At 46.4% G+C, this 72,089-nt stretch overlaps 1 long non-coding RNA gene across 1 annotated transcript; it reads right to left on the reverse strand.

Annotated features, from left to right (window-relative positions):
• Positions 1-8,823: 8,823 nt before the first annotated feature.
• LOC142290477 (uncharacterized) lies at positions 8,824-58,314 on the reverse strand. The gene is made up of 3 exons (XR_012750320.1): positions 58,279-58,314; positions 9,410-9,482; positions 8,824-9,302 (listed from the first exon to the last, which is right to left on the reverse strand). It is a non-coding gene; the product is annotated as an uncharacterized LOC142290477 (long non-coding RNA).
• Between the last annotated feature and the right edge of the window lie 13,775 nt (positions 58,315-72,089).

A 72,089-nucleotide genomic window follows, 5' to 3' on the forward strand; every position in this document is an offset into this window, starting at 1 on the left:
GCCACTAGGTACACTGAGTGTGTGCTAGTATAATGGCTTAGTTATAATTAGTTGGAGTGTGCAACGCAGGCAGACGTGCTGCAAATGTCTTGGCACTAGTGGGACTATAGCAAAGTCCAATAGCCACGTATAGGATGCCACTAGGTACACTGAGTGTGTGCTAGTATAATGGCTTAGTTATAATTAGTTGGAGTGTGCAACGCAGGCAGACGTGCTGCAAATGTCTTGGCACTAGTGGGACTATAGCAAAGTCCAATAGCCACGTATAGGATGCCACTAGGTACACTGAGTGTGTGCTAGTATAATGGCTTAGTTATAATTAGTTGGAGTGTGCAACGCAGGCAGACGTGCTGCAAATGTCTTGGCACTAGTGGGACTATAGCAAAGTCCAATAGCCACGTATAGGATGCCACTAGGTACACTGAGTGTGTGCTAGTATAATGGCTTAGTTATAATTAGTTGGAGTGTGCAACGCAGGCAGACGTGCTGCAAATGTCTTGGCACTAGTGGGACTATAGCAAAGTCCAATAGCCACGTATAGGATGCCACTAGGTACACTGAGTGTGTGCTAGTATAATGGCTTAGTTATAATTAGTTGGAGTGTGCAACGCAGGCAGACGTGCTGCAAATGTCTTGGCACTAGTGGGACTATAGCAAAGTCCAATAGCCACGTATAGGATGCCACTAGGTACACTGAGTGTGTGCTAGTATAATGGCTTAGTTATAATTAGTTGGAGTGTGCAATGCAGGCAGACGTGCTGCAAATGTCTTGGCACTAGTGGGACTATAGCAAAGTCCAATAGCCACGTATAGGATGCCACTAGGTACACTGAGTGTGTGCTAGTATAATGGCTTAGTTATAATTAGTTGGAGTGTGCAACGCAGGCAGACGTGCTGCAAATGTCTTGGCACTAGTGGGACTATAGCAAAGTCCAATAGCCACGTATAGGATGCCACTAGGTACACTGAGTGTGTGCTAGTATAATGGCTTAGTTATAATTAGTTGGAGTGTGCAACGCAGGCAGATGCGCTCTGCAAATGTCTTGGCACTAGTAGGACTATAGCAAAGTCCAATAGCCACGTATAGGATGCCACTAAAAAACACTTAGTGTGTGCAAGTATAATGGCTTAGTTATAATTAGTTGGAGTGTGCAACGCAGGCAGATGCGCTCTGCAAATGTCTTGGCACTAGTGGGACTATAGCAAAGTCCAATAGCCACGTATAGGATGCCACTAGGTACACTGAGTGTTTGCTAGTAAAATTGCTTAGTTTAAAAAAGTTGTAGTGTGCAATGCAGGCAGACGTGCTCTGCAAATGTCTTTGCACTAGTGGGACTATAGCAAAGTCCAATAGCCACGTATAGGATGCCACTAGGTACACTGAATGTTTGCTAGTAAAATTGCTTAGTTTAAAAAACTTGGAGTGTGCAATGCAGGCAGATGTGCTCTGCTAATGTCTTTGCACTAGTGGGACTATAGCAAAGTCCAATAGCCACGTATAGGATGCCACTAGGTACACTGAGTGTGTGCTAGTATAATGGCTTAGTTATAATTCGTTGGAGTGTGCAACGCAGGCAGATGCGCTCTGCAAATGTCTTGGCACTAGTGGGACTATAGCAAAGTCCAATAGCCACGTATAGGATGCCACTAGGTACACTGAGTGTTTGCTAGTAAAATTGCTTAGTTTAAAAAAGTTGTAGTGTGCAATGCAGGCAGACGTGCTCTGCAAATGTCTTTGCACTAGTGGGACTATAGCAAAGTCCAATAGCCACGTATAGGATGCCACTAGGTACACTGAATGTTTGCTAGTATAATGGCTTACTTAGAATGAGTTGGAGTGTGCAGAGGACAAGAGGGTACAGTGGCAGGATTGTGGTGCTCTGGGTAGAGGAATGGAAGCCTGCCTTTCTATTCCCTCCTAATGGTGAAATGCAGGGAGGAAATCCCTGACCTGGGCTACACAGACGCTGTTGCTGTTTGCAGGACCTGTCACCTATGGCTCTCTGACCCTGCCGCTTTGAGCCCTTAAAAGGACTGCTAGAATGTGCTCTCCCTAAGCTGTCTAACGCTGTGTATGCAGCGCATACAGCTGTATCGGCTATAGGACTCAGGAGGACGGAGCTGCGACACTGATGTCTGACACCAAAGACGCAGAAGGCAGATAATGGCGTCCGTGAAGAAAATGTCCGGTTTTATAATGCAGGGACATGTGACATGCAGATCCTATCACACATGCCGTTGCTTCTCTGGCTCAAAGTCCACTTAGGTGTGTGTGTGTCTGTGATTGGCTGACATGCTGGCCCGCCCCACAAGACGCGCGCGCTTAGGGAAGGAAGACAAGAAAAAAAAAAAAAAAAATGGCGATCGCCATTATAGAAACAGCAGTGATCTGAAGGCGCTGTTCACGCACACTATACACTGAAATGTGATAATAGTTTGATTCACAGAGTGACTTACACTATTACAGCAGAAACCAAGCTAGGATTTAGCTGTTTTTTGGCTGCTAGAACCGTTCTCGAACGTTTCTAGAACTATCGAGCTTTTGCAAAAAGCTCGAGTTCTAGTTCGATCTAGAACATGCCCCAAAATCACTCGAGCCGCGAACTGGAGAACCACGAACCGCGCTCAACTCTAGTAGGGAGGCCGGGAGCTTCAAAGACGGTCACGCCCACTACCCAGGCAGCTTCTAGCCACTGGGATGTAACCGCAACCCTTGTGTGATGGTCCTTGGCTGGATGGAGGTAGCGCGCGCTGCATGGCGTCATTATAACACACATGGCCGCGCACTGTGAACTGCTCGTGGCCTTGTCTCCTGTACTATGCGGCCGGTCAGTGCTGTCTGCCCCTAATGTCTCAGTGTGCCCGGCCACATCACAGTACAAGAGACACGGCCTCGCGCAATTCACTGTGCACGGCCATGTGTGTTATAATGACATTATGCAGCAGGCGGCCGGCCCTCTACAATAGCTGGGAGAGCAGCCTGGGGGGCAATTGCCAGCCCGCCCGCCCCTGCTCTGGATGCAGCCTCTCCCATAGACAGAGCAGGACCTGCATCCAAAGTGCACGGAATAATTGACATGTTGGTTTTTAGAACGCAGCGATTTGGAACAAAATTTTGGCATCCAAATCGCTGCGCTCTCAAACGCAACATGCACATGGAGTATGCACAATCTTCATAAATTGTGCAGGGGACGCAGGTCGCATGCATTTACACTGCGGTGCAGTACGCAGTGTAAATGCATGAAATTCAGCAATGTGCGCACACAGCCTAAAGGTAAAAAAGGGCACAAACTGTTGTGCAAACATGGTGGGCACCATAATTTTTGACCTTTTTCCTTTCTGGTGTAGACGAGATAATAAAACTTCCAACCTTCATTGTTTGTTAATTAAACCATTGAATCCTCACATTTTTGCGAGATATAAACATATTTACCGATTTTCCGCCGCTCTCACCATTCTGGCCCGGTTAGCCATGCAAATAAGTTTTAACCCCTTCACTACCTGGCGATTTTCTGCTTTTCATTTTTTTTTTTCCTCCCCTTCTTCCAAGAGCCAAAACGTTTATTTTTTCCATCAACATAGCTGTATTTAAAGTTTTTTGTTTTTTCTTCACATTTTTTAAAAACTTTTTTTCCACCGTTTACTGTTTTTACTAATCTCCTTAGGGAACTTGAAGCTGCGATATTCTGATAACTTTTTTCGTACAGAACAATGTATCAGCACTGCTCTGGACTGCTGAAATGATCATCTCCTATGAACGCCGGCTTCAGACATGCTCCACACCGATATGTGTTTACAGTCAGATCTCTGATTTACCTGCTGTTAGAGGCGAGCACTACCATGCTTGGGTGCTTGGTACTCATAACTAGTAATGAGTGAGCACTACCATGCTCGGGTGCTCGGTACTCGTAACTAGTGATGAGTAAGCACTATCATGCTCGGGTGCTCAGTACTCGTAACTAGTGATGATCGAGCACTACCATGCTCGTGTGCTCAGTACTCATAACTAGTGATGATCGAGCACTACCATGCTCACGTGCTCGGTACTCGTAACTAGTGATGAGTGAGCACTACCATGCTCGGGTGCTCAGTACTCATAACTAGTGATGATCGAGCACTACCATGCTCACATGCTCGGTACTCTTAACTAGTGATGAGTGAGCACTAAAATGCTCAGGTGCGCAGTACTCATAACTAGTGATGAGCGAGCACTACCATGCTCGGATGCTCCGTTCTCGTTAAGAGCAGTTGGAAGCTTGGATGGGCGAGACTCGAGCACCCTTGTATTATGAAAATTAATGCGGAACTCAAGCATTTTTCTGGGAAATATTCCGGAAAAATGCTTGAGTTCCCCATTCACTTCCGTTATATTTCAGCTCTTGAATCGCGCCCATCCGAACATTCAACTGCTCTTAACGAGTTCCAAGCATTGTAGTGCCCGCTCATCAATAGTTACCAGCAAATCCTCTATGTCCTGTTGGCTTTCCCCATCACATTTTCAGACATTTTGAGCCCACATTGGTCACTGAAAATGTTAGCCAAAGTGCCCATTATCCTGATAATCTCCAATACCCTTAGGCGGGCTTTGCACGTTGCGACATCGCAAGCCGATGCTGTGATGTCGCACGCGATAGTCCCCGCCCCCGTCGCAGGTACGATATCTTGTGATAGCTGGCGTAGCGAAAATTATCGCTACGCCAGCTTCACATGCACTCACCTGCCCTGCGATCGTCGCTCTGGCCGGCGACCCGCCTCCTTCCTAAGGGGGCGGGTCGTGCGGCGTCATAACAACGTCACACGGCAGGCGGCCAATAGCGGCAGAGGAGCGGAGATGAGCAGGATGTAAACATCCCGCCCACCTCCTTCCTTCCGTAGAGCCGCCGGCGGCAGGTAAGTTGAAGTTCCTCGCTCCTGCAGCTTCATAGACAGCGATGTGTGCTGCCGCAGGAACGAGGAACAGCAGCGTACCTGTCGCGGCAGCATAATTATGGAAAAGTCGGAGCCTGCAGCGATGATACGAAAACGACTCTTTTGCGCTCGTTCATCGTATCATCTAGAATTTACACACAACGATGTCAAAAGTGACGCCGTATGTGCGTCACTTTCGATTTGACCCCACCGACATCGCACGTGCGATGTTGCAACGTGCAAATCCGCCCTTAGACTATGTCAGCCACGATGCCCCAGACCATGCTAGCCACAGAGAATCATGGCATTACTAGTCACAGTGTGACGTCCACACACTGCCCTGCCGGGACCTTATTCTCAGAGGTCTCCTGCTTCTCCTGCATCAGAACATTGCAGCCTGGTCTACAGAAAAAAAGCACATCCAATAGTGCAATAGAGTTGCTAATTAGCTTGTCTTGAGGGTCCCAAACCAGTGGCCTGTGGATGACTGCTCAGGTGAGTTCCACTCTCGCTGTTATTGGTATCTATAGGGGCTTTTTACTTGTTGAGGAGGGCACTCATGGCCATTATTAATTTATTGAGGCACCATATTAAAACAGAATAACTGCACAAAAAATGAAAAGACCCCAATAATGAGAATGCGACCCCAACCACCTTCCACAAGATGGGAAGAAAACCTGTTTGTTTTATTTAATAAATGATGACGGACAGGGGATTGGATCTGGAACGTGGATGATGGACAAGGGCCTGGATCTGGAAAGTGGATGATGGACAGGAGACTGGATCTGAAAAGTGGATGATGGACAGGGGACTGCATCTGAAAGTGTATGATGGACAGGGGACTGCATCTGAAAAGTGGATGATGGACAGGAGACTGGATCTGGAAAGTGGATGATGAACAGGGGACTGAATCTGAAAAGTGGATGATGGACAGAGGGACTGGATCTGGAACGTAGATGGTGGACAGGGGGACTGGATCTGGAAAGTGGATGATGGACAGGGGGACTGGATCTGGAACATGGACGATGGACAGGGGACTGGATCTGAAAAATGAAGTATCATCGATGTGTCCTGGTAAATGTGTGATATAATAATTGCAGAGAAGAAAAACACTGAGACCGATTCTTGTTTTAAGTTTATTTATTAGCAATAGGCAGTGAACCAAAAATTATAATAAGTAATCAATAATAATAATAATTTAATTGTACTAAAATTGATCAAAAAGAGTTGTTCAGTATTAGAAAAGTATGGTTGACTTCTTCCCTTGTCTATAGCTTATATCAGAAATGGCAGAGCTGTACCATTCTCTTTTAGGCTGAGTTCACACTTTGCGTATTTAGTACGGATTTTACAACTGGATTAATAAAATTAAATTTGCAGTGTTGATGCATGGGGAAAAAAAGTGCATCTATATTTTTTGCCAGACCGGCAATTTAACATGCAAATTTAAAGATCCACACTGAAATGAATATGTAACATCAGCTTAAGAAATTGACATGCTGCAAATAAAAAATAAAAAAAAGCATAAAAAAAGCCAATTTCCATATGGATTCTGCCCTACCCAGACTGGAATGGGGATGAGATTAAGATAAACTCACCCACTTTCCTGGGGCTGAAAAATAAATTGTGTATAAAATCCACATCAAACATGCAAGGTATGAACTCAGAGACAAGGAAAGAGACAGAGACGGGGAGCGAGACAGAGACGGGGAGCGAGACAGAGACGGGGAGCGAGACAGAGACGGGGAGCGAGACAGAGACGGGGAGCGAGACAGAGACGGGGAGCGAGACAGAGACGGGGAGCGAGACAGAGACGGGGAGCGAGACAGAGACGGGGAGCGAGACAGAGACGGGGAGCGAGACAGAGACGGGGAGCGAGACAGAGACGGGGAGCGAGACAGAGACGGGGAGCGAGACAGAGACGGGGAGCGAGACAGAGACTGGGAACGAAACAGAGACAGATGGGGAACGAGACAGAGACAGATGGGGAACGAGACAGACCTGGAACGATACAGACCTGGAACGAGAAACGAGGAGAGACTGACAGACAGACAGAGAGAGACAGACAGACACAGAGAGAGAGACATACAGAGAGACTGATACAGAGACAGACAGAAGGGTGCTTTACACGCTGCGACATCGCTAGCGATGTCGAGTGCGATAGCACCCGCCCACGTCGTATGTGCGATATGTGGTGATCGCTGCCGTAGCGAACATTATCACTACAGCAGCGTCACACACACATACCTGTTCAGCGACGTCGCTGGAGACACCGAACAATCCCTCCTTCAAGGGGGAGGTGCGTTCGGCATCACAGCGACGTCTCCACGACGTCACTAAGCGGCCGTCCAATAGAAGCAGAGGGGCGGAGATGAGTGGGACGTAACATCCCGTCCACCTCCTTCCTTCCGCATTGCCGGGGGACGCAGGTAAGGAGATGTTTGTCATTCCTGCGGTGTCACACATAGCGATACGTGCTGCCGCAGGAACAACAACCAACATCATACCTGCAGCAGCAACGATATTAAATAGTGACGTGTCAACGATCACCGTTTTTGTACGATTTTGCGATCGTTGATCGTCGCTCCTTGGTATCACACGCTGCGATGTCGCTACCGGCGCCGGATGTGCGTCACTAACGACGTGACCCCGACGATATATCGGTAGCGATGTCGCAGTGTGTAAAGCACCCTAAAGACTGATACAAAGACAGACAAAGAAACTGATACAGACAGAGAAACAGAGACAGACATCAGAGACAGACAGACAGAGACTGGGAGAGAGACAGAGAGACAGTTACTATCCGGGGCAACGCCAGGGTACTACAGCTAGTAAAATAAATAAATAAACGACAACAATCTTTTTCCAATACTGATCGCCCCCTTTTACTGTATGCCTTTGGAGTGTGGGAGGAAACCGGAGACCCCGGAGGAAACCCACGCAAACACGGGGAGAACATACAAACTCCTTGCAGATGTTGTCCAAGGACCCCAGCGCTGCAAAGCACCAGTGCTGATCACTGAGCCACCGTGCCGCCCATACTGCCTGCCTGATGCTGCTGCACATGCAATACAATTTACAATCCAGGAATATTGTCCTTACCTCTTAATGACTTTATGACAAAAACAGAACAAATAAATATGAAAATAAAAAAATCTATCTGTGGAGAAGCATCTCTACGAGAAAAAGGGCAAAAATATCGCAAATGGATGGTAAACGGAAAAACTGTTTCTGGTCATTAAGAGGTTAAGACTCACAATCGACATAATATACAAATATACACTTAACTACTAATTGTTTGTAGTGAACCAGCTCTGTCCGTGTATGAGCGTCCATGTAGTGTGTCGTCAGTCTGTGAGCGTCCATGTCGTGTGACGTCAGTCTGTGAGTGTCCATGTAGTGTGACATCAGTCTGTGAGCGTCCATGTCTTGTGACGTCCGTCTGTGAGCGTCCATGTCGTGTGACGTCCATCTGTGTCTGTTCTGCAATGTTTCAGGAATGTTCACACTGTCTTTTTTTTTCCCGCCCTTAAAACCGTCGGGGATAAAGCACTCGGGAATATTTTATTTTTGCTTTTTATTAGCGCTTTCCAGTTTTATCCATTGAATTAAAAAGAAGTCAGAAAAATGCTAATAAAAAGCAAAATAAATCCAGATAAAAAGGGATAAAATTTATACTGAAAGATTCTCGTGAACAAGCGAGCATTCGCTCACGACATCTTTGCATGCACACTGGCGATCATTCGATGATCAACCAAGACGCTCGTTTGTAGGGTGAAACGATTTTGTGCAGTAAAAAAGCTCTTCATTGTTCACGGTGGTGCATCGTCCTGTGTAAACAGGAGTCACACTGCCGAGAACAATGGCGGCTTGTGCGCCCTAAGCAATCTATTACCAATCTTTCAGGGTGCATTGTCTTAATCTTGAAATATGGTAAGGTTTGTTACACTGCGCCTCGTAATGAAACTGGTGTAACTCCATCATGCCCCTCATCAGAACAGGCATAAACAACGCTTGTATTGATGAATCTGGGCCCCGCTACAAAAACTCTATATACTGTATACACAATAGGATAAAAACATACTCCCCGATGATGCCTTTTTCGCTCGTTTTGTGTTTTCGGATGAAAAATGCCCGTAAAAAGTTGTCAAAAAAATTATTTAAAAAATATTACTCAAAAACAGAAAAAGCGCCGTCAAAGCGCTTCAGGAAACGAACAAAAAAATGTTCAGACACCGAGAAAACACTAGAAATAAGTGATCGTCCATTTGAAAAACGGATGATCACATAAGGGAAAAGACACAATGTGATCACCCATGTAGTGCTGTGCTACGTCTTGTGATGGTCTTGAGGCTTCAGATGGAGACTCTTCATGGCCCACTCACTAACGGGAACTGAAAACAGAGAATTTTTATTAGGAGAAATGAAAAAAGAGTTTTATTAGCACAAAAAGTCCCTGAACATGCCCTAAGAATAGTAATTGAGACCCCTCCATACATACCTGCTGGTGTCATCCTCATTGCTTTGTGAGTTTTATACGAGAATGGAAAGGTCCAGAAACCAAATCGACGTGTCTATAAGAAAAGATTACTTATATCAAAACAAGATCACAGATACAGTGAAGAAGTGATTGGAGGAGAGAGATGGAGGAGGAATGATGGTACAACCGGGAGAGATGGAGGAGGAACGATGGTACAACCGGGAGAGATAAACACTAAAGACATTGTACTGCCCCTCACATGTAATATACAGGACACACGTATATACGGATACACACTACAAAGACATTGTACTGCCCCTCACATATAACGTAATCCTAGCCTTGCTGAAACATCCCCAGATCATCACTGATCCTCCACCAAATTTCACAGTGGGTGCAAGACACTGTGGCTTGTACGCCTTTTCAGGTCTCCGTCTAACCATTAGACGACCAGGTGTTGGGCAAAGCTGAAAATTAGACTCATCAGAGAAGATTACCTTACTCTAGAAATTGGGCAGGAATTGGGCAGATTAAATTTTGCGAAGGACGTATGAATCAAGCCGCATACAAGGTTATCCTGGAAAAACAGTTGCTTCCTTCTGCTCAGGCAATGTTCCCCAACTCTGAGGATTGTTTTTTCCAGCAGGACAATGTGCCATGCCACACAGCTAGGTCAATCAATGTGTGGATGAAGGGCAACCACATCAAAACCCAGTCATGGCCAGCCCAATCTCCAGACCTGAACCCCATTGAAAACCTCTGGAATGTAATCAAGAGGAAGATGGATAGTTACAAGCCATTAAACAAAGAAGAACTGATTACATTTTTGCACCAGGCGTGGCATAAGGTCACCCAAAATCATTGTGTAAGACTGGTGGAAAGCATGCCAAGACGCACGAAAGCTGTGATTAAAAATCATGCTTATTCCACAAAATATTGATTTCTGAACTCTTCCTGAGTTAAAACATTATTAGTATTGTTGTTTCTAAATGATTATGAACTTGCTTTTTTGCATTATCTGAGGTCTGAAAGCAATGCATTTTTTTGTTATTCTGACCATTTCTCATTTTCAGAAAATAAGTACAACATTTTTTCCTTGGAAATTCGGAGACATGTTGTCAGTAGTTTATAGAATAAAATAATAATTTACATTTTACTCAAAAATATACCTATATAGAGAAAAATCAGAAAAACTGACAATTTTGCAGTGATCTCTCTTAATTTTTGCCAGAGCTGTACAGTATGTGAGGATGGTGGGGGTGTCGCTGTCGTACATACCTTTTAGGAGCCTTTTAAGCTAAAGTCACACTAGCATATGGCATCCAATGCAATACCATCCGATACGATATGCCAATGACCGAGTGTCATGTAAGTGTGTTCTGATCTTGTGAGCAGATCACAGCTGCGGAGGAGCTTCTCCATAGGCAGCCTGTACGTAAATTGCACTGCACCAGACATAATCCATGTGCAGTCCGATGTTTCTTACGCACTCACATTGTGACTCTAACCTTACCACGAATCGTGTCCATCTTCAGCTTCTGTGTCAGTGTGAATGTGCAGATCTGACTGCGTGTGACGTTCTTATGGAACTATGTCATTGTGATGTCGTAGCATAGAACGTTTGGATCCTCGTTATGTCATAGAAGGCAGTGATGTCATCTGACTTTTTGATGCCACAGGGTCTTTTAATTTGATAGCAGCAAATAGGAAATAAAAGACAAGTAAAGAAATCTAGTTATATATCTTGAAAATAAAGAAATATACCCCCCTATAAAGAAACCATGAGATATCAAGTCATATAAAAGAAAAAAAGTGCACAAAGAAGCAAAAACAGATGACTCTGATGGCCTCCCCCACGATGAATCCTCAGCCCCCAAGTGTAAAGGAAACGGTCAGAGACTAAGGTAACAGGACCCCTAATGACCCCCCCCCTTTCCAATGGCCTCCAATGGGTCAGATACAAGCTCTGACAATTACTTCCACTAGTATTGTGACCTTTTCAATAAAAATACCAGCAACAATAATAAAAGTGGTGTACTTTAGATGTGAGGTGCAATAGGGAGTGGTTTTTCAAAGTTAGATACTGTATATAATCATTCATTCTTTGTGGGACATTTACACAATACCAGGGACCATCAGCAGTATCCATCCCTGCCATCCTGTATTTTATATGTCAAACCCAAGGACAGTTATGGAAACTAATATAACCTAACTATATATAAAAATATATTGCAGAAAATAATATAATAACTGGCAAACAGCATGGATTCATGAAAGATAAGTCATGTCTAACCAACCTGTTGGGGTCCTATGAGGGAGTAAGTGCAAACCTGGATATTGGTAATGCAGCTGTGAATTATTTGGACTTTGCAAAGGCATTTGATACTGTAGCACATAATAGCCTTATAATGAAGCTCCAGAAGCAAGGACTAGGGGAAACTATATGCAACTGGGTAAGGAATTGGCTAAAAGATATGAAAAAAAGAGTAGTCATAAATGGTACATTCTCTAAATGGGCTATAGTCAGCAGTGGGGTGCCGCAGGGATCTGTGCTAGGACCGATTCTTTTTAATCTCTTTATTAATGACCTTGTGGATGGGATTGATAGTAAAGTGTCAGTCTTTGCTGATGACACCAAACTATGTAGGATATTAAAAACTGACCTTGATAGTACAATAATACAAAAAGGACTGTCAGATAGAGGTAGAAGAGACGCAGTGATAAAATATATGCTAGACCAGAGACCATCAATAATGTGTTTATTGGAGACGCATTTGACGAGCAAAACGACAAATGTACTGAACAAGCGATGGGTGCAAAAGGCGTATCACTCTACTTTTTCTACTTATGCTAGAGGGGTCTCTGTGTTGGTCCATAGATCTGCCCTATATGAAGAAGTGGAGACATGGATAGACACAGAGGGACAATATGTAATGGTGATCTGTATGTTGTATGGATAATTATTATGCTTTACTGCTATATATGTTCCACCACCTTACACTAGTGTCAAAATTAGAGAGGTGAGAGAGCGTTCGGCTAAATGGGGAAATTTGACATTCTTGTTGGTCGGTGACTTTAATAATGTCATAAATGCATATTTTGACAGGAGCAGAAACTCACGGGAGGCGAGGAGGGATGAAGCGACAGCATTTGGTATCTTTATTCAAGAATTGGGGTTGGTAGATGTTTGGAGGATAAGGAATTTAGGGGTGACCTGTTTTTCCTGTCACTCAGCAACCCATGGTACCCTTTCCCGTATAGATCTGGCCTTGGGAAATGAAATGATGGATTCTGGAATTTCAAATGTTGAATATTTGGCTAGAGTAATATCGGATCATAGTCCAATACTGGTATCCAGTGGCGTACCGTCAATAGAGGCAGGCTACGCGACTGTTATGAAGTCCGTGAGCTAGACGGGCCCGTGGACGGTTGCCCGCGGTATCAGCTCAAGCACCGCCCCTCCTCCCCGATTGCACTTTCAAATGTATCGGCATCTGAAAGCGACGGTGACAGAGTGCAATGCGCCCTCTCATCATTGTCCCGCTGTGCTTTGACAGTTCTTCAACACAGCGGTGACGTCACTAGTAAGCGCCAGCCACCACTGTGTTAAAGTACTAATCAGAACACAGACATCTGGTGAACTAGGAGCAGCGGCGGGGGACCGAGGTGAGGCGAGTATGCAGGAACAGCGGGGTATCCACCGGAGGCCCCTGGGTCCTCAGTGAGGCCTCCCCCGTGCTTCATACTGTATGGGGCTGGTTATCTGCCCTCTGCTATTAGCTGGCTGGGCTAGGGCAGGGGGCTTCATGCGGCTTCACATGTCGGCTAGATCTGCACTGCACCTTCAAATGTTCTTCTGGAGCCCCGGGAGTGTCACAGTTAACAGACGCTGCCGTGTCTGCTAACTGTGATGTCACGCTGTGCGCCCTGGACTCCTGTTTCCTGCCGAAGAGAATCAATGGAGCCTGCAGACCAGAGACAAGCCAGGGGAAGGTAAGAACTCCTCTAGAGTGAGTGTGTGTGTGTGTGTGTGTGTATTAGAAGGTGGCCCGATTCTAACGCATCGGGTATTCTAGAATTTATTGTGTAGTTAATGAATGTTTATTGTTATATTATATATATATATATATATATATATATATATATATATATATATATATATATATATATATATATATATATATATATATATATATATATATATATATATATATATATATATATATATATTGGGTGTAGTTGCCAGTGTTTGTGTAGGGCGCTGTAAATGTTCTGGGTGTGAGGGTGTGAGAGCGGTGTTGTTTGTGTGCTGCGTTGTGTGTGTTGCGTTGTTTGTGGAGCGCTGTGTGTCTGCAGCATTGTGTGTGTGGTGCTGTGTGTGTTGCATGGTTTGTGTGGGTGTGGAGTGCGTGTGTGTGTTTTGGGGGAGGTATGTTTTGTGCAGTGTGTGTGTTGCGCGGTATGTGCGCATATTTGTGTATGCCGTGGTGTTTGTGTGTTGGGTGTTGTGTGTGTGTGGCGTTGTCTGTGTAGGGTGGTGTTTGTGGTTCCCAGTGTGTGTGTGCGGTGCGCGTGTGGCGGTGTGTGTGTTTTGGGGGGGAGGTGTGCACCCCCATCGTGCTTCATCCCCCATCGTGCTCCATCCCCGATGCTGCGCACCCCCCATCGTGCTCCATCCCCCATGTTGCGCACCCCCTATCGTGCTCCATCCCCCATGCTGCACACCCCCCATCGTGCTCCATCCCCCATGCTGCGCACCCCCCATCGTGCTCCATCCCCCATGCTGCGCACCCCCCCCATCTTGCTCCATCCCCCATGCTGCGCACCCCCCATCGTGCTCCATCCCCCATGCTGCGCACCCCCCATCGTGCTCCATCCCCCATGCTGCGCACCCCCCATCGTGCTCCATCCCCCATGCTGCGCACCCCCATCGTGCTCCATCCCCCATGCTGCGCACTCCCCATCGTGCTTCATCCCCCATGCTGTGCACTCCCCATCGTGCTCCATCCCCCATGCTGCGCACCCCCCATCGTGCTCCATCCCCCATGCTGCGCACTCCCCATCGTGCTCCACAGTCACACATCAGACAGTATACATGCACACATCTGATCGCATACACTCACACCCCACTTCTCCCTGTGCCCTCCGGTGGGCGGTCCCAGCAGCTGTGCTGCACGCCGTGCTCCTCTGCCTTCTGCCGACACTCACAGATCCGATCACATACACTCACACATCAGAACACTCGCACACACACGATCGCATACACGCGCACACACACTCGCATACACACGATCGCACACACGATCGCATACATGCACACACACACGATCGCACACACACACACACGATCGCATACACACACGATCGCATACACACACGATCGCGTACACACACGATCGCATACACACACGATCGCATACACACAAGATCGCATACACACACACACACACGCGATCGGATACACGCACACACACGATCGCATACACACACACACACACTGACGATATCGCACATACGCGCTCACAACATCCGGATGCGATCTGATGTGTGTGTGAGGTGTGTGTGAGAGTGAGTAAGTGTGATCTGATGTGTGTGTGTCTGTTCTTATGTGTGTGTCTGTTCTTATGTGTGTGCGCGCGTGTGTGTGTGTTCCGCCGCTGCAGGACCTTGATGCGCTCACCTGCTCCCGGTCGGAGTCTGGTGAGTATGACTGTGGGGTCTTTCTTCTGCCTTCTCTCTTCTGGGGGTGCCCGCTGCCTATAATGAAGTGTTTTGCAGTGTCTTTAACTCTTTCACCGTTGCATGACACTTCATTATTGACCGCCGCGTATGCCGGCTCCCTGCACATGTGTACCGGGAGCCGGTGTTCGCTGGTAACCATGATACACATCGGGTAACTAAGGGAAGCGCTTCCTATACTTACCCGATGTTTATCATGGTTACCAGCGTACACCGGCTCCGTCACGATCCCAGCATCGCAAGGTTATGTCTGGGCTGGGGGAGTCGGGGCTTCGTTTGAATTCGGGGGAAGGGGCGTGGCCGAGCGGTCGATGCGTGTGGAGGGTCGGGGCGAGCGGCCAAGTGGCCAATCCATGCGGGGGGCGGGGCCAGGCCGAGGCGATCGGCCAATCCGTGGGGGGGGGGCCAGGCCAATCCGACAGTTGTCATGCTAACGACACTGTCACGGTGACACAATTTTGGAGCAAGACAGACAGAATAAGGCAAATTATATATATATATATAATATATATATATATAAATAAATGTGTGTGTGTGTAATGTATATACACACAGCTTATATATATTGTGTGTGTGGAATATATGTAGAGTATGTGTGTAATATATATATATAGGTTGTGTGTGTAATATATAGTGTGTGTAATATACAGTCATGGCCAAAAGTTTTGAGAATGCTACAAATATTAATTTTTACAAAGTCTACTGCTTAGGTTTTTCTAATGGCAATTTGGATATACTCCAGAATGTCATAAAGAGTGATCAGCTTAACAACAATTATTTGCAAAGTCAATATTGGCTAAGAAAATGAACTTTAACCCCCAAAACACATTTCAACATCATTGCATTCTTGCCTTAAAAGGAGCAGCTAACATTGTTTTAGTGATTGTTCCATTAACACAGGTGTGGGTGTTGATGAGGACAGGGCTGGCGATCAATCAGTCATGATTAAGTAAGAATGACACCACTGGACACTTTAAAAGGAGGCTGGTGCTTGGTTTCATTGTTTCTCTTCAGTTAACCATGGTTATCTCTAAAGAAACACGTGCAGCCATCATTGCTCTTCACAAAAATGGCCTAACAGGGAAGAGTATCGCAGCTACAAAGATTGCACCTCAGTCAACAATCTATCGCATCATCAAGAACTTCAAGGAGAGAGCTTCCATTGTTGCCAAAAAGCCTCCTGGGCGCCTAAGAAGGACTAGCAAATGCCAGGACTGTATCTTAAAACTGTTTCAGCTGCGGGATCGGAGTACCAGCAGTGCTGAGCTAGCTCAGCAATGGCAGCAGGCTGGTGTGAGTGCTTCTGCACGCACTGTGAGGTGGAGACTCTTTGAGCAAGGCCTGGTTTCAAGGAGGGCAGAAAAGAAGCCACTTCTCTCCAGAAAAAACATCAGGGACCGACTGATATTCTGCAAAAGGTACAGGGAGTGGACTGCTGAGGACTGGGGTAAAGTAATTTTCTCAGATGAATCCCCTTTTCGATTGTTTGGGACATGTGGAAAACAGCTTATTAGGAGAAGAAGAGGTGAGCGCTACTACCAGTCTTGTCTCATGTCAACTGTTACGCATCCTGAAACGATTCATGTGTGGGGTTGCTTCCCAGCCAAGGGAATCGGCTCACTCACAGTCTTGCCTAAAAACACAGCCATGAATAAAGAATGGTACCAGAATGTCCTCCAAGAGCAACTTCTCCCAACTGTCCAAGAGCAGTTTGGTGCCCAACAATGCCTTTTCCAGCATGATGGAGCACCTTGCCATAAAGCAAAAGGTGATCACTAAATGGCTCATGGAACAAAACATAGAGATTTTGGGTCCATGGCCTGGAAACTCCCCAGATCTTAATCCCATTGAGAACTTGTGGGCAATCATCAAGAGAAGGGTGGACAAACAAAAACCAACAAATTCTGGCAAAATGCAAGCATTGATTATGCAAGAATGGACCGCTATCAGTCAGGATTTGGTTCAGAAGTTGATTGAGAGCATGCCAGGGAGAATTGCAGAGGTCCTGAAGAAGAAGGGTCAACACTGCAAATATTGACTTGCTGCATTAAATCATTCTAACTGTCAATATAACCTTTTGGTACTCATAATATGATTGCAATTATATTTCTGTATGTGATGTAAACATCAGACAAACACAATTAACCCCTTAAGGACGAAGCCAGATTTGTACTTAATGCCCAGGCCATTTTTTGCAATTTTGACCAGTGTCACTTTATAAGGTTATAACTCTGGAACGCTTCAATGGATCCCGGTGATTCTGAGATTGTTTTTTCGTGACATATTGGGCTTCATGTTAGAGGTAAATTTAGGATGATATTTTTTTATTTTATTTGTGAAAAAATCTGAAATTTGACAAAAAAATTTTAATTTTTATGCCCATAAACCGGAGAGTTATGTCACACAAAATAGTTAATAAATAACATTTCCCACTTGTCTACTTTAGATCAGCGTAATTTTTGAAACAAATTTTTTTGGGGTTAGGAAGTTAGAAGGGTTCAAAGTTCATCAGCAATTTCCCATTTTTTCAACAAAATTTACAAAACCATTCTTTTAGGGACCACATCCCATTTGATGTGACTTTGAGAGGCCTGGGTGACAGAAAATACCCAAAAGTGACACCATTCTAAAACCTGCACCCCTCAAGGTACTCAAAACCACATTCAAGAAGTTTATTAACCCTTTAGGTGCTTCACAGGAACTAAAGTAATATGGAATGAAAAAAAATAAAAATTAACATTTTACCTAAAAATGTTACTTTAGCACTAATTTTCTTACTTTTTCAAGAGGTAACACCAAAGATTGGACTTCACACTTTGTTACCCACTTTCTTATGAGCGCGCCGATACCCCACATGTGGTCAGAAACCTTTGTTTGGGTAAATGGGAGGGCTTGGAATGAAAGGAGCAATATTTGAATTTTGGAAAGCAAAGTTGGCTGAAACAGATTGCGGGCACCATGTTGCTTTTACAGATCCCCTAAGGTACCTAAACAGCAGGAACCCCCCTCAAGTGAGCCCATTTTGGAAACTAGACCCCTTAAGGCTTCTATCGAGGGGTATACTGAGCATTTTGGACCCACAGGTACTTCACAGATTTTGATAACGTTACTTTGTCATATTGAAAATTGTAATTTTTTTCTCAAAAATGTTGCTTTAGCATCAATTCTCTCACTTTTTCAAGAGGTAATTCCAAAAATTTGACCCAAATGTTTGTTACCCACTTTTTTATGAGCGCGGTGATACCTCACATGTGGTCTGAAACTTTTGTTTGGACAAATGGGAGGGCTTGGAACGAAAAGGAGCAATATTTGAATTTTAGAAAGGAAATTTGGCTGAAAAAGATTGCGGGCACCATGTTGCATTTGGAGGACCCCTAAGGTACGTAAACAGCAAAAAACCACCACAAGTGACCCCCATATTGGAAACTAGGCCTCTCAAGGAATTTATCTAGATGTTTGGTGAGTACCCTGAACCCCCAGGTGCTTCACAGAAGTTTATAACGTTGAGCCATGAAAATAAAAAAATAAAATTTTACCACAAAATTGTTACTTCAACCAGGTAGCTTTTTTTTCACAAGGGTAACAGGAAAAAAATCACCATGAAATGTATTCTGCAATTTCTCCTGAGTTTGGTGATATCTTATATGTGGTGGAAATCAACTGTTTGGGCACACGGCAGGTCTTGGAACGGAAGGAGTGCAATTTGACTGAACATTTGGCTGGAATAATTAGTGGACGCTATGTCGCATTTGGAAAGCCCCTAAAGGGCCTAAACAGTGGAGGCCCCCCACAAGTGACCCCATTCTGGAATCAAGAAACCTCAAGGCTTTTATCTAGGTGTATATTGAGCATTTTGAATCCACGAATACTTCACAGAATTTGATAAGCTTAGGTTGCCATATTGAAAATTTTCATTTTTTTTCACAAAAATGTTTCTTTAGCATCACATTTCTCACTTTTTCAAGAGGCAACAACAAAACGTGGACCCCACAGGTTGTTATCCAATTTCTTGTGAGCGCAGGGATACCCCATATGTGGCCAAAAACCTCTGTTTGGATATATGGGAGGGCTTGGAATGGAAGGAGCACCATTTGAATTTTGGAAAAGTTGAAATAAATTGCGCGCACCATGTCACATTAGCAGGGCCTCTTGGGTACCTATACATTAGAAACCCCCCACAAGTGACTCCATTTTGGAAACTGGACCCCTCAAGGATTTTATTCAGAAGTATAGTAAGCATTTTGAATCCACAGGTACTTCACAAAAATGTTGCTGTAGCAACAAATTTCTCTCTTTTAGGCTATGTGGCCATGATCCAGCGACATGGCGTCCAGTACACAGTGTCAGCCTTCCTGCAGAGATGTGAGTGTTGTCCACGGGAGAACGCAGCTGCCCATGCCCACGATTTGGGTTCAGGCTGCTGTGGAGCTCTATCCTACCTGCAGAGCACACTCATCTCCGCAGCATAAATTGACATGCTGAGGCTCGGGAAGCTGCGCCACAGGTCGGTTTATGCTGCGGAGAAAAGAAGCACAGTGGGCACGGGATTTCTAAAAATCCTTCAACTGTGCTTCTACTGCACAACGCAGCGTTATGGATGCAGGGAAAACACTCTGCGTCCAAAACGCTGCAAACCCTGATTGTGGGCACATAGCCTAAAATGCTACAATGGATGAATGGATAGATGTCAAACATATATAACGTCCCACCCCCCTGAAAATTCTAAGCTGGCACCCTTTAGTGCCTTTCATGTGGCACTAAAGGGTGCCTAGCCTTGTATTTAGCCCAAAAAGAAAAAAAAATAATTAAAATAAATGACGTGGGGTCCCCCCTATTTTTGATAGCCACCTAGGGTAAAGCAGACAGCTGTAGCCTGCAAACCACAGCTGACAGCTTCACCTTGGCTGGTGATCAATTTGGAGGGTTCCCCAAGCTGTTTTTTTTTTTAAATTATTTATAAATAAATAATTAAAAAAAACAAAACAAACGTGGGGTCCCCCCAAATTAGATCACTAGCCAAGGTGAAGCTGACAGCTGGGGTCTGGTATTCTCAGGATGGGAAGAGCCATGGTTATTGGACTCTTCCCAGCCTAAAAATAGCAGGCCGCAGCCGCCCCAGAAGTGGCGCATCCATTAGATGCGCCAATTCTGGCGCTTCGCCCCAGCTCATCCCGCGCCCTGGTGCGTTGGCAAACGGGGTAATAAATGGGGTTGATACCAGGTGTGTAATGTCACCTGGCATCAAGCCCAGCAATTAGTTATGTCACGGCGTCTATCAGATACCCGACATAACTAATTGACAGTAATAAAAAAAAAAAATTGACAACAAAAAAAAATTTATTTGAAAAAACACTCCCCAAAACATTCCCTGATTGACCAATTTATTGAAAAGAAAAGAGAAAAGAAAAAAAAAATCCGCTGTAATCCATTTGGACATCCCACGTCGACTCTGGACCTTCTAGAATATGGGGGACACGTTCAGGGAACGTATCCCCCATTTTCTAGGTGTGAGGACCCTCCATTTGAGGAGAGTGGGTGCAATGAATCTGCACCCACCCTCCCTGGGTCACAGCTGCAGTGTGCCGAGCAGCAGCAGCAGCCAGCGTCCTGAACACAGGAAGCTGACAGCCGCGCTCTGCACATGTGACCGGCGTCTGCTGAGAAGGAGCCGGAGGAGGGGGCCACGGGGGATCAGCGCTCCGACAGGTATGTATGACACCGGGAAACACCGGGGGTGATAGGGGGGGACCCGGTAGGGCCTGGGGAGCAGGTTTCTGTCGCATGTGTTATGGCACATGCGACAGAAACCATAGGAAAGGGGGAAATGCGGCCGGCGCGCTGCTGTGCTCGCCGGTGCGCGTGGCCATCTTGGATTTTCGGGAGGGGGTTGGGGGTAGGGGGGGCACTTTGGGGATACCGAGGGGACCGGAGGGAACCGGGAAAAAGATTTATCTCCCATCTGACATGTTTGATCATGCCAGATGGGAGATAAATCATTTTTTACCGGCGCGGTCATTTACTGTAACCTGATCATCGAGATATATATATATGTATATATATATGTATATATATATATATATATATATATATATATATCTATATCTATATCATCAGGAGAGCGGGGACCGGAAAAACCGGCCAGAATCATGATCTCCAGGGTCTCAGCTACCCCCGGCAGCTGAGACCCCGGAAATTTTCTGACTCTGGGGGGCGCTAGACCCTTTTTTCCGACCGCCGTTAAAAAGCGGCGGATCGGAAGAAGTACCCTAATTTGTCGCCGTTAAAAGGCGTATCGGCGGTCGTTAAGGGGTTAAAAACCAGAGGGCAACAGATCATGTGAAAATATAATTTTGGTGTCATTCTCAAAACTTTTGTCCATGACACTAATATATATATATATATAGTGTGTGTGTAATATATATACACAGCATATATGTTGTGAGACAGGGAATATAGCTCAGCTGGGATCTTTGCTTTGGTCCAAGCGAGTGGCTATGGATTCACAGATGACAGCGGCAGACTTGGAGGTTCCAAACAGATACGGCCACTGTCGTGTTTATTGTGTACACTTATCCCTCAGTGTTACACATGCAAAAACAGGAAAATAAACGTCTAAGGCCGTCTGGCCACTAACTAACAACAGAATGCTAACTACAAAATAAACCTATGTAACAAACAAAAAACAGTGTTCTCTTACTGTGTGGGTTCCTCAGCACAGCCAGTGGAGGTATGGAGTCTCAGCCCCAGCAGCCATGAGCCTGTACCTCTCCTCAGCAGCCTCTCTGTTCTGAATGCCTCCTGATTATTTCAGCTGATCCAGTGAGGAATCAAAACCCTGGATTGAATGTGGAGAAGGGAGCAACCAGTCCCACTGCCATTCCTACTGATTGCTCCAGGAAAAACCGAGCCCAAAATTACACTGAAATAAACAGGCTTCAGTGACTACCTTATTGCTGAGCCAGATATAATGTTGCCAGCTTTTCCCAGCCCATTTGCATGGGCCGACTGCTCCACAGTCAGTATATGGAGACATATGAAATGAACCGAGGAGAAACATACCTGTTCTCTAGTATTTCTCCCCTCGGCATCTCACATACCCCCTCCCTCTGTTCGAACCCGTGGGGTCGGACCCAATGACTTAGCAAACAGTGCGTTCTAGACAACACGTCTGCATTCCCATGCGCCGTGCCTGCTCTGTGCTCCACTGAAAATTTAAAATTTTGTAACGACAAGAACCAGCGTGTCACCCGCGCATTGCCCTCTTTTGCCTGGGACATCCATGTTAGGAGTGAATGGTCCGTCACTAGCCCAAATCGGCGTCCTAGTAAATAATAGCGCAGGGTTTCCAGGGCCCACTTCACAGCTAAGGCTTCTCGCTCAACCACACTGTATTTTTGTTCTGCCTCCGTACGTTTTCTGCTTAGATAGCCCACTGGGTGTTCCTCGCCGTTCACTTCTTGCGAAAACACCGCGCCGAGGTCAACACCAGAGGCATCTGTTTGAACAATAAACTCCCGTGTAAAGTTTGGGGTAACCAACACTGGTTGGTCACATAAAGCCTTTTTCAACCTTTGAAAGGCGTCCTCTGCTTCTGCGTTCCACTTTATTGAGACAGAGGTTGACCCCTTGGTAAGATTCGTGAGTGGGGCTGCGATGGTAGCAAAATTTTTGATGAACCGCCGGTAATAACCAACGATCCCCAAAAAGGCTCTGACCTGTCTTTTGGTGACCGGTTGTGGTCAATTCTGAATGGCGTCCACTTTGTTTGCCTGAGGTTTTATAACTCCTCTACCAATGATGTCTCCCAGATAGCGAGCTTCTTCCAACCCCAATGTACACTTCTTGGGATTGGCAGTCAAACCGGCAGTCCTTAGAGAGTCCAAAACAGCTTGCACCTTTGGCAAATGAGTTTCCCAGTTATCACTAAAGATAATGATATCGTCCAAATATGCGGATGCATACTGGACATGGGGCTTTAGGACAATAGCCATTAGTCGTTGGAAGGTGGCTGGGGCTCCATGCAAACCAAATGGCATATCCCGGTACTGGAACAGTCCCTGTGGCGTAACAAAGGCAGTTTTCTCTTTGGCAGAGTAAGTGAGGGGAATCTGCCAATAACCTTTTGTTAAATCAATAGTGTATATGTATCTGGCGGAACCTAGTCTCTCTATAAGTTAATCAACTCTTGGCATGGGGTAGGCATCGAATTTCGATACCTCATTCAACTTGCGAAAATCGTTCCAGAACCGGATAGTCCCATCGGGCTTGGGCACCAGCACGATAGGACTAGCCCACTCACTCCGGGACTCCTCAATAACCCCGAGCTCCAGCATTTTCTCTACTTCCCGGGCAATGGCTTGTCTCTGAGCCTCAGGAATTCGATACGGTTTTAACCGTACACGTGTCTGAGGGTCGGTGACAATGTCATGTTTAATTAGGTGAGTACGGCCAGGTAGTTCTGAAAAAATATCTGCATTTCTCTGTACGAACTCCTTGGTTTCTTGTATTTGGGTCTTGGATAGCGTGTCTGCAATACCCACCTCTGGTGGTACTATCTGGGGGTCACTTACCTCAGATGTTGGTGCCACTCGAGGCCAACTATCAAGGGTAGTTTCCACTACCAGACTCTCTCTGTCCCACCAGGACGTAAGCAAGTTTACGTGGTAGATTTGTTGGGGTTCTCTCTTGTCTGGTTGGTGTACCTTATAATTCACTTCACCTATTCTTTCCAGCACCTCGTATGGCCCCTGCCATTTTGCAAGAAATTTATTTTCTACAGTAGGTACCAAGACTAACACTCGATCCCCGGGTTGAAAAACTCGTGTTATAGCCGCCCGGTTGTACACCCTGCTTTGGGCGCGTTGTGCGCGCTCCAAACATTCTTTGACTATTGGCATAACTGCCGCAATTCTGTCCTGCATAAGTGTTATATGTTCAACTACACTGCGGTAAGGAGTCACCTCTTGCTCCCAAGTCTCCTTGGCAATATCCAACAGGCCTCTGGGACACCGCCCATAGACCAATTCAAAAGGTGAAAAGCCCGTGGAGGATTGGGGTACCTCTCATATGGCGAACAAGAGATATGGCAGGAGAGTATCCCAATCCCTCCCGTCCTTATCCACTACCCTTTTCAACATCCCCTTTAGGGTTTTATTAAAGCGCTCGGCCAGACCGTCCGTCTGAGGGTGATACACTGAGGTACGCAGGTGGGAGATTTTTTAGTAATTTACATAGTTCTTTGAGAATACGAGACATAAAGTGGGTCCCCTGATCCGTAAGTATCTCTTTCGGAATGCCTGTGCGAGAAAACATGTTCAAAAGCTCCTTTGAAATTGCTTTTGCATTGGCATTCCATAAGGGTGCAGCCTCCGGATAACGGGTGGCGTAATCCAGTACCACCAAAATGTATTGATGACCCCTGGCAGATTTAACTAATGGACCGACTATATCCATTGCTATCCTCTCAAAGGGCACCTCTATTATTGGCAAGGGTACCAAGGGGCTTCTAAAATGTGTCATAGGCGCAGTCAACTGCCATGTAGGACAGGATTGACAGTACCGAGTTACATCTCCCACCAGACCCGGCCAAAAGAAACGTTGCAGAATATGGTCTTTTGTCTTTTCTCCAGCCAGGTGGCCCCCCAAGGGATGTTTATGTGCCAGGTCTAAAACCACCTGACGAAAGGATTTGGGTACCACTAGCTGTTCCACCACCACTCCTCACATCTTGTCAATGTGGTATAGCATGCTCTGTTGCACTGCCACATGTGGAAACACATTTTGAGCCCCTGGGTACACTGGGTTTCCCTCAGAGGCCTTCACATTTTCCCATGCCCTTGTTAAAGTTGGATCTTGGTGTTGAGCGGTCCCGAAATTATCACAGGCCACCTCAAGACCTGGCATCTCTATAACATCCTCTAGCGTGTCCGCCTCGCCTGCAAACACAGCCAGAGGAGAGTCTACAGATTCTGGCGCTACCCCTGTGTTGGGTCCCCTATCTTGCTCCAGTGGCTCAGGGGCTAACCCCAGGGTATCGTTCACCAGTATTTCTTCAACCGGGGTGTTCACGCCATTTTTAACATTCCACAAGTACCAGAATAAGGGAAAGTCTCTCCCCAGGATTACACTATGCAACATAGTCTTTACAATCACCGCCTGATGTCTTTTGGCCCCCCAAGGGCGTGGCAAGAGTTACCCAGGCTATGGGGTAGTTTTTAGTATCGCCATGTATGCAACTAATGCCCACAGTTGAACCTGTTATTACTCCAGGGTCCACCAAGCTAGCATGTACCAAGGTTACTTGACTGCCAGAGTCTAAGATGGCATTCACACTATAGCCGTTGACCTCAATGCAACACACATGTTGTTCATTTCCTGTGAGGATCTCCGCAGCACAGACTGACTGTACATATAATGACAGACACCTTGTAGTGTTACAGTCCATAGGCTCTGTAGTTAATGGGCAGTTAGCAGCTACGTGGCCGAGCCCACGACATCGCCAACACTGTATAGGCCCTTGCCTCCCAGTTGGGAACCTCAGTCTGAGCCTGGTGACTTGCTGAGAAATTACACCACTAACATAGTCCTTTCTGGACCTGCTACCCCTAGTTGCAACATTCTCTTTTGGAAAAGGAGTAGTTTTAGCAGGACTTTCAGGCGATTTCCTAGAACCCCAGCAAGGTGAAAGCGTCCCCTGGAGTAGTCTTTCAGAAGCCCTGTAACGCTCGGCCATATTCACCAACTGGTCAGCGCTAGTTGGGTCACCCTGTCCGACCCACCTCTGGATCTTAGCCGGTAAGGTTCGCAGGTACTTGTCTAGGACAACACGTTCCACCATCTGTGCGGGCGTCAAAGTTTCTGGTTGCAGCCATTTTCTTTACCAGATGGATGAGGTCATGCATTTGTGAACAAGCTGGCTGATGTACCACAAAAGTCCATAGATGTACCCGCTGTGCTCGTACATATGTGTTTACTCCCAGCCTTGCCAGGATTTCGCCTTTTAGTTTACTATAGTCCATAGCATCAGCTCCACTTAGATCATTATATGCCTTTTGCGGAACTCCAATCAGGAATGGAGCGACCACTTCAGCCCATTTGTCCACCGGTAGGCACTCACGTTCTGCAATACGTTCAAACACTGCCAGATATGATTCCACATAATCATCAGCAGTCATTTTAAGTAAAGTCTTTTGTACAGCTTTCCGCGCACTGGCAGGGCTTTGTGCACGGTCCTCCGCGTCTCGCGGCTGCCGAACCAAGGCCTCCTTTATTGCATTTAACTGCTCTTGGTGCATTTGATGCTGCTGCTCCAGCGCCTTCTGGAGGTAAGTATTGGTCTGTTGTTGCCGGGCATTGGCCTGTTGCTGGACATTGGCCTGTTGTAGCTGGGTATTGGTCTGTTGTTGGTTAATGTTGGCCTGCACCAACTGTTTCAGCAGCTCCTCCATATTGCTGGTCTCTTGGCTCTTCAGCAGCACAGGAGCTTTCAGCCAGGACATTAACAAGAGACAATGCCCATAGAACGGTTTATCTGCAGTCACAGTCCAATAGCCACTAATGCCCGCATTCGAGACACCATTTGTGAGACAGGGAATATAGCTCAGCTGGGATCTTTGCTTTGGTCCAAGCGAGTGGCTATGGATTCACAGATGATAGCGGCAGACTGGCAGGTTCCAAACAGATACGGCCACTGCCATGTTTATTGTGTACACTTATCCCTCAGTGTTACAAATGCAAAAACAGGAAAATAAACGTCTAAGGCCGTCTGGCCACTAACTAACAACAGAATGCTAACTACAAAATAAACCTATGTAACAAACAAAACAGTGTTCTCTTACTGTGTGGGTTCCTCAGCACAGCCAGTGGAGGTATGGAGTCTCAGCCCCAGCAGCCATGAGCCTGTACCTCTCCTCAGCAGCCTCTCTGTTCTGAATGCCTCCTGATTATTTCAGCTGATCCAGTGAGGAATCAAAACCCTGGATTGAATGTGGAGAAGGGAGCAACCAGTCCCACTGCCATTCCTACTGATTGCTCCAGGAAAAACCGAGCCCAAAACTACACTGAAATAAACAGGCTTCAGTGACTACCTTATTGCTGAGCCAGATATAATGTTCCCAGCTTTTCCCAGCCCATTTGCATGGGCCGACCGCTCCACAATCAATACATGGAGACACATGAAATGAACCGATGGGAAACATACCTGTTCTCTAGTACTTCTCCCCTCGGCATCTCACAATATATATATATATATATATATATATATATATATAGTGTGTGTGTGTTTGTGTGTGTAATATACTGTATATTTAGTGTTTGTAATATATTTAGCGTGTGTGTGTGTGTGCATATGTATGTGTGTGTATGTATGCATATATATATATATATATGAGACTGCATATGTATGAGTGTATATGCATGTGTGTGTTTATATGTTTATGTGTGTGTATATTTGTCTATTTTTGACTTTTTTTGTATGAATGAGTATGTATCTGTGTACATGTGTGTATGTACAGTATATGTCTGTGTATTTGTGCTTGTCTGTGTATGTGCCTGTCTGTATTCTGTGTGTATGTATGTGCCTACGTTTGTGTGTCAATGTACATATAGCGCATACACTACACATACACACACCACATGCAGTGTGTGCAGGCTTGTGCCTGTGTCTACATATGTGTGCGTGTCTTTGCATGTGTTTGCCCTTCTGCATGTCTACATATGTTTGTGTGTATCCGTGTGCATGTATGTGCCTGGCTGCATTCTTGTGCATGTCTGCATATGTGTGTGTGTGTCTGTATGCGTGCATGTTACTGGCTGCGTTCTTGTGCGTGCATCTGTTTGCCTGATTATTAGTGTATGTCTGCATTCATGTGTGTGTCTATGTGAATATGTGCATGTGTGTCTACATGCACCTGTCTGCATGTATGTAAATTTTTCTGTATGTGTGCATATGTGTGCCTGCCTATGTGTATGTGTGCCTGTTATTGTGTAAATGGGTGTGGTTAGGGGTGTGGCCTAAAAAGTCTCATCTTTAAAAAAAAAATCATGTCTTTAAAAGTTGGGAGGTATGCTTAACCCGCATAGATGATTCACAAAACTCTTTAAAATGTGGATGTGAAAATATTTACTTTTTTTCCTCTTAAATGTTGTTTTAGCCCCAAATTTCTAATTTTTACAATGGACAATAGGAGAAAATCGACTCTATAGTTTGTTCAGTAATTTCTTCTGAATACAATAAAATCTCATATGCGGTCAAGAGCTGCTCTTTGGGCACATGGCAGGGCTCAGAAATGAAGGAGCGCTATTTGTTTTTTGTAGTACAGTGTCATGCTTGGAGTCGGAGAAGTCCAATTACACGGCGCAACAGTTGCGATCAGACCTATGGATGTCTTGCGCACTACAAAAACACTACATACAAAGGGGGGACACTTTCACAATGGTGGGCCCTAGCACTAGGTTGAGGGAAGATAGGACACCTCCTGTGCTCACCTTAGCCAGCCCTAAATAAGTTCTTTCACCCCATCGCAAAGCACTATATACAGAGCTCCTGTGTATAATGGCACTGATGGTAATATTAGTGTTAATAGTATTGTAGTTTTTATTCATGATAATTATTGTAGTATTCGGTTATTATGTGGTCTGGTCACAGGGTGTTGGTATTTGATCCTTGTACAACCCCTGGCAAAAATTATGGACTCACCTGGCTCTGAGGATGTTCATTCAGTTGTTTACTTTTGTTTAAAAAAAAGCAGATCACAGACATGGCACAAAACTAAAGTAATTTCAAATGACAACTTTCTGACTTTAAGAAACACTAAAAAAAAAATCATGAAAACATAATGTGCTAGCCAGTAACGGTTACTTTTCAAGACCAAACAGGGGTAATAATTATGGAATCACTCAATTATGAGGAAAAAATTCTGGAATCATGAAAAACAAACAAAAGAACACTCCCATACATCGCTAGTATTTTGTTGCACCACCTCTGGCTTTTAGAACAGCTTACAGTCTCCGAGGCATGGACTCAATGAGTGACAAACAGTACTCTTCATAAATCTGGCTCCAACTTTCTATGATTGCTGTTGCCAGATCAGCTTTGCAGGTTGGAGCCTTGTCATGGACCATTTTCTTCAACTTCCACCAAAGATTTTCAATTGGATTGAGATCCGAACTATTTGCAGACCATGTCATTGACCTTATGTGTCTTCTTTGAAGGAATGTTTTCATAGTTTTTGCTCTATGGCAGGATGCATTATCATCTTGATAAATTATTTCATCATCCCTAAACATCCTTTCAATTGATGGGATAAGAAAAGTGTCCAAAATCTCAATGTAAACTTGGGCATTTATTGAAGATGTAATGACAGACATCTCCCCAGTGCCTTTACCTGACATGCAGCCTCATATCATCAATGATTGTGGAAATTTACATGTTCTCTTCAGGCAGTCATCTTTTTATTGTTTAGCTTTTCTGTATGTAAATCCCATTTCCTTTAGGCGGTTTCTTACAGTTTGGTCACAGACATTAACTCCAGTTTCCTCCCATTCATTCCTCATTTGTTTTGTTGTGCATTTCCTGTTTTGGAGACTTATTTCTTAAAGTTTCCTGTCTTGACGATTTGATGTCTTCCTTGGTCTACCAGTATGTTTGCCTTTAACAACCTTCCCATTTTGTTTGTATTTGGTCCAGATTTTAGACACAGCTGACTGTGAACAATGAACATCTTTTGCAACATTGCGTGATGATTTACCCTCTTTTAAGAGTTTGATAATCCTCTCCTTTGTTTCAATTGACATCTCTCATGTTGGAGCCATGATTCATGTCAGTCCACTTGGTGCAACAGCTCTCCAAGGTGTGATCACTCCTTTGTAGATGCAGACAAACGACCAGATGTTATTTGATGCAGGTCCGGGGCAGATGGTAGTAGCACCCAGGGATGGTATCACTCTCCACAGGTAGAGCGGGCCCCGGGGTGGATGATGAGGGGAGTAGTAATGGCGGCGGCAAGCAGCAGTATGGGTAATAAAGAGTCAGAGTCTATAGCTGTGGTTCCAGGTTGTGTTACTCACTTTTGCACGATGCCGCTCACCCAGGTAATACCGGTCACTTGTTATAATGGGCTCCGTCGAACCTGAATCCCTTTAGAGGTCAGCCCGGTTTGGTGTTTGGTGGGTTTTTCCTTGTAACGCCTGTCTATGGATCCCCTGGCTTAAAGTTACGAGGGTACTCTGAGTTTCACGAGATGTACTCTTGTCCCTATCTGTAGGTGCCGCGGTTCCGATGTAGGGTCCAGCTTGAAGCGAGGTCCTGGATCCTATATGGCACTGTGCTGTCGGGCGCTGTGTGATCAGGGAAGCTTGAAACTTTCCCCATCGAGGCAGATTAAGGAAAACCAACGTGAAGTATGATCTTCCCTAGGGTCCTGCCGCCCTGTGTGGCGTTGGTTCCGTGGGGAGCAGAGATCCCTCTCCCCGCGGCAACCGTTGTGAACTTCTCCTCCTTCCCACCGGAAGACCTGTGGATGCGACTGCTCCGCTGCTCTCCTGCTGGAGAACTCTTTAACTGTTCTGTTGGCTGCACCTCCCCCCTCCCAGGTCCTAATCTAGTGGGACTGGGGCCCATGTTGAAGGCATCCTGTAAATGCCTCTCTGTCGGCGACCCCTTGATTACCCGACCCTAGGCCAGTCCCCAGTGGGAACAGGGCAACCTGATGTGTATTAAGTGTGTAATGTGGTGAAACTGGGACTGACCTCCTCAGGAACCGGGTTTAGCATTACACCCAATGTTGGGTGCAATACTCTGTGGCGACTGAAGCCTCAGAGGTGCCTCAGATACAAAGATCTGTTCATCACCATTACCTTTTGTATAAGGCAAAAAAGATTTGTATCCAGCATCCGCAAATAAAAATCACACCTTTATTGAATAGGTTTAAAACATGATAAAATCAAGCAAGAACAGTATAGACAGAGCAGTCTACATGTATCTGGCAAAGCCCTCGTCAAGACTGTAGTTATTCTCCTGAGCATTAGTAAACAGCTATTCGAACAGAGTAGTCAATTAAAGGGGTTTTCCACAGTGTTTGCGCCCGTTAAGTTAAAAACAGTTATACTCACCTCCAGGGCAGTTCCAGCGGTATCGGCACTCACTCTCCCGGGGCTCATGTAAAGTTTATATCACCCTAGGTCTGCATTTTTGCATCCAATCAGCGTTGTCTTCACTGTCTCCACCGTCAGACAAATCGAACATTAAGAGGAAGTGAGCGATCAGATGTAGCTCTTACTTCCACTTAATGTTCGATTTGTCAGAAGGCGAGGCAGTGAAGACGACGCTGATGGGCTCAGAGCTTGCTTGATATAACAACCTTCCGAGAGCCTTCGGAGAACGAGTGCCCTCCACGTTGACACGGCACCTGAGGAAAGTAATCACAAGGCAGTAAATGTGCTAAGATAGAAAAAAACAACAGAAAAATACAATACAATTTGAAGTATCAATAAAAACGATCATAAAGAGCATGAAGTAATGTCTTAACAATAAAACATCAAGGTAATCCAAGGCAAAAATACAAGTTCTGAATTAAAGAAATAGGATTTAAACTTCCATGACAATACAAATTGTCAGTGAGTGATCTTAGCCAAAATCACTGTTTAATCAGCAGTAGATTATCATTACAGGACTACTTAGCATGCTGCCAGGTAGTCAAGCACATTCATCAGCTCTATATAACTGCTAGATCTGCAGCAGAGAAAACATCGATTTTATCACAATGACAGCAAACAGCTCAGTAAGTGACACATCGCTGGAATCAGGTGAGGTGATTTCTACTGTTGAGCCACATGGATAATTGTCATTAACTCCATCAGAACATGAAAATGCCATATGTCTGGTGTTAAAGGAATTATAAACTCTACCAGAGCCATTGTATAACTGGATGATTCTTCATTGCTTACATATACTGTAATGGTTTTGTACCAGTAGAGGGAGACAAATAATTTAGAATCTTTCTAGCACTCAGAGGTGTCGCTTGAAGCTCCAGCAACAAAAGCAAAATGTATGCACCTTTTAACTCTGGTATCTTCATTTGTGGCTTTTGGGCCAGGGCAAAGGTTAGGTGAATTAGATAGCCCTTCAGCGTCTAATTCGAGGGAAGGGGCAGGATCACCAATTTGACTTTCTTCTTTTCTGGATAGCTTATAAAATAATCACAAATGGACAATATTTTTTACGAACACATTGGAAAACCGTAATAATTATAGTTTTGAGTGATAAATGTTTACATCACATAATTCTGATATGAAGATATCAGCTGCTTTCATTGTAAACTGTCAAAATAATCTGTTTTTTTCAGCTTCAAAAACATCATGTACACCTTGAATTTTATATGGACAGGAAAAAAAGTGCCCTATTTTTACAGACTGTCCTGGAGTGTCTGGACGGTTGGCAATCCTGGGACTGAGGTGCTATTTGTTTATATACTATATATTACCACACTTACATATCTGCATTGAAAAGAATAGACCAAGCAGTATATTTACCAAGAGTCAAAGTATATTGGCACTGTGAATCTTAAAGGAAACCTGTCACCACTTTTTTGGCCTATAAGCTACGGCCACCACCACCATAGGGCTCTTATATACAGCATTCTAACATCCTGTATATAAGAGCCCAGGACGGGGGTATAACATAAAAAACACTTTATAATGCTTACATGGTGGGCCTTATGGGCGTCTCCATTGCCCGGTGCCGGCGCCGCCTCTTTTGTCCATCTTTGTGCTCCTTCTTCTGTAGACGCGGTGCATGACGGGTCCGACGTATATACACACTCGCCGGCATTCAGGTCCTGAGCAGGCGCACTTTGATCTGCTCTGAGCAGGGCAGATCAAAGTATTGTAGTGAGTATGCGCATGACCGGCGAGTGTGTATGACGCAGCCGTGTTATGCACCCAGGCTTCAGAAAGAGAACGATGATGGCCGAAAGAGGCGGCGCCTACACCGGACAACGGAGACGCCCATAAGGCCCACCACAGCAACCGTTAGGTAAGTATTATAAAGTGTTTTTTTTAAATGAGCTATTGATAGTTGTTACTGTATGAGGCGTAAGGGCAAGAAAAGTGGTGCACCTGCTCTTATGAAAAAAACATATTACAGAAAATACGCAGGGCACTCACAGGCTAAAAAATGTTCTTGTATTGTATTATTATAAAAACAGAAGAAGGTGGCATAGCAAGGGAAGAATCCAGAGGCTAGAGGCGATGGCTGTTTCACTTCACATAAGCTTCAACTGAGGCCAGTTGACACAAAAAGGCCATCGCTTCTAGCCCCCGGATCCCTCCCTTGCTATGCCACCTTCTGTTTTGATTAAAATACAACACAGGAAAGTTATTTTAGACAGTGTGTCTGTTTTTTACGTTTTGTTTAGTATATTTATCAAACCCTGTCTATTTTTTTTTAGCATTTACAAATTCTCTATGATTTACACCACTTTTTAATACAGAGAATTAGCATTATGTGGCATAGTATAATTTTAAATGCTATACAGTATTTGTACATTATAATAATACTCCACACTATGTAGAAAATCATTATTTATAGAACTGACAGCATGATTGTAGCTGAATAGGGATTGGAAATGATTTTCAAGAAAGCTTGTTATCAGATTCATGCTGCCCGCACCACAAGCACCATGAATCAGACATTGGCTGTAGTGAAGAATATTTTTGAAATGCTGCAAAGTTTCAGAGCATACCTTCGGTACTTACAAAATCCGGCAGGGGACTATTTGTCTTGGCTGACTAATTTGAATTGTCTCTCTTTACTGAACAACTCCTATAAGTCAATCCAAGGTCAGCAGCAGAATCATAGCATGGTAGACTTGGAAAGGACCTTAATGGCCATGTGGTCCAATCCCCTACGAGTGCAGGTTTTCCTAAATCATCCCAGCTATATGTTTATCCAGATTGCGCTTGAAGATTTCCATTGATGGAGAGCTCACTACCTCCCGTGGTAGCCTGTTCCACTCTCTGACTGCCCTCACTGTCATAAAGTTGTTCCTAATGTCTAATCTGAATCCCTTTCCTTTTAGTTTCATCCCATTGCTTCTTGTACTTCCTTGTGCTAATGAGAATTGGGTAGTTCCCTCTGCAATGTGACTACTTTTTGGATATTTGTAGACCGCTATTAAGTCTCTTGCCAGCCTTCTCTTTTCATAGTATCATAGTATCATAGTTTTTAAGGTTGAAGGGAGACTCTAAGTCCATCTAGTTCAACCCGTAGCCTAACATGTTGATCCAGAGGAAGGCAATAAAACCCCCAATGTGGCAAACAAGTTCCAATGGGGAAAAAATTTCCTTCCTGACTCCACATCCGGCAATCAGACTAGTTCCCTGGATCAATACCCTGTCATAAAATCTAATATACATAACTGGTAATATTAAATTTTTCAAGAAAGGCGTCCAGGCTCTGCTTAAATGTTAGTAGTGAATCACTCATGAATCACTCACTTAGTTTTGCAAACTAAACATTCCTAGTTCTTTTAGCTGGTCTTCATATGACATGGTTTGCAGAGACCTCCACCTATCTTGGTTTTTCTTCTCTGGATTTGCTCCAATTTATCAATGTCTTTCTTGAATAGGGGCACCCAGAAGTGTACACAGTATTTCAGGTGGGATCTGACCAGGACAGAGTATAGGAGAATCAATAACTGATATCAAGCAAGCATGGTTAATTAGCAGAGACTCAGCAGAATCAAACTAGGGTCAGTATACACTTAAGCTAGTGTCACACATAACGACGACGACAACGACGTCGCTGCAACGTCACCATATTCTGTGACGTAGCAGCGACCATAGATGATCGTTAGTAAGCTGTCAAACATGTTAGAAAAAGCAGCGACGGAGCAGCGGTCATAGCGACGTCGACGGTCGTTGTGTGGTTTCAGACGTAGCGTAGCGTCGCTGCTGCGGTGTCAAACACAAGGATTATCAGCTTATCAGCATGGCGCAGCGGGATAGCAGCGATCAAAAAATGACTTAGAGCATTCAGGAGCGAGCAACGATTTCGCAGCAGGGGTCTGATCGTTGTTATGTGTCACACACAGCGACGTCGCTGTTGAGGTCGCTGCAACGTCACAGAATATGGTGACGTTGCAGCGACGTCGTTGTCGTCGTCGTTATGTGTGACACCAGCTTTATGGCTAGCAACTTGCAACAGACTGCTGGGAGTTTAAATAAGGAGTGTTTTTTTTCCCTAATTACATCTGCTAAGTAGGAATTCTGTGAAACCTACAGACACTTCTTGGCTGGGTGGCACCACATGTCCCAGCTACATCAATATATAGGAGTAGTGATCTTACATGTGGACTAACGCTCTCACAGATGTATAGATGTAAATGGAATGGTCACGCACGCATTAGCTCCATTCTTGGGACCTTTGTTCTTTCCAGATCAGTGGGGGTCCCAGAGTTTTGTCTGGTTACACAGCTTGTTAGACACTGAATGAAGGCTGGTGATTTCTGTATAGTCATGAAGGAATGCAAAAGTGTTGACAATTTTTGGAAAGTTTTTTTGTCCTAACCACAGATGTGCACTTCAAAAATAAAACCTCAGGTTTATAGATAAAGGGATGGGCTCACGACAAGTTACAGTTCGAATCAGAAATTGATACTCAATTTATTGTTTAAAAGGGATTGTCTGGCCCCTACAAAATCCTGACTGCTAAGATTTGTGACTCGAAGGAGATATCATCTATCTAAGGCACATCCGATGATGTGCAGTTACATTAATGTTACCATTGCAGTCAATTATAAGCCTCAGCGGTCAAGTGACCAAATAATGGGGCATTGCTTCTGATCCAAACACAGACCTCCAGATCGGAATGATGTGGATTCAAGGCAACTACAAGTGAATAGCCTTGATTTTGTTATGTTTCACACATCCAGGCCGCTTAGAAAGTTTTAGTAGGGACCAATACAACTTTTTTAAATGATGTTAGTATTGTTCAGATGGATAACCATCAGAGACCAACCACAAATAACAAGTGGTGCAGAAAACATCCTCAGAGAAAAAAGTTGTTCCAGCTTCTTTGTGTTAAAATCCATACTCTTTATTGAAAAATTCTTAAAACAAGACAAGAAGACGAGAGGTGGAGGAAAGGAAAAGCATCGCGTTGTGAACACTATCAGGCGTTCTATGTCTAAGTGTACACAGAGAATGCCAGCTAGCATTCGAAATGCGTTACTTCTCCTCTCCTCCACCTCACGTCTTCTCATGTTTTAAGAAATTTTCGATAACGAATATGAATTTTAATGCCCCAAAGATGTAACATCTTTTTTTCTCTGAACATATTATCCACATTTTTGGTCTTAACGTGGTTTCACGATACTGGACTCTTCATTATTCATTGTGAGCTGTCATTTTTCTGCTTTTCTGCAGAAACATCCACCTGAAATCTCTAGTATGGCTAGTTAATTGTAGAGTATCTCTACATAAGAAAACTACTGGCTAGAACACACAGATTAATACTTGCATATATAGGCTCTAATTAGCTGCTCCTTTGACAAAATAGTACAGTGCAAGTAGGACAATCCCCCATAATCCTCTGCATAAAAAGTCTATGTGCAGCTGAATAGAGGGGGGCGTGATAGGGATAATAAAGCTGAAGCATTTGTATCATTACCCTCTCACCGTCTTTATTGGGTCAAGGACAGAAGAACAGTGGGTGCTTTGTGTTTCCCTTCGGAGCTGAGGCAGCCAAGCACATGATAAGTAGTGGTCAGACAGTGACAATACTAGAAAGGCATGTTAGATCGGCCAGCTCTGACACAAGACGCCACTCTTTTTTTTTTCTTGTAATACCAGAAGTCAGTGACTGCATTCTCACAAGCACGGCCACCAAGCCTGTATGAAGCGTTCGATGGTAGTCACACGATGCACACAATGCATTTCTTTATAACATACTTATGATGCTTAATGGGTGGGATGAGCAGAATGGTGAGGGGCAGCGCTGAAAACAAAAGTGAACTTTGACTTTAATAAAAATATTTCTTTTCTTGTCATACCCCAGAAACTTATGGTGTGTCTCATGGCTCATGTGAAAAGAGTGTATTGTACCCGACTAGAATGTTGCACTTCTTTATGGTAACAAAAATATTTTTTGTTCCACCCTTTTGTTTTTAACATTGTTTTTAACACTTTTCAGCTTGTAATGTTACAGGTTGGCTGTTACATTTTTATTGATGGCCTAAATATGTGACTGGTGGGGGCACCTCGCCATTCTGCTGCCATCACTGCTGGCAATACATTTTCAGATGCTGCCGGAACACAGCAGCTCCGTCACTTGTATAGAGGCCACGGCCGGGTACTGCAGATCCACCATCTTAGCAAATGAATTAGGGATAGATCTCCCGTGCCCTCTATAAATGATGGAGCTGCTGTGTGGTGTCAGCATTCCGAGAACGCCATTGGTAACAGCTGATCAGTGGGGTTGCCCGGTGTTGTCCCCCTACTGTTCAGATATTGATGGCTTATTCTAAACATATGCCATCAATTAAAAAGTTGTGGCCAACCTCTTTAAGTTCCCATGATGAGTTGTTTTTATTTGTACGTTTTGATGCTGTTGATTTCCTGATTTTTGATGATGGTGATTTATTAACAACGTGTTTCAGAGATGTCTTCTCCTTCATCAGGTCAAAATCACATTAAAAAACAAAGGTAAAAGCAGGGTATACATAGATGGGGGGCTCAGAATGGAGGGGTGCGTTTGGATTTGGGAGTGCAGATTTGGCTGGATTTCTTTTTTTGGGCAATTTTGCTTTGTCAGAGCTTTTGTGTTACCAGTAATAGGAAAGCCCAATATATTTCCATTCAGGATGGTGTAGTAAGGGTTAATGCCGTGCTGCTGTAAATTATAGGAAACTCCAAGAAAATTTGATGGTGATTTTATTACTAAGGCGATTCGGAGATGTCTTCTCCTTTATCAGGTCAAAATCGCACTAAAAAACAAAGGTACAAGCAGGGTAAAAATAGATGGGTCAATTAGAGAAAACAGCCGCTTTTTAGAAAAAAAAGGTTGCGTGGTATAACAGTACATGGTATTCAAGTAACAAAAAACTTCTGTAATAAAAACCAATAAGCATATAGTGCTCACCAAGTATAAAACTGATTTACCAGGTATTAAGAAAAAATGGGAGTGAAAAAAGAAAAAAAGGTTTATTAAAAAATGATAACACAGTGTCCCACTGGACATGAACCTGCGGAGACTGGTGAAGACTAGTGTGACGATGATACACGTTTTTTTTACTTCCATTTTTTCTTAATGCCTGGTAAATCAATTTAGCACTTGGTCAGCACTATATACGTATTGGTTTCTATTATAGAAGATTTTTGTCATTTGAATGCCATGTACTGTTACACCACGTGCCTTTTTTTTCTTCTAAGAAGGGGCTGTTACCTATAATTGACCCATCTATTTTTACCCTGCTTGTAACTTTCTATTTCAATGCAATTTTGACCTGATAAAGGAGAAGACATCTCTGAAACGCGTTGGTTATAAAATTGCCATCAAATTTTCTTGAAGTTTCCTCTCATTCACGTCAGCGCGGCATTAACCCTTCCTACACCATCCTGAATGGAAATGTATTGGGCTTTCACATTACTGGTAACAAAGAAGCTCTGCAAAAGTGAAATAGCTCCTTGCCCGAAAAATGAAATCAAGCCAAATCTGCACTCTCAAAACCAAATGCACCTCTCCCTTCTGAGCCCCACAAAGTGCCTAAACCACATCTAGCGTCCACATGTTTTGCATTTCTGTAGTGAGGAAACCCACTTAATTTACCAGGAGCATGTATCCAGAAGTATGCGTTGGTCACAGTGTACAAGCACTGCAAATGTACTGGGCACTATAATGGCAGATTTGCGATTTTCACTCAGCGACAGTTCTGGAAAACAATCATGTAGTCAAAATAATCACTACACCTGTGGATAAGTCTCCAGAGGGGTGAGATTTCCAAAATGTGGTCACTTGAGGGGGTATTATGCTCTCATGGCACTTAGAGGCTCTGTATATGTGGCGCCCCTGAGGCTTCAGTCGCTACAGGGTACTGCATCTCATTTAAGGTGCAGTACTTATCCCGGGTAATGAAGAGTTTAATTGCTGGTGTTTAACACCTATACAACATTCACACAAACACCCAGTTAGTAAGCCAGTCAGTTACACAACTCAGGAAATCAGGCAGCCTGGGAAATTTCCAGTTACCAGGACAGCACTAGGAAAGTTACAGAACAGACACGAAAGCACTTCAGAATAGTCTGGGACACAGAACAACACAGTCACTGGAGGGAGTGCTTAAGAGCTTCTCCAGCTAGGACTGGACCGACTGGAAGATGCAGGAGATGACCAGGTGAGCTGAGAGACAAAGGAGGAACACGGATGCTGATGGGAGAGCTTCATTGCTCCCTCGGAAACGGTGCAAAGCAGGGTGCAGAATCCTAGGGTGAAATGTACTTCAAGTCGCATCACCAGAATCTGCGGGACAGTGGGATTGTACGTCCCTCTTGCCACCAAAGTTCCCGGAGCAGTGCTACATAGGGTCCGGAGCCTTAATCTGGCACCTGAATATGGGACGGAAGCTAACTTTTCAAGAACCGTGGTCCCTAAGTAGCTTCATGCCACGCGGATCCAACACCAAGCGCAAGGAGGAAAGTCTCTCAAGTAACAGCACCGGCGTTGACCTTGGACTTACCCAGGATCGGCTGGGGCCCATCACGGCGAAGACCGGTACCCTGAGTGGAGCACCAGAACAGTGAGTAAAGAAACCTTGACCTGCACCCGCTGCCTCAGTCTATTCGGCGCTCCGGCGCCAGCGGCCGACTATCATTCCCATCATCCTCCCTGGGGCCCGCTCCACCTGTGGGGAGCAGAACCATCTTTGCTGCTACTACCATCCGGCCAGGAGGACAGCGACAGCAGCGGCGTCTAATCCCTGGCCTTGCACCGCAGGTGGTGTCACGACAATAATCCTCCTCACTCTCATCCACTACTACCCTCATCCTCCCACTCCATCATCACCATCCAACCCCCTTTTATTGTACGCCTCGGGACCACGAAGCCAGGCAAGGCTACCTGTGACATCCTGAGACCCAATATCACCGACCTGGCGACGAGTAAAGTTAACCCCTTGCCCCGTGGGTACTACATATATAAAGCCAGCAACTATTCTAGTAAAATCTGTGCTCCTAGAATTGAATAGCGTTGTTGAATATCCATTGCTGCTCGTTTCTGGAAAACACCCACGTACTCAAAATAGTCACTACACCTGTGAATAAATTCACAGACGGGGAGTAATTTTCAAAATGGCGGGATTCTGCTTTTCTGGTATTTAGGGGTTCTGTATATGGAGTCCAAAAACTATTCTAGGTAAATCTGTGCTTCAAGGGTCAAATAGTGCTGCTTCCCTCCCTTGCAAGAAAGGTATTGCTTTGTTCCGTAGAAATTGTATGATGCATTTTAGTGACAATTTACTGTGTGAAAAAGAAAAATCTGGGGCCAAAACAATTTTTTTGTGGTAAAATGTAAATTTATTTTTATTTTTTACCACCCAACAGCAAAATCTAGGCTATAACATGGCGCTTTTTCCCCCCTGAGCTTTATACTGTGCCTCACAAGTAGTTCACAACAGACTGTGTTGTCCTTTTTTTTCCTATTAGCCCTTATAAACATTAAAATCTTGAGGCTGAAAACATTTTAGTGGTAAAATTGTAATTATTCTTTTCACCACCCAATGGTATAACATTCTGTGAGCCAAATGTGGTGTCAATATGTGTCACGCTCCCCGGGTCCTCTGCTCCGTCCCCCGGGTCCTCTACTCCGCTCCCCGGCTCACCTGCCACGCTCCCTGCTCTCCAGCCTCCGGTGCCCGTACCTCCCAGGCCCCCTGGTCTCCGCTCCCGGCGCCCGACGGCTTCCCAGTCCCTGGCCGGATCCCCTGCGTCCTATCCCCTGCGTCCTCCTCTCAGCTTCCTGCCCTGGCTTCTGGCACCCGGGCCGCGCGCATGCGCATTAGGGCGCGCGCGCGGTCACTGACCCTTTCTTAAAGGGCCAGTGTCAATTAACAGGAAATGAGGCACACAGGTACAGGGTATATAGGGGGTCAATGTCCAAGGGAGCGGGGCCTGTTCTTCGTGTTTTCCCAAGCTAGGAGTCAGGTCTCCTTGTGTTCTGTGAGATACTTACCTCTCTGTCTTCTAGAGCCGATCCTGCATCGCCATCCGGTCCTGCGGTACCTCGAACCCCGAACGCTGCCCATCTGCCATCCTGACAGTCCGTACCATCTCGGATCCCTGCGGTGACCCGTCATCTCGCTCCAACGGTTCCGGACCCCGCCTGACACCATCACGGCTTCCGAACCTGAGCTCCGTCACCCGGACCACCATCAGTGACCTCGTGGTCCCAGGGACTTCTCCGTTTTCTCCCAGTGCACGGACTGTCCTGCTACCTACAGTGCTCCGGCTACCGGACTCCTTTCCCTCATCCGGGAGTTCGGCCCAGTGGATCCACCTCCAGGGTCTACCCGTCCATCTGGCCCTAACAATATGCTCACTGTACCCCCTAGGTGAATTCATTGAGGGATTGTAAAATGGGGTCACTTATGGGGGGAGTCTGCTCTTTTGGCATGTCATGGGCCCTGCCAATATGACAACTCTCTGGTTTAAGGGCATAAATGTGAAAAGTTTGAACATTTTTGCCAAAATTTTGATATCACAAAAAATCTGTAACAAATGTCAGCCTTAATTTATCACTAACGTGAAGTAAAATATGTCACTAACAAACAATCTCAGAATTGCCGAGATCCGTTGAAGCGTTCCAGAATTTATTACATCATAAAGTGTCGCTGGTCAAAATTGTAACATTTGGCGTTATCAGGGAGGTGAAAACAGGCTTCAGTGGTAAGCAGGTAATGTACATGTGGATTTCCTGAAAAACAAAACAGGAAGTAGAAGTGTAGAAAGGGTGAAAACTGCAAAATGTATTTATATATTTAAATTGAAATATAGGAAAAAATATATGGTACATAAAAAATAGGATTTAAACAGTACGTCATTTTCTGATGTCACATATTACAATATATGGACTACATTATAGCAATGACATTGATTGTGATCCACTTGATCTTTTAATGTTTTGGTCAACAATAAAAGTTTACTGGTTGCAGTAAAATAATATTGTATTACTATTAATTTATTTTTTATTGTGTTTATATAAACATGACATTTCCTCTCCAATAAAGTATTGATTTCTTCAAATTACTAAATGTATTTATACAAAAGATTCCAAACAGTGAACTCAGCTCGTGCTTGAAAACCTATTAAAAATAAATATGTTGCGGGATAGTAATCTCATGTCTAGTCACTGATTTCCATCTATCTAATGTTCCTTTTGTTTAGAGAATGGAAAAGCCATAAAAACAATTGCTTAGCTCTAATTGCAGGTTTTCCTACGTCATTTTTCATAAAAATCTCCTCAACAACAAATCCATTAAACAATCCCTGCCTGTATCTTACAGATTAGATTGTTGATGTGTCTTCTGAAACGCTCCCTAAAATGTATATGCCTAGCTACCTTTGGGGTACGTTCACATGGAGTGTCTTTCAGGAGTTTCTGGAGCAGAATCTCTCCAACTCTCTGCGCAAAGTGTGTATGGATTTGTTTTTTTTTTTTTTAAATTTCAATCCTCTTCATTTTTGGAATGTTTTTCAAAAAGGCAGCAAAAAAACCCCAAACAAACAAGCATATTAAATAAAAAAAAAAAAATTGGAGGGGGGGAGGAGCAGCCAATAGTAGTTATTACATAGATGTCTTCATTTACAGTGATTCTGATTAACCCCATATGAAGTTTAGCTAGTAGCATTTTCTTGGCATTTTTTTTGTAGCATTTTACAGCAAAAGAAACGGGGGTTGATTAATGGAGAATGGTGTAGTACACGCTTGAGCTGTGTCAGCCCGGATGGAGTAGAAGAGGCGTCAAATTCATTAAGAGGCGCACGTCCGAGTGGTGTGCATTTCACAGTGCTGCACCAGAAATGTTACTCCAGTCAGGGACTCAAGTTGCATTTCTGGCTTAAAAAAAACGTTAATACTTTTCCTTAATCAAACGAGCTGTACGCACTTAGGCAGAGTTGATCCAAAGTGGCCTGAAATCGCCCCAACAAATGTGCGGCATTGTAAAGCTTTTCTGCGACTTTTTACACATAAATGTTTTGAAGAATCAGCTCTGTGGTCCATAAACAACTTAAAACACAGTAAAAGGATCTTATTGTTAAGAGTTATTAGCCAGGAGAGGGTTCAAAAACTTTGTTAAGGCATTAGCTATACCATGGAAAACTGAAAACCGTTATCAAGAATGACCTTATATTTGGCACAACAGTGACATTACCTAGATCTGAGGTAAAAGAGGTGATGAAAGGGTTAAAATCCACACTTCCGTGTAAGAAGATAATCCAGGTAAATCTAAAAAAGTGATTTATTATGAATGCATTCTCAGAGATTCCATCTCTCTCATCAGACACATCACATACTATTATATTGTATGATGGCTTCTTCCTTTTCAGCCCATGTTGATGCACTACTCGTTTCTCTGTGGATAATGACACAATCTTACCAGCTTCTACCAGCATCTTCACAAGGTTTTTTGCTTTTGTTCTTGGGTTGATATGCACATGTCTGACCAAAAGCCCGTTTATCCCTGGTACACAGAACCCTTCTCCTTCCTGAGCGATATAATGGCTGGTCATTCCCATCTTGTTTGTACTTGCATATAATTGTACAGCTGAAGGAGGCACCTTTTAGGTATCTGGAAATTGCACCTAAGGATGAACTAGACTTGTGCAAGTCCACAATTCTCTTCCTGAGATCTTGGCTGATTTCTTTTGACTTTCCCATGATGCTACACAAAGAAGCAGGGTGTTTCAGGTGCACATTAAAATACATCCACAGGTGTGTCTCTATTTAACTCAGATGTTTCCAATAAACCTATCAGAAGCTTCCAAAGACATGACATCACCATATGGGCTGTCCCATATTGTTTAAAAGCATAGTACACTTAAGGGGGCTTTACACGCTGCGATCTCGCTAATGATTTATCGTCGGAGTAACGTTGTTAGTGACGCACATCTGGCGTCCTTAGCGACATCGCAGCGTGTGAAACGTACGAGCGATCTTAAACGATCGCAAAACAGGCAAAAACCGTTGGTTTTGGAGAGGTCGTCCTAAAACCAAATATCGTTGCCTGTTTATTAGCGATGTTGTTCGTCGTTCCTGCGGCAGCACACATCACTAGGCGACGAACATCTCCTTACCTCCGTCCACCGGTAGTGAGGAAGGAAGGAGGTGGGTGGCATGTTACGGCCGCTCATTTCCGCCCCTCCTTTGCTATTGGACGGCTGCCGTGTGACGTCCCTGTGACGCCGCATGATCTGCCCCCTTAGAAAGGAGGCGGATCAGCGGCCAGAGCGACGTCGCAGGGCAGGTATGTGCGTGTGACGCTGCCGTAGCGATAATGTTCGCTACGGCAGTGATCACACAATATCGCACGTACGACGGGGGCGGGTGCTATCGCACTCGACATCGCTAGCCAATGCTAGCGATGTTGCAGCGTGTAAAGCCCGCTTTAGTGTATGAAAACTTTTGACTTTGCACAAAGTAATAAAAATGCCTTAAAACATTCTTTCTCTCATTATTCTGGAATTTGGCAAATATAAATAATTTTGGTTCCTTATAGACCTAAAACGGGCAAGATTTATTCTGATTTCATGTCAGATAGTGAGAAAAGCATGCATATGTGTCTTTTTAGATAGTGTATGTAAACTCTGGTTTTAACTGAATACACCGAAATCGCTTACTGACTATACGAACCTCATACCGACATTAATCATTTATGCCTTTTCCCAAACCCTTTAACCCCTTAACGACCCATGACGTACTGAATACGTCATGGATCGTGTGCCGGTAAGCCCCGCCCCCTGCCGCCGGTCGGCGGCGGCGAGACGCGCACCTATCAGCTGTTATCAACAGCTGATATGTGTGCCTGCTAGCCGCGGGTGGAATCGCTTCCACCCGCGGCCATTAACCCCTTACATTTCGCTGCCAAAGTCTTGGCAGCGATATGTATATGGGCGCCGCCATGACAGTGACTTACCCCGCCCCCGCCGGAAGTCACGTGACATGATCACGTGACTTTCGGCGGTTGCCATGGTAGCACAGGGTCATGTGATGACGCCTGTGGCTAACATGAGTCACTTCCTCTCAATGCCGGAATACAGCCGGCATTGAAAGTGAAGCAGCAAATCTGCAGTTCTCAGCTCTGTAGCTGAGATCTGCAGATAGTGCAGAGCGATCGGATTGCTGATCGCAATAGCCCCCTAGGGGGACTAGTAAAATAAAAAAAAAAAGTAAAAAAAAAAGTTTTAAAAAATTAAAAAAAATAAAAAAACCTAAAAGTTCAAATCACCCCCCTTTCACCCCATTGAAAATTAAAGGGTTAAAAAAATAAAAAATACACACATATTTGTTTCGCCACGTTCAGAAATGCCCGATCTATCAAAATATAAAATCTATGAATCTGATCAGTAAACGGCGTAGCGGCAAAAAAATTCCAAACGCCAAAATTTCGTTTTTTGGTCGCCGCAAATTTTGCGCAAAATGCAATAACAGGCGATCAAAACGTAGCATCTGTGCAAAAATGGTACCGTTAAGAACGTCAGGTCGAGACGCAAAAAATAAGCCATCACTGAGCCTAAGATCCTGAAAAATGAGAACGCTACGGGTTTTGGAAAATGGCGCAAAACGTGCGCCACGTTTTTCGGACAAGCTTGTGAATTTTTTTTAACCCCTTAGATACAAGTAAACCTATACATGTTTGGTGTCTATAAACTCGCACCGACCTGAGGCATCACACCCACACATCAGTTTTACCATATAGTGAACACGGTGAATAAAATATCCCAAAAACTATTGTACAATCCCACTTTTTTTGCAATTTTTCCACACTTGGAATTTTTTTGCTGTTCTCCAGTACACTATATGGTAAACCTTATGGTTTCATTTAAAAGTACAACTCGTCCCGCAAAAAACAAGCCCTCATATGGCAAGATTGATGGAAAAATAAAAAAGTTACGCCTCTCGGAAGAAGGGGAGCAAAAAACAAAAACGCAAAAACGGAAAGTGCCCGGGGGCTGAAGGGGTTAATATATCCCTACGTGTACTGTAAGATGGTACACAGGGATATATTTATTCGAGTTATAACTAGCAGATGGAAAACACAAAGTCAATCTGCCCCAAATGTGGAGAAACTGAGGCAAATCACTATTAGGGTAAGGTCACATAACTATATTCTATCCATCTGATAAAAATGTTCCTATTATTCCGATCAGACTTTTCCATGAACCCATAAACTTGGTCCTCACCATCTCTGATAACTAGTGCTCTTCTGCCCAGTTTAATGGAACAGAGGTCGATCACGAGAACTACAGCGTCATTCATACTTAATGGGAGCTCCAGAGATAGCAGATCAAAGTGCTTGCCTGATCTTCAATGCTTCTACTAGAATGAATGCCGAGGACGTGAACATAATCAACCTCTGCCCCATTTAGTCGGGGCTCTTCAGAGCCCTGGATTTTAAGATCGCTGCAGTCCATGGAGGTCGGACCCCTAGTAACTGGAAAGTTATCAACTATCTCATGGATAACATTTAAGCTTGAGAACACCCCTTTAAGTTCATATTTATCTGTCTGCCTCTTTTTACATCTCTCGATAGTGACCAGTAATGTCTAAATAAAAGTGCACATCTTCAAACCCTCTTAACTCAAATAAGGCCACATTCACAGGTTCAGTATTTGGTCAATATTTTACATCAATATTAGGGATGAGCGGACCCATGGATGTTCGGGTTTGCTGGGTTCGGCCAAATTGTAGTTAAAAGTTCATTTTGGTACCCGAACTTAACACCTAACCCTGAACCCTATAGAAGTTAATGTGGACCCAAACTTTTGTGTAGTAAAATGGCTCTAAAATGATCATAATAAAGGCTGGGGCTGCAAAAGGAAGCAAAATGCGGGTAAGAGCAGGACAATTTCCATGCAAATAAGTGTGGATAGGGAAACGATTTAAAGGGATTATGTCACCATAGCAATCATGGTTAAATAGAAAATGAATTTTGAGAGTTCCCCCACAAAGCCAACATTTTAGAGTGCCCCCACAGAGCCTGTTTTCAGAGTTCACCCACAGAGCCAAAGTTTTAAGAGTGCCGCCACAAAGACTGTGTTCAAAGTTCCATGATATAAGACAGAAACCCCTGCGCTAGACACCATAAAGATTGATATTGTGTCAAACAAAGAAAAGAAGTGGGCAGGAGGGTTGATAGCTAATTGCATACCTCCAAACCGTCCCGGATACAGCGGGACAGTCCCTCTTCTGAGCCTTTGATCCCGGGTCCCGCCCGTGAGGCTGTTTATCCCGGGCTCCACCCACCCACTGTAGCCCCGCCTCGCTGTTTCTCCCTTCTATTCATTACAGAGCCGACCGCGCACCTACTCCTGTGACTGCTGCTGAGGTATGAATCACCCCCTGCAGCAGAGCGACCCCCCCTCCCCCAGAGCCGACCCCCCCAGTCCTGGAGCCTGCGTTTCTCTGCAGCTGTTCTCTGACTCCCCCTGTGCGGCTTCTCACTGCTGCAGACACGCGGGGAGTCAGGAAGCTGAGGAGACCGTGCAATCAGCACTTCTCTCCTGCAGATAGCAGTGGCCAGTAATAACCTATGCAGAGTGACATCTGCAGGCTTCTATTAGCTTACCGATCAGTGGTCTCCTGCCTGTAGAGCTGCTGGGTCCTAGCTTCCCAACAACTTCAGCTCTGCTTTATCCTGGCTGCCCTACCAGTTAAAGGGAACATGTCAGCAGAAATTTCACAATAAAAGTAAAAGATTCCCCTCTGCAGCTCCTGGGCTGCTTCTAGAAAGGTTCCTGTTGTTATTGTGCCCCCTTTGAGACCTACAAAAATACTTTATGAAGTCTTACCTTTTTGTATGTGTGAGGCAAATCCCGGGATATGAAGATGAATTGTGACTCCAGTCATAATCCCTCATCACTCCCTGGCAGTGCCCCCTCCCTTCTTGTTCTCAGTGTTCCACTTACACCTCCATGGCCATGTCCTGTGATATGGAGATGAGGTGGTGTGGGAACAATGGACACAGGATGACTCCCTGCCGTCACCCTGTAGTAGGAGCTGCTAGCTAGTTAGCAAGGCTATGGAAATAGCCAGACAGAACGACTCCAGTAAAAAATGGTTCATATCTCGCAAGCCATATTTCCGATAAATATGGCAACCATAAAAATGGTGTCTCTGCATGCGGACGATGCCGGCACACCCTTTTTATGGGAGCAGGACATTGGGAAATGCCCCAGGCGTGATATCAGCCAATGGGGAACTGGCAGACAGGTCATGAGTCCCCTCGTTCTGTAGCTAAATTCATAACTGTCACAATGAGAGCATTGGCGTCCGCCTACGACGCTCCCAGGCCAAGTTATGGCCATATTCCATGTTGTGGATTTTGTCCATAACTCAAGCCAGGGGTGGAGCAGTGCTCCCTGTGAGGTCACGAAGGTAGGAGGGGACCTGGATTGCCCAGGTTGATAACCCTACTCCGGCCATTTTCCAGGGTTCTTTCGCTGGGGGCACGTGTAGGAAACATCTGTGGGAGTTCCTGGAAACCTGGTCTACAGCGCCCCCCTGTGGCCAGACGCAACAAGGTAACTGCTGGAACTGTGTATGCCTGTTTGTAACCCATGCTTTGATTGTAACTGTACTCTGACATATGTATATTCTGTAGATTCCCCATTGTATATATTGTAGTTTCTAGTGTGCTTTAGGCTGATTAAATTATATAATTAATCTTGGGCTGTTCTGTTATCTCGATCTTGAATCCCACGTCTGTGTGTTCGGCTAATAGTTACCGTAAATCGGTTGGTGGCAGCGAATTGTGCCAAGGATTATTGTGGGGAGGCCAGTGAGATTCGGGGAGATTTTATATATTCCGCCCGCGGAGGTCGGGGGAATATATACCTTACTCTCACCGGGGACCCTTCAATAATCGGCATAAGTAGTATAGCGGCTAGAGAGCGCGTCACGTGCTCTGTCTGTCGGTCGGGAGGTATAAAGGAGGGGTGACCCCCCTCTTGTTACCCCCCGATTGTGACGTACTGGTAGCCAGCGCGGGGGATTTATGAGTGACCCCCCCGGTGGTTTGTGACAGTATGCAAATGTGTTTTTATGGTCACGGGGGCGGGCTGTCTGGCGTCCGTTATTCCCCCTCCTGCCGCTTTACGCAGTCCCCCATTGCTCATTTACATACACAAGAACGCCTTCCTCATGTAACTGTCCTCCCGAAGATTTGCGCATGTGAACGCTTTTTCAGGTGATTGCGCAGGCACGAGATTATGGGCGGCGCTGTGATTGTCATCAACAGCGTTAACCAAGTACCCGCCCATAATCTCGTGCCCGCACTTTTCCCTCTGACTCCACCGTTATGCGCAAGTGCTGGCCATATGAACCATGTTACCTATTACCGCTTGCACGAGATTATGGGCGGGTACTTGGATGACTTTGCTGATGACAATCACAGCGCCGCCCATAATCTCGCGCCCACGGTAATAGGTAACATGGTTCATATGGACAGTGCTTGCGCATAACGGTGGAGGCAGAGTGAGAAGCGCGGGCACGAGATTATGGGCGGGTACTTGGATGACGCTGCTGATGACAATCACAGCGCCGCCCATAATCTCGCGCCTGCGCAATCACCTCAAAAGCGTTCACACTTTGCACAGTGCTCAGTCCCGCGAGAGTGGCACTGGGCATGCACAAAACTTCAGGAGGACAGTTACATGAGGAAGGCGTCCTCATGTATGGAAATGAGCAATGGGGGACGGCGTACAGCGGCAGGAGGGGGAATAACGGACGCCAGGCAGCCCGCCCCCGTGACCATAAAAACAGATTTGCATACAAAAAGGTAAGACTTCATAAAGTATTTTTTTAGGTCTCAAAGTGGGCACAATAACAACAGGAACCTTTCCAGAATGCAGCCCAGGAGCTGCAGAGGGGAATCTTTTATTTTTTTTGCTAAATTTCTGGTGACAGTTTCCCTTTAAAGGGAACCTATCAGGTGCAATCTGCACTCAGAGCCAGGAGCAGTTCTGGGTGTATATTGCTAATCCCTCCCTAACTGTCCCTGTATACACCAGCATAGATAAAGGCATCTATAGAAAAAGTATTTTTAAAGAGCTTATATCTTATGCTAATTAGCGCGGGGACTAGTCCCAAGGGCGTTACTTCACTTGGCTAGTCGGCTCACATAGCGTATTAGTACTCACACAGGGGCGTAATAACATGCTAACATGCTATGCGAGCCGACTAGCCAAGTGAAGTAACGCCCTTCGGACTAGTCCCCGCGCTCATTAGCATAAGATATAAGATCTTTAAAAATATTTGTTCTTGATCTCTTTATCTATGCTAGTGTATACAGGGACGGTTAGGCAGGGATTAGCAATATGTGCCCAGAACTGCTCCTGGCTCTGAGTGCATATTGCACCTGACAGGTTCACTTTAAAGGGAACCTGTCACCAGATTTGGGGCCTATAAGCTGCGGCCACCACCAGCGGGATCTTATGTACACATTCTAACATGCTGCATACCTCCCAACCGTCCCGGATACAGCGGGACTTTCACGCTTTACGTTGTTTGTCCCGTTGCCACGGGCGGGACGGCCGGCTCCCGGGCTCCGCCCACCCACTCTCTCTCCGCCTCCCTGCTTTTCCCTCCTACCATCCTAGTAGACGTGGCATAGAGAGGAGCGCTGCCTGTGCTGCTGCTGGTACAGTAAACTAATCTCCCCAGCGCTGATTTCCCTCCCTCCCCCCTCACCCCCGGCCGGAGCCTGTCTGTGCGGTCGGCCGGCCGCCTGTCTGTGCGGTCGGCCGGCCGCCTGTCTGTGCGGTCGGCCGGCCGCCTGTCTGTGCGGTCGGCCGGCCGCCTGTCTGTGCGGTCGGCCCGCCACCTGTCTGTGCGGGCGCCCCCCTGCCGCCTGTCTGTGCGGGCGCCACCCGCCGCCTGTCTGTGCGGGCGCCCCCCGCCGCCTGTCTGTGCGGGCGCCCCCCTGCCGCCTGTCTGTGCGGGCGCCCCCCTGCCGCCTGTCTGTGCGGGCGCCCCCCTGCCGCCTGTCTGTGCGAGCGCCCCCCTGCCGCCTGTCTGTGCGGGCGCCCCCCGCCGCCTGTCTGTGCGGGCGGCCCGCCGCCTCATTGTGCGGGCAGCCGGCCGCCTCTCTGTGCGGGCGGCTGGCCGCCTCTCTGTGCGGGCGGCCCGCTGCCTGTCTGTGAAGGCGGCCGGCCGCCTGTCTGTGAAGGCGACCGGCCGCCTCACTGTGCGGGCGACCGGCCGCCTCACTGTGGCTGCCTGCGTGTCCGTGCTGGAGGCCCGCCGGCTGCCTGCGTGTCCGTGCTGGAGGCCCGCCGGCTGCCTGCGTGTCCGTGCTGGAGGCCCGCCGGCTGCCTGCGTGTCCGTGCTGGAGGCCCGCCGGCTGCCTGCGTGTTTGTGCTGAATGGGTGTGGATGGGGAGTGGATATGGGCGTGACTGTGAAATGGGTGTGGTTAGGGGGCGTGGCCTAAAAATTTGCCACCCACCTTTTATTTTTGGACACTTATCTGGAGATTTTATTCACATGGACATTCATTCACTCCAGCTAATTGTTTGGGAGGATCTCTGTACAGACATTTACTACAGCTAATCGTTTGGGAGGGTGAGTGTTAGGTTTTAATTTTAATGTATACTGCAGGAGTCCTTTTTTTATGTAACTTTTTGCACATTTTTATACCTATTTGTAACAATTTATAATACCGTATTTTTCGAACCATAAGACGCACTTTTTTTCCTCCAAATGTTGGGGGAAAGTGGGGGTTGCGTCTTATGGTCTGACTATAGGGCTGCGGCCGGGAATGATGGTGCTGCGGTGGAGCAGGCCATCGGGGGCACGAGCAGGCTGTAGCAGTGCCTGCCGTGACCACGTGGGCCCGCTCATTACATATGCACGCTCATCATCCCAGCGCCGCTGCTGCCGCCACAGACAGGGGGAGGAGCAATGCTGCATGGAGCAAGGAAAGGTGAGTATAAATGTTTATTTTTTTTTGTGTGATACAGGCTATATAGGAGGATGGGGGTATATAGCAGGATAAAGGCATATACAAGGATGGCAGTATATATCAGGATGGCAGTATATATCAGAATGGGGGCATATAGCAGGATGGGGGAATATAGCAGGATGGGGGTATATAGCAGGATGGGGTATATAGCAGGATGGGGTATATAGCAGGATAAGGGCATATACAAGGATGGCAGTATATATCAAGATGGCAGTATATATCAGGATGGGGGCATATAGCAGGATGGGGATATATAGCAGGATGCCAGTATATAGCAGGATAAGGGCTTATACCAGGATGGGGAACATATACAAGGCAGGAAAATCATTACCAGGATGGGGTACCTTAGTAGAGAATTTGGGGACATTACCCCCATAACAGTGTCAGCAGCAGATCCTCGCCCCATAACAGTGTGTCATGACCACATTTTTTGCTTAAAATTTTATTTTCCCATTTTCCTCCTCTAAAACAAGGGTGCGTCTTATGGTCCGGTGCGTCTTATAGTCCGAAAAATACGGTACCTCTTTTCTGTAATATTGTCATTTTGGGACCTCTGTTTGCAGACTTCTGTACAGGGCTATTCACATTGGCTATATGTTTGAGGGCTGATTATTATAATTAGCTATCAACCCTCCTGCCCTCTTCTTTTCTTTGTTTGAAACCATATCAATCTTTATGGTGTGTAGCGCACGGGGTTCTTTCTTATATTATGTGACTTTGTGTTGTACACTCCTGACAGAAGTGTTTTAAACACCTTTTTTTTTCCTCTCTCATTGATATTGCACTTTTTATTTCCCATTCTGGTTCTTTTTATGAGCCGCAGGTTGTATTTATTTGCAATTATCTAAGTCTGTTTTCAAAGTTCCCCAACAAAGGCAAAATTTGATAAGAGCCAAAATTTTAAGAATGCCCTTGTAGAGCCAAACGTTTAGGCTATGTGCGCACATTGTGTTCAATTCTGCAGCGTGTAAGTCACTGCCTGTGCGTCTCAGAACGCAGCCGAAAAAGCTGCATTCTGAGATGCATTCGGCAGAACGCAACGTGCGCACATTCTTGGAGAATTCATGCGTTTTGGATGCTTGGTCTGCCATAGGCAGAGTGGGAAAAGCATCCAGAACGCACATTTTTCACAGTACGGTCCTACTCGGCTCTGCAGCATACCCATAGACTTGCAGCAGAGCCGAGTGGGACCCCACTGTCAAAAAGAGCATGGCTGGCTGCGAGACAGTGCCGCGTGATCAGAATGAACTCGGATGAACTTCACTCGACTTCATTGTGATCGTGCGGCTCTGTGTGTGTGCTTGATTTGCGGTCACATGTGAAGGACTCACCTGTGATCGCAAATCCCCTGAGTAACTGCAGTGAGCCGCGCGATCAGCTGTGCCGTCACTCAGGTTACTCGCGGCCACAGCTGCAGTCCTCCTCCTGAGAGCGGTGGCCGCAGTCCTCCCCCTGAGAGCGGTGGCCGCGGGTAACCTCCGTGACAGCACAGCTGATCGCGCAACTCACTTCAGTTGCTGCATGGAGCTCACAGGAGCGGCGGTGTTCTACTGACGCTCCTGTCAGCTTCTGATGTAGCAGAGCTGGAAGCGTCGTGGGACCTTGCGTGGATTACGTCGGACCTGGAGGTGTTTTTGAGGGATTAATAAATTGGTGAAAGAGGGTTTTTTTTTTGTCTTTCATTACAAATAAAGGGTTTTTTGGATATGTGTGTTTATTTTCTTTAACTTACAGATTAATCAAGGAAGGTATCTCAGGGAGACGCCTGTCATGATTAACCTAGGACTTAGTGGTAGCTATGGGGTGCTGTCATTAACTCCTTATTACCCCATTTGCCTCCGCACTAGGGCAATTCGGGATGAGTCGGGTAGAGTCCCGGGTCTGTCGCATCTAATGGATGCGGCAACTCCAGGCGGCTGCTGGCTGATATTGTTAGGCTGGGGGGATCCCCATAACGTGGAGCTCCCCATCCTGAGAATACCAGCCTTCAGCCATGTGGCTTTACCCTGGCTGGTATCCAAATTGGGGCGACCGCACGTTCTTTTTTTTTTTAATTATTTATATATTTTTTTAACTGCTCAATATAGACACACCCACCGGCGACTGTGATTGGTTGCAGTGACACAGCTGTCACTCAGCGTGGGGGAGTGTCTGACTGCAACCAATCATAGGCACCAGTGGGCGGAAGAAGCAGGAAATACGTGATGGATTATTGAGCGCCCGGCATTTTCAAAAGAGGAGAAGCCGCCACAGTGTGAACGCCATGCAACGCCGCACCGGTGATCGTGGATCAGTGAGTATGAGAGAGGGGGTGGGAGGGAGAGATCGACATGGACAGAGAGAGAGATAAGGCCCTGTCACACACAGAGATAAATCTGCAGCAGATCTGTGGTTGCAGTGAAATTGTGGAAATCAGTGCCAGGTTGGTGGCTGTGTACAAATGGAACAATATAGCAGGTTTTACATGCTACGACAGCGCTAGCCGATGCTAGCGATGCCGAGCGCGATAACACGCACCCCCGTCGTACGGCCGATATGTGTTGATCGCTGCCGTAGCGAACATTATCGCTACAGCAGCGTCACACGCACTTACCTGCCCTGCGATGTCGCTGTGACCGGCGATCCGCCTCCTTTCTAAGGGGGCGGTTCATTCAGCGTCACAGTGACGTCACAGCAGCGTCACTGAACCGCTGCCCAATAGAAAAGGAGGGGCGGAGATGAGCGACCGGAACATGCAGCCCACCTCCTTCCTTCCTCCTTTTCCGGTGGAGGCAGGTAAGGAGATGTTTGTTGCTCCTGCGGTGTCACACACAGCGATGTGTGCTGCCGCAGGAACGACAAACAACATCGTACCTGTCGCTGCAGCGATATTATGGAAATGAGCGACGTGACAACGAGCAATAATTTTTGATGTTTATGTGCTCGTTGATCGTCGCTCATTTGCGTTACACGCTGCGATGTCGGTAACGGCGCCGGATGTGCGTCACTAACGACGTGATCCCGACGATATATCGTTGCCGATGTCGCAACATGTAAAGCCCGCTGTAGTCCATGATTTCACTGCAACCACAGATCTGCCAAAGATTTATCTCTTTGTGTGACGGGGCTATAGAGACAGAGAGACAGACCGACCGACAGAGAGAGAGAAAGACCGAAAGACCTGCGTTTATTATGTCAAAAACACATGCAGATCGCTAGTAAAAAGCAAGTGAAACGCATTCTTTTTTGAAAAATATGCGTTTAGACATTTCTCATTGACTTCAATGTTATTAAAACGCTGCCAAAATGGCAAAAACAATTGACATGTTGCTTCTTCAAACGCAGGGATTTTGAAAAATTTTCCGCAACTAAAATGCAGCATTTGTAAATGCATTGTGCGCACAAGAAAACCCCATTTTTCATAGACTTTGCCTGGAAATCAAGACGCATGCAATTTTGCATTAAAACGCTGCAGCTCAAAACGCTGCTGAAACGCATGAAAAAAAAGCAAAGTGCGCACATAGCCTTAAGAGTGCCCCCACAGAGCCTTTTTTCAGGGTGCCCCCATAGAGGCTGTATTCAGAGTGTGGCGTCCCTGCAGCTTCAGGCACCACAGGGTACTGCACCCCCATTAGAGTGTAGTACTTATCCTGGTTCCGGGGAAGGTCAATGCCGGTTTCCATTCAAACATACATACAGTAACACAGGGTTACCCTCCCCAATGGGGACCGAGCCAGGGTCGAATCAACGTAGGGGGCCACTACAGCATTTGGGTTTACAGGACGCCATCGCACCAGGGGCTCCCCCAATCCGCTGGAATCGTGGACTCCGAGTCAGGGAGAAGCAACCACCAGGGGGAATCAGGAGCACACAGTGGGAAGAGCAGGTTGACCTAGTGAGAGTAGTGAACCAGCGGCTGAGGGCAACAGCTCAGAACACACAACACAACTACAACAGAGAAAGAACAGCTTCAGACACAGAACAGAGCGGATGTGCCGCGAGCAGCTCTGTGGGCCAAAGTGTTCAACACAGTCGCTGGGGAGAAGCAGGGAAGCTGCTTCCACAGAACCGGCGCTGTCAGGATACAGAATCCTAGGGTAGATATACTTCACGTTATCTACCAACTGTGCAAGGGTCGTGGTAAACGGCTACAACAGTCACCGGACCAGTCCCAACGAGTCTGCAGCTAAATAGCATATAAGATCTAGGCTTGAGGACCGACCCCATAACGGAACTGCGCTATGAGCAAAGAGAACAGAACACTTTACTGACACCGGGATCCCCAAGTGCTTCACGCCACGGGGATATGATTCTTAGCGCATCAAAGGAGAAAAGGGCTCACAGGCTGACACACACACCGGACTTGACCTGTCACAGATCCGGGATCGGTTGGAGCACATTGTGGTGAAGACCGATACTCTGTGGCAGCGCTTGAACTACCTGTGAGTAAAAAGATCTGGAACCGCAGCCCCTGTCTCTGCCTCTCCTTTACCGGCGCTGGCGCCCAGCGCTTCGGTGCCAATGGCAACTACCATCACCCCCATCCGACCTCTATCTTCCCCGGGGTAATCCCGTTCCGCCTGTGGGGAGCGACACCATCCCGGCTGTGACCTTCATCATCAGCCCAGGAGACCAGCACTCGCAAAGGCGGCCCCCATCCCTGGCCGCGTACCACGGGTGGTGTCACGATCATTTAATAGACCTTCCTAACCGTCACTATCACCCCCATCCTTTGTCCTGCCTCCCTACCACCCACCAAACCTCCATTCTGTACGCCTCGGGGCAATGAAACTGGGCAAGGCCACCCCGTGACATCGCAGAGGATCTGCACCCCTGGCCCGGCAACGAGTCGGTTATAACACCTACCCGTCGGGGCACTACAAGAGTGCCCCCATGGAGGCTGTTTTCAGCGTGTCCCCACAGAGGCTGTTTTCAGAGTGCCACCACACAGACTGTTTTCAAAGTAGCCCCACAAAGCCTGGTGCAGTGTGCCCCCACAGAGCTTGTTCTAGGCGTATCCTCAAAGAGCCTGTTTGCAGAGCTTCCCTGCAGAGTGCCCCCACAGAGCCTATTTTCAAAGTATGCAGAGCGAGGAGTAGCTGAAGGCCGGGGCCACACGGGGATCTACTGCGATCCTCACATGACACTCGGCTCATGCTGGCAGCACAGCAGGAGCCGAGTGTCATGCGAGTGTCACTGCGACTGAGATCTGATCATGCGATTGGACCTCAGCTGCAGGGGGCGGGACGGCACTGAGGAGGGGCGGGCTGGCGCTGAGGAGGAGAGGGAGGGATTTATCTCCCTCTCTCCTCCGCAGCCGGCTATTGCCATTCTTGCCCTGCACTCGCAGTACACCACCGGTGTACTGCGAGTGCAGTGCGATTTTTCTCTCCTCCCATAGACTTGAATGGTTGCGAGAGAAACCTGAATCACATTAAAGTCGCAGCATGCTGCGATTGTTTTCTCGGTCGGATTAGGGCTGAGAAAATAATCGCTCATGGGTGCTGACACATAGGCTAATATTGGTCCGAGTGGAATGTGATATTTTATCGCATTCCACTCGCTCCGATTTTCAAACCGTGTGTCTTAGGCCTAACATTGTTCGTCACTTGAGCTTCATCCTGTTAGAGCACACCAGTGATCCGGCGGTTACACAGGAAGGGTCACATGGCGCGCTGGACAGTCACAGCCAGCCTTTCCCTATCTCCTATCCTGGCCCTGATGGTAATGTCCCCTCCACACCCACCACTCTAGGGAACAGACTGGCGTGGAGATCTTCAAATAAACCACCAAAACAAACAAGAGACAGGGGAGTAATAATAACACTCATGCTCCAATAAACAGCAGGGGAAACACACAGGGGTGAACAGGTACCGAGAAGGGTAAAGTTAAAGCTCCCACAACAGGGAAAACGTCCACACGGCCAAACACCAAACAACCGTACCGGCAAGGAATGCGTGCTTCCATCCACCTCCGGGCCAAGCTCCAGAATGATCTGAATAGACGTAACCTCCTCCTGGAGGCGGAGATTTTTTATCCGGAAGTGGACTTCAGCAAGAAAAGCTGAGCTGCATTCAGGAGTTTGCTGCAGCAGCCGAACTGACATTAACCCCTTGTGTGCACAAAGAAATAACACATTTAATGTGTGTATGATCTAGGATGATATGAGAGGAAAACCAAACCAGAGCCTGTCACAAAACTCAAAAAAAGAGAAGATCGTGAGTGACACTTTCTCTGTGCTACAGTCATTATTGTTCTCGAATTATGATCATCATGTTTTGGGTGAAATAAAGGTTTCTTGTTGATAAACTTTGGACATTTTGTAAAACGCTGTTCTAGTGGCCTGGTGTACCCCATACCAAAAAAACCCTTCAAATGTTAACCAATGTAGATTACATTATTTCTGAAAAAAGCAAGTGATCATACATTTTCTCTAATTTTGATCTCCATTGTACATGAATTGCTCTGTGCTCCTCTTATTTGCTAGACAGTACAAAATATTGAGCTATGAACGTAGTAGGGGGTCCGTCTAAGTAGATTAAACATGTCTGCTTTGTGTTGTGATTCCTGTATTTCTGCAGCAGTGTGATGGAAGTAGACGATGTGTTTGATGTGTGACTATGTATAGGATCTGCCGTCATGCTTTGCCTCCTTACCAAACAGCAAAACACAAAACCATAGAGAGCAGGATATGGATTCCCCTGGGAAGGACTATGTGAAGTGTTCTCACTTCCTGCTCTGTTTTTCTTTCCTTCTCTATCTTGTTTTTGACAATTTCTATTACCTCATCCTGTTGTTTGTACTATAGCAGTAAATTAAGATATCAGTTAACCCATTCAGAATATGAAATTAAGTCTTAAAAGGGGTTATCCAGGATTTTATTTATTTTTGCCTATGGGGATAAGAAGTTACCAACTGCCTATGTTCCTGTTCTGCCTGGTGCCACTCTTTGCCAGCTCAGGATGATCGCAGACCACTCCTGCCACCGATTCTGCAGTTTTCAGTGACTTCACATCAACAGAACAGCTTTCCCATCCACTCTGCTCTGTCAACAGGGTGTCACTGCCAATGTCATGCTGATTGACAGGTGGCTCCCCGATGCCTAACTGTGGGGAGCCGGCTGTCAATCAAAATCATGTCGGCAGTGATGCTCTACCAGAACAGAAGAGGAAGAGTTGCGTTGTGACGTGATCCAATGAAGCAGCATTAACGTCAGGAGGAGTGGTCCATGATCGCTCTAAACCAGGAAAAAACACTGCTGGTCAGAACAGAAAGATAGGTAGCTACTATCTGCCTGTAAGTTCTTAGCCCCATTGGAAAAAATAAGCAATGTCCCAGATAATCCCTAGAACTATTACAATTTTTTTTGTATTTTGCAACATGAAGATCACACTGGCACATTGTCATGACTAGGGACCACAATAAAACTTTTTGAATTGTAGGACAATCTATAATGTCAGATTGCTGAAAATACATTTTTGATATTGCCATCTTTAATTGTTAGAAAACTTTTTAGAACTTTTTTTTAACTTTTTTAAAGTTGGTTTGTTTAAACTTGTCAGAACTTAATGATTTTAGTGGGACTTGCCAAACATCTGTCTCCACAATGGATGATGCATGGGAGATAGATTTTGGCCAATTCATATGTATTAGGGACAAAGTGTAGAGTGTTGCAGACAAGAGATTGATTCTGGACGCCCCAGCATGCTACATGAAAGAGTTGGGCTGGCTGTCACATGTTGCCGCTGACATGGGCTGGCGAGGACCGAATGACCACTCATACTCACAAGGAGACCACCAGCTTTTTTTAATAACAGTGCTTTACTCAATGGTTTATCTTTAGCAACAACTTTACACAGCACCAGATAGTGGGCATATATTTTGCAGCACGTTTCAAATGTAAAAGGCATATTCAGACACAGTCTCAGTTCTCACTTGGTTGCTTCTTGCTTTAGTGATCCTGTGAGTCCCAGTGCAACCCAGACTAATGCTAATGTCCAACTTCTGATGGTCATCTTCCCTTCTATCGGCTCAACGTCCAGTCTCCTCTTAAAGGAGGTTCCGTTACCATAACTTCCATATCCACATCTCTTCTTCTCACAGAAGATTAGGGGTGAGGGTGTGAGGGGTAGCCAGTAGTGCCGAAGTACAGCCTTATGCACTCGGACGTTTGGGGAGACTCCACCCAGGAAAGCCGACTTTGTTTACATGCCAGTTATTATTAACCAGTTACCTTGACAGATAGGGGCCTAGCCACTAAAATCCTGTCCTTCACACCCTTCTATCTGGGGTCACTCCATTTGGACGCTGGTCTCTAGCCTCAGTGTTCTTAAGCGTTCTATGTTTTGTTCATAGTTAAGGATCACGCTATCTCAACTCCACTTTCCTTCATTTTCTGCCACAAGTCACCCACTGCATGTGACCTTCATGACCTACAGACTATCCATCCGTATCTATCACTCACTAGATCGTCACTAACTCACGAACAGGAAACCATTACTTTCCCTTTCAACTAACTCCTCCAAAAGTGAACTAGTCCCAATATTTAACTATTACTTACCCTATAGTCTGTTAACTTATACTGTACAAGTGCTAGGTAATTTATATTTAAAGGAAACCGGTCAGGTTCCCTATGCCCTCCAACCCTGCAGCATTCAGGACTGTATGCCTAAATTCCCTGCCTAATTAGCCCTTTATACCCTATACGAATATGAATGTTTCAAAAAAATGACTTCTAAAGCTCGCTTTCCCAATGCTAATTAGGCCTGTGACTAGTAATAAGGGTGTTAGTTCCCCTGACTAGTTGACCATTTTTCTATGTTATCACACCCCTGTGGGCTCATGTACATGTCTTCTGAACTTCCGGTCATACGCAGTGTGCCTAATGAAGCAGGAAGCGTACACCCAGCTACAAAGGCACACTGACGCTGCCGAAATGAACCGCATTCATGTGTGCATGATTTCCAGGAGCTTGGGGTTGACACTACACTTTGAGCATGAGACTACATTCATTTTATAGGCATTCATCTTGGCTATCTTATTCATAAATTTGATTTGAAACTATTTAGCAAATAAATAGCTATGCAGATTCTTGTCGTGTTACTGCATTGTTACTGTTTTGCTCTTGGTGTGTGAAAAAAAAGTTCTCCTTGTATACTACAAGTTACAACCTGTTCTCACGTTCCCTAACAGCTTTCTGTTTTATTAGCTTGCTTCCCAAGCGAAATGTCACTGGTTCAAATCTAAGAGCTGCCATGAAAAATATTTCCCAAGAAAAGCGAAACAGCATCATCCAGTTCAACGATAGCGGCCCACCGTGAGTGCCATGACAGTTGGAGGAATAGGAAATTAAGTCTGTCCATTCATTTAAGCCAAGCTGTGGTCATGCAGGCAAATTATCGGCATCAACAACTTGGCACATCAAAAGATCCATCTGTTGTAGAGTGACAGACACAACAGTTGAAGTGGCACGTGTGCTTTGTAATAGTGAGATCACAGACATCCATGTAAGTGTGCCGCCCCCAAGCCAGCAGCCGACGCTGCTCGGGCCCGGACCTGCTGGGGCAGTGGCTCAAGCGTCTCTGGACCCGGGGGGGTCTCTCTGACATGCCGAATAAATGGAGGGATGTAGATGTACGGGCTAGGCCGTAGTAAGTTCGTGATGCCACCCACTGTGTGTGGTGAGGTGGGACACCACTGCTGCTGTTATGGGGCACCCGGGGGGAGATGTTGTGCTGCAAGTTGTTAACCCCTCTGTGGGCAGGGATGGTGGCCCTGGGACCCGGTGACTCAGTGCAGGGTCTCTGCACTGTTTTGTGTAAGGTGGACCTCCTAGCGTGCAACTCAGGAGTTTACTCCCGGCTGGATGTGGCCTAAGGAGCCGTGCCCGCAGACGCTGGCCCGTGGGGTCTATGGGCCCTGACTGTGACCTCTTATCCCTATCGGTGGGATGTTGTCTTCTATGAGGGACTTTGGGTGGGACAGAACCTCTAGTCCTGGCCTCAATCGGTGAATTAACCAGTCCGCTTGTTTCCGGTTTTGGCTTCAGGGTCCGAGTACCCCCCCTTTGCGCTACAGTTTCCGGGTCGGTTCCCCGTGTCGGTACCGGCGGGCTACAACCCCGTCCCGGTCCACCTCGAGTCCGCCGAGCCGTCTTCCCGTCTTCTGCTGATGGAGACCACCGTCTGCCTCCTAGACAGTGGCACCAGGGCTCCTACCCTGGTACCGTTCAACTTGAACTTTCCTGCTGGAGCTACACTTAGCTCCAGCCCACACTCCTCTCCAAACTGAACTCTAAAAACTTTCTGACTGAACTGACTGTTTTTCCCACCCCGGGCTGTCTGGACCCCTGCGTGTGCGTGTCGCAACCGCCTGGTCACGCCCACTGGTGTGTCTATCTTTCCCTAAGGGGAGGTGACTAGGGTTTCTGGTTGGCTGTATGTTTCCTAGTGAGGGAAGGTGTTATACAGGGGCCTATTTGTGACTACCTGGTTTTGCCAGGGCGTCACATAAGCACAGGGCGATACATATTACACAAGTCTGTAATGGTGCCCTAAAAAAGGTGAAGAAGCTCAAGTTTGCAAAGAACTACTAAAAATGGACAGTGGAAGATTGGAAATGGCTGATCTGGAGCGATGAGATGAAAGTCAATAGACTTGGCTCTGATGGGTGCAAATGGCTCTGGCGGAAATAAGGGAAAAAGGGGTTAATGGATCAAGAAATTGAAAGAACTGTAAATATCAATGGAGGAAGCCTAATGATATGGGGTTATTTCACAGCCAAAGAGAATGGATATTTGACCAGGATTGATGGTGAAATTGATGCTGAGCTATACAGTATGTGAGTATCCTACAAGACGAGTTACTTTGTACAAAAGTACTATTAGTTTGAATAGGACAAATTAGTGTTCCAGCAAAACAACGTCCTGAAGCATACATCAAGATTGGCAAAGAAATGACATTAGAGGTTCCGGATTGACCCCACAGCTCAACCCGATCAAACAATTGTGGCTAGAGTTGAAGAAAAAGCTGTATACATACTCAAGTGAGTTGACCAGTATGCACTAACACTGGGACCGTGTAGAAGACACCTGGGATCAGATTTCATTCTCAACATGCTTGAATCTAATGGGGAGCATGTACAGAAGGATTTAAGCAGTGTTGAAAGCCAAGGGTGGCTTTACAAAATAATAACAAAATAATACAAATTTAAATTTAGATATTTAGGAGCAAAACAGTAACAATGCAGTGACATGACAAGAATCTGCATAACTAATCATATGCTAAATTGTTGCAAATCAAGTTTATATATGAGATAGCCAAGATGATTGCCTATAAGATGAAGGAAGTCTCATGCTCAAAGCTGTAGTGGATGGTGAGATATGGCACCTGAAAGTAAAAAGTTCAAAACATTGTTACCCTTTTGCTTGTCACTATAAGTAGTTTTTTGAAATATACATATTAGTGAATAGCATTATATAGGGCTCATTAGTGAGGGAATTTGGGCATACAGTCCTGAATGCTGCTGGGTTTAAGGGCATAGAGGACCTGAAGGGTTCTATTTAACATTACATTACTATATATCCCAGATTACAGTTCACAGGCAAACTTCAAATCACACTACATCACAATTCACACTGCACAATTTTTAAAAACAATACAAGACATAATTCACATTGCACTACATAACAATGCAATGACACGATTGATATGTTCAGGGGAAGGCGTGAGACAGCAACAGTCCACCTCCGTTACAATGGGAAAAATAGATGTCGGACAAATGACCGGTCAGCCAACAGCTATCTCATATGTATAGTCTCTTTAACCCCTTCACGACCCTTGACAGATATATCCGTCATGGAGAGTGTGCCGTTACGCCCCGCCCCCTGCCGCGGGCAGGTTGCGGCGATCCGTGCACATATCAGCTGTTTTCAACAACTGACATGTGTGCCTACATGTTACGAGTGGAATCGCATTCCACCCGTAACATTAACGCCTTACATCTCGCTGCCAAAGTTTGGCAGCGAGATGTATATGCGCGCAGCCATGATTTTCACTTACCGCCGCCCCCACCTGAAGTTACGTGCGTGATCACGTGACTTTCGGTGGTTACCATGGTAGCACAGGGTCATGTGATGACGCCTGTAGCTATGACGAGTCACTTTCATTTTCACTCGGCCCGGAGCCGAATGAATCAGGAAGTGACCATATCTGCTGTTTACAGCTGTATAGCTGTGATCAGCAGATAGATCAGAGCGATCGGATTGCTGATCGCTTTTAGCCCACTAAGGGGACTAGTAGAATAAAATAAAAAAAGTAAAAAAAAAAGTTTTAAAAAATAAAAAAAACCCTAAAAGTTCAAATCACCCCCCTTTCACTCCATTGAAAATTAAAGGGTTAAAAAAAAAATAATATACCAATATTTGGTATCGCCGCGCTCAGAAATACCAAATCTATCAAAATATAAAATCAATTAATTTGATTGGTAAACGGCGTAGTGGCAAAAAAATTCCAAATGCCAAAATTACGTTTTTTGGTCGCTGCACGTTTTACGCAAAATGCAATAACAGGCGATCAAAACGTAGCATCTGCGCAAAAATGATACCAATAAAAATGTCAGCTCGAGACGCAAATAAAAAAGCCATCACTGTGCCATAGATCCCAAAAAATGAGAACGCTACGGGTTTCGGAAAATGGTGCAAAACGTACACCACTTTTATTAAACATGCTTGTGAAATTTTTGTAACCCCTTAGATACAAGTAAACCTATACATGTTTGGTGTCTACAAACTCGTAACCCACCTCAGGCATCACTCCGACACATCACTTTTACCATATAGTGAACACGGTGAATAAAACATCCCAAAAACTATTGTGCGATCACACTTTTTTTGCAGTTTTTCCACACTTGGAATTTTTTTGCTGCTTTCCCGTACACTGAATGGTAAAACTCATGGTTTCATTTAAAAGTACAACTCGTCCCGCAAAAAACAAGCCCTCATATGGCAAGATTGACGGAAAAATAAAAAAGTTACGGCTCTCGGAAGAAGGGGAGCAAAAAAACAAAAACGCATAAACGGAGAGTGCCCGGGGGCTGAAGGGGTTAACAGGGTTGTTCAGGCTTGGGTTTGAAGTCTGCAGTCACTCTATGTTAGGCTAGTTTCACACTTGCGTTGTTTTGACGTAAACGGAATCCGTCACTAATGTAGTACAGTTCATTTATTTACATTGGAAGCGCGTTACTATGGCGCGTGTGTGTGTCATGCAGTACCCGCTTGTGTCCACATGATGTCGCGCTTCCACTGTAAATAAATGATCTGTACTGTATTTGTAACGGAGCTCGAATCCGTTAAAATAGCGCAAATGTGAAACGGCCCTGACTGAAGAGTTGTGAATACTCACAGTGTGCACTGTCAGGATTCTCTGGTGCTGACGCTATGAGCCAGAGGTTAAATGACAGCAAGTACTCGATTTGCATACTTGTGGCCACATTCTGACTAAACATGTGTAGCCTAGCTCATTTCACTGGTATTGAGCTAGGCTGCGCATGTCTAGTTGGGATGTGACAGCGTTTATGCAGATTACATATTTGCAATCACGCGTCAGCGAATCCTGACAATGTACACAGAACAGTGTACACTGTGAGGATTTACAAGTCTGCATCTACACAGAGTGACTGCAGACTTTAATCACAAGCCTTGACAACCCTTTTAATTGTTCTGCACAATGCAGTAACAAATATATTTATTTTCTTTTGAAGTTAGATGTAAAAATAACAAACTCCTCATTTTATGTTAAAATGGACCTGTCACCTGGTGAAAGAATGCTAGTTTTGCTCTTATTTTCTTCCTGCTGCTTCTAAGAATATTCTTTTTTTTTTATCTGCTTTCAGGATCTGTCATTCCTGATATATGGACTTGTTTGTAAATTGCTAATTTTATGGTCTTTACAAGGGGGCTGCTGCTCACAGGATAATAATGAAAAGCTACCTAAAGCCTCCAGAGAATCTGTTGCAACCATAAAAATTACAAGTTAACCAAAAGGCCCATATCTATGGAGCCATATGGAGGAGTTAAAAAATGGATTACAAAGAGGAACAGTTGGAATAAAACAAGATCAAAAACTGGCCACTTTTAACTTGATGTAAGGTCCTCTATAAGTGTTTACCTCTATCAAGATAGTAGAGGATCCATGATCATTGTCTCCTCACACATACAATCCTTTGACATCTCAAAGAAAATCTGTCAGCAGGTTTTTGCTATGTAAACTGGTCAGCATGCTGTAAGGGTTAACACAGAGAATTCAGGGATGTGTGTCTTGTCAAGGTCCAGTCTGTTGTTTATTTGCTATATTTGTTTAACCAGCAGGACTTATCATTGCTCAGACTACAATGTCAAATGCATGACAGTCCGGCATGCCGCCTCCTCTGACTGACACCTCACTATCAATGTACAATCTCTATTAGGGCCTGGTGTGGGCGAGGGCAGCTCTCTCAGCTCTGCTACATGGCTTTATTTAAAAATTCTGATTGTGTCAGTGAAGCGATGCACCAAATGCCCACCGCAATGCAGAACAAGTCAGGGTATCAGACGAGTTGACGGATAAACCAGGGTGGGGTTTTTTTTACAGAGGATTACAAACACAAGCTCCTGGAAAGCAGGAGTAAAAGGAGTAAGGAGGTAAAACAACTCACAATACAAATTATGCTCTTTAGCTGTAGCGACTGCCCAGGTCGCCTTAGCCATAACAACTTACAACAATAGACTTAGCAGCAGTATAGCAATGTATAACGTTACACAATCTTGCTCTGTTCTCTATCCTAACTGGTCTCCCCTACAGGAACTGTGCGGATTCCGCACTCTGACTACGCAGGCTTAATATGGTCCCCTAACCGCTACGACCGGGCGTACACTAACGGCATTGTCCGCAATACTGGTCTGCTCTGAGGTTTGACGGTACGGTGGTGCACACTTCACTCCGGGAAAGTGGAGAAGAATATTTCTTTCCACAATTCACTGGACAGCTGGGCTCATCCAGGCAGCGTCTTCTAGCAGGCTGGATACCGACTCTCTCAAGCGTCAGTCCCTCTGCACCTTCTGGAACTCTTTCCCACTTCCTTCTTCATCCACACTTTTCCCTCAGGGCAGATCAAACACAAAACAGCGGGGGGAGACGCGGGCGATTCCATTGTCCTCTGCAGGGGAGCCCCGTCTTTTAAAGCCACAGTACAACAAAGTCTTAAAGTCACAGTAAAGAAACATCATTAGTAGAGGCTGCACTCCTCTACATCAGAACGGCTGTGTGGCGCCCTGGATAAGCCAGGGGCCACAGAGAACAACACCCACACACCCCACACTCCCGGTCAGGCACACTGAAGTCAGACACAAATCCTTGTTGCCTTCCTCCAGGGTCTGATGTTCACACCAGGGGGGTGGGCCAGGCGGTTGGCCCCGCCCACCGAGGAGTTCCCAGTCCTGGAGGCGGGAAAACCAGGCAGTTCAGTTTGGAAGTGAAAGTGAGAGGAAGGAAGGTGGTAGAGGAGCAGACTGAAGTTGGTCCGGGTGTGTGGCCCGGACGGATCAGCAAGGTTGGCAGACGGTGGTGACCGTCTGCAGGAGTGGCCTATCGGAGTCTACCGTAAGGACCGTGGACGGGTGGTGGCCCGGCGGTACTGGACCGGTACACAAAGAGAAGTCAGCACCATCTGGCAGGGACTTACGGACCCCGGCAAGGCTAGGAGTCGCCGTGAATTTGCCAAATCCGTCAGCGAAGGGAACCTCCTGGGTTTCCCAGCAGCCAAGTCCCGACAGAAGGCAACAGTCCAACCGTGAGAGGGAAACACAGCCACCGCCAAGGCTACCGTTCCCAGGGCCAGAGCATGCGGGCAAAACGGGCTCCTTCAGCTCTCATCCAAGCTGTTGAGCGGGTTACCGGTGGGAATCCATTGGAACCGTTTACAGTACATAGGTGCAGGGAAAGGCAGTCACCATCAACCGGCCGGGAGAAACAACACCGCAGCCGTCTGTGGTACCCGTCCATCCAGCCGTGTGTTTTACCGAGAACTGTGTCCTCATCATTGGCTGAGTGAGTACCACCGTGCCGTGCGGCACAGCGCTGCTCCCGCGACCCTGAACCTCACCAGGCCCCGTAACCCGCCTGCCATCCATCCCTACCCCATCACCGGGCCCCGGGACAACCAACCACCTACCCACGGAGGGGAGAACTAACATCAAAGCTGCTCCCTGTCACCGCTCCCAGGATCCCCATCCAGAGCAGCGGTGGTGTCACTAACTTCACCACAACCGTGGGTGGCGTCATGGACAATCACCAAATCCCCACAATCAAATCCCCTTTTCACTCACGGGCGAGGAACACCGCTCGAGTCCCCGGGATCCGGGCCACCGCTCGAGCCACCACCGAGCAGCGGCAGCAGCAGCCGGACCCGAGCAGTGGGAGAGCGCAGCGTCCCCTCCTCCGCCCGCGACAACTTGGCATCACGAACAGGATCCTACCGTTCTACCAAGTGGTGGAAGTCCGCCTTGTGTGACCGCCGGAGGTGTCCGGCCGAAAAATTTGTGAAGCCGCCATCTTGGGCGCGAAGAATTCCCGCTCGAGCATCTCCTCGAGTACTGGAGGCGCGAAGGCCAATACCCCGCCCCTGTAGAGGAGGAGCCGGAAAGAGACTAAGGGGGACGGAAACAAGATGTCTGCCCCCGACGGCGCCGCTGGAGGAGCAGCGGACGCAGTCGTGGGAGCACCCGTAGATGGGAATGGGCCTGCCCAGGTCCCGGCCGCGCTGGCGGGGGGCGCCGCGGCCCCAGCTCTCGCTCAGGTGATGCCGTTCTCTTTGCCCTATGTGCCCGGAGCTGCCTGGCTACCGCAGTACGATGGGAAACCTGATGCCTTGCAGGTTTTCCGATAAAAACTTAGTCCGCTACTAGAACTGTACCCCCTGACTGATAAGCAACGTGCAGCGCTAGTGCTGGGGCAGCTAACCGGCGCGGCTGAGCAAGAGGCGGAGACCTGGGCCCAGGGGGACCGGTCCTCTGTAGCCACCATCTTTGAGAAGCTGCAGACTGCCTTTGAGACCCGTACCGAAGCAGAGTTGCGGATGCAGTTCTATCAATGCCGGCAACGGCCCGCAGATAGCATTCGGGACTATGCCCTGTGCCTGCAAACCGCACTTCGCACACTGAAGCGGGTGGATACCATCAACAGTGCGGACAGTAACAAAATGCTAAGTGAGCAGTTTGTGCAGGGGATGAGGTCCTCAGAAGACCGCAAACAACTTCGGCTGTGGGCCCTAGAACACCCTGGTGTGGACTTTGCCGTATTAAAGGAACGGGCCATCAAAGCTCTGCAACCCCCCGCATCTGAAGCCCCTGAGCCAGCCCCGTGGCCGGTTTTGACTGCTCCCATCATGGTGGCCCCTACCCCGCCAGCACCTCCAGTGCCTGCAGCCCCAAGCGGAACGATGGAAGAACTCGCTGCTCAAGTTCGCCGCATGGATGAGGACCTCGCTAAGATTCTCGCCGCACTCCAGCCTCCGACCAGATCCCAGGCCCCGGTAAAGATGCAGCTCGCCGACAGCCCTGAGGACATCCCCTGGATGCAGCGGGGAAGGGCCAATGACTCACGGTATGGACCCCCAATCTGTTACAGGTGCAGCAAACCCGGCCACTACTCCCGACAGTGTCCGTTAAACGAGCAACCCCTGGGGCCACGGGCCAATCCTCAGGAGTAGAACCCCATGGCCCCCCAGACTGGCGGGACCGGTACATCGGGGCCCGGCCCATCATCCCCGTGGCTGTGGACGGCATACCGGTGATGGCTCTCCTGGACACTGGATCACAGGTAACCACTATACCATACACACGGTATCAACGGTATTGGGGAAAAGACGAACTGGCTCCCCCAGATGCCAGTATGACACTGATTGCTGCTGATGGACTCCCATTGACCCAAGTGGGGTACAAGCAAGTGGCCATGACTGTGGGACTAGCTGAACTGCAACACCAGGGTATGATTGTGATAATGAATGAACCCAGTGATCATAACCCGAAGGTAGTGCTAGGGACCAACGTGATGGAGCACTGTATGAGTGATGTGCTGACCCTACTGCAGCAGCTGGCCGCTACGGCGGCGGGGAGCCGACAGAGAGCTGTGCAGCGTGAGATCCGAGCCCTGATGTACCGTCAGCATGTGAACTCGACAGGAGAAGAGATTGGTGGGGTGAGAGTGATGGATGTTGCCCCTTTGATTGTGCCTCCCAGGAGCGAGATGATGATTTGGTGTAGGGCAGCGGTAGGGCCCCAGGGGCGTGACTACCCCGTCATGATAGAGCCCATGCCCTCTGAACACTGGCCCACAGTAATGGCCGCCCGAGGGGTGGTAGATGTAAAGAAGGGGAGAGTGCCCGTGAGGGTGCTGAACTGTGGGGAGGAAGAAGTCAGGCTTCCCCGGTACGCTACCCTTGCCAAGTTGTTCACCCTGGACCCCCACACCATCCACGAGGCCATTCCCCCAACTTCACCACCTACTGCCAGCACACACCCATCCCAAGGGGAGTTAGACGAGTGGTGTCGACAGCTACACGTAGGCACTGACGATACCCCTACACATCACAAAGAAGGGGTATACCGGGTGGTACGGGAGTATGAGCGAGTTTTTAGCAAACATCCCCTAGACTTTGGGCAGATTAAAGGGGTCCAACACCATATCCCCACCGGTGAGCACCCCCCTATCAAAGAAAGGTACAGGCCTATTCCCCCTGCACACTACCAATGCGCCAAGGACATGTTGAGGAACATGAAGGAGGCAGGGGTTATTAGGGACAGCCTGTAGTCCCTGGGCCACCCCGTTGGTACTGGTTAAGAAGAAGGATGGCACCATGCGGATGTGTGTGGATTACCGAAAAATTAACCAGATAACACATAAGGACGCTTACCCTCTGCCCCGCATTGAGGAATCTCTGGCTGCGCTGAGAACCGCTAATTACTTTTCCACCCTTGACCTCACCAGTGGGTACTGGCAGGTGGCTGTGGCACCAGAAGACCGAGAGAAGACTGCATTTGCTACCCCTATGGGACTCTGCGAGTTTAATAGCATGCCGTTCAGGCTGTGCAATGCCCCTGGAACCTTCCAACGGCTGATGGACTTTGAGACCGTCCTACTGTACCTGGATGATGTGATTGTGTACTCCCAGACATATGAGGCCCACCTAGAGCACCTAGCCGAGGTGTTCGCGTCCCTTGCCAAATATGGGATGAAGTTGAATCCCTCAAAGTGTCATCTGCTGAAACCCAGAGTGCAGTACCTAGGACATGTGGTCGGTGCAGAGGGTGTCGCCCCTGACCCTGAGAAAATCACCGCCATTCAGGACTGGCCGAGGCCGACCACGGTGAAGGAGGTGAGGCAGTTCCTGGGCCTGGTGGGGTATTACCGTCGCTTCATCAAGGGGTACACGAAGATGGCTGCCCCCATGCAAGACCTCCTCGTGGGACAAACCAAAGGTGGTAGACCCCTAGGAGCCCCATTGGTGTGGGAAGAAAGGCATGAGGAATCCTTCCGTCAGCTGAGAGCGGCCCTGACCGGAGAGGAAATCCTAGCATACCCTGATTACAACCACCCCTTCATCCTTTACACCGATGCCAGCAATGTAGGCTTAGGGGCAGTCCTATTCCAGGTCCAAGACGGAAAAGAAAAAGTGATTGCCTATGCCAGCCGGAAGCTCCGACCAACTGAGAGGAACCCTGAG

The sequence above is a fragment of the Anomaloglossus baeobatrachus genome, chromosome 2 (genome assembly GCF_048569485.1).
Source record: "Anomaloglossus baeobatrachus isolate aAnoBae1 chromosome 2, aAnoBae1.hap1, whole genome shotgun sequence".
Taxonomy (NCBI): domain Eukaryota; kingdom Metazoa; phylum Chordata; class Amphibia; order Anura; family Aromobatidae; genus Anomaloglossus; species Anomaloglossus baeobatrachus.